Source organism: Manis javanica, chromosome 1, assembly GCF_040802235.1.
Source record: "Manis javanica isolate MJ-LG chromosome 1, MJ_LKY, whole genome shotgun sequence".
NCBI lineage: Eukaryota > Metazoa > Chordata > Mammalia > Pholidota > Manidae > Manis > Manis javanica.
This window is the reverse complement of record NC_133156.1, coordinates 208,679,482-208,736,176: the sequence shown is the minus strand read 5'-3', so window position 1 is coordinate 208,736,176 and position 56,695 is coordinate 208,679,482. Positions and strand designations below refer to the sequence as shown.

Genomic DNA, 56,695 nt, shown 5'->3' with positions numbered 1-56,695 from the left:
GAAAATAATTACATACTTATCAATAATTAATTTAAATGTAAACAGACTACATCTCCAATCAAAAGACACAGGGTGACTGAATGGATAAAAGAACAAGACCCATCTATAAGCTGCCTACAAAAGACTCCCTTCAGATAAAGCAGCAGACTGAAACTGAAGGGATGGAAAAAGATAGTTCATGCAAATAAAAATGAAAAAAAAAAAAACTGGAGCAGTAGTATTTATATCAGACAAAATAGACTTTAAGACAAATATTGTAACAAGAGAAAAAGGGCATTATATAATGATTATGGGCTCAATCCAGCAAGAAGATAAAACAATTATAAATATCTACAATCAACAGAGAAACACCTAAGTACATAAAGCAAAAATCAAAAGACATGAAAGGAGAAACCGGCAGGAATATAGTAATAGTAGGGGACTTTACCATCCTACTAACATCTATGGCTAGATTAGCCAGCCAAAAATTCAATAAGGAAATAGTGGCTTTAAATGATACCTTAGACCAAATGGATCTAATAGATATACACAGAATATTACATACAAAACAACAGAATCCTCATTCAAATGCACGTGGAACATTTTCCAGGATAGATCACATGTCAGACCACAAAACAAGCCTTAGTAAATACAGGAAGACTTAAATCATACCAAAAGACTTAAATCATACCAACCATCTTTTCCAACTACAACAGTATGAAACTGGAAATCCCTAATAGGAAAGACACTTGAAAAAACACACACATGGAGGCTAAACATGTCACTAAACAACCAATGGGTCAATGAAGAAATCAAAGAGGAAATCAAAATTTACATGGAAAATAATGGAAATAGAAACATAACAATGCAAAATTTTTGGGATGCAGCATAAGCAGTTCTAAGAGGGAAGTTTATAGCATTACAGGCCTACCTCAAGAAGGAAGAAAAATCTCAAAAACACAATAAAAGTCCAACACCTACAGGAACTAGAAAAGAACAAAGCCCAAAGTTAGTAGAAGACAGGAAGTAACAAAGATCAAAGCAGAATAAATGAAAGAGATTTTAAAAAAATATAAAGGATCAATGAAAGAGCTGGTTCTCTGAAAAGATAAACAGAACTGATATGCCTTTAGTTAGTCATCAAGAAAAAGGACTCAAGTAGTAAGTAAGTAAAAAACAGAAATGAAAAGTTTTAACTGACACCATAGAAATATAAACAACTTTAAGAGACTTTTATGAAAAATTATGTGCCAACAAATTGGACAACCTAGAAGAAATGGATGAATTCCTAGAAACATGCAATCTCCCCAAGACTGAACCACAAAGAGAAAATCTGAAGACCATTTACTAGTAATGAAATTGAAGCACTAATCAAAAAACACTCAACAAACAAAAATCCAGCATCAGATGGCTTCACAGGAGAATTCCACAAAACATTTAAAGAGTTACTATCAATCCTTCTCCAAGAATTTCAAAAACTGAAGAGGAAAGAAAGCTTCCAAATTCATTCTAAGAGCCAGCATCACCCAGATACCAAAACAAACAAAAACACTACAAAAAAAAAAAAAATTAGAGACCAATATCCCTAATGAATATACATGCAAAACTCAACAAAATATTAGTAAATCAATTCAAACATACATTAAAATGATCATTCACTATAACCAGGTGGGACTTATTCCAGGAATGCAGTGATGGTTCAATATACACAAATCAATCAATGTGAAACACCACATTAACAAAAGGATGGAGAAAAACTATATGGTTATCTCAACAGATGCTGAAAAAGCATTTTACAAAATTAAGTGTGCACTCATGACAAAAATTCTCAAGAATGTGGTTAGAGGGAACACACTTCAACATGATAAAAGCCATATATGACAAATCCACAGCTAACATCATACTCAGTGGTTAAAGCTGAAAGCTTTTCCTCTAGATCAGGACAAGACAAGGATGCCCACTCTCACCACTTGATCAACACAGTACTGGGGGTCCTAGCCACAACAGTCAGGCAATAAAAAGAAAAGGCATCCAAACTGCCGAGGCAGAAGTGAAATTGTCACTACTTGCAGATGATGTGATACTATATATAGAAAACGCTAAAGACTCCATCAAAAAACTACTTGAATTAATAAATCAATTAAGATATGTGTTGCATTTTTATATGCAAATAATGAATTAATAGAAAGAGAAATTAAAAATCAATCCTATTTACAAGTGCATCAAAAAGAATAAAATACCTAGGGAAAAATTTAACCAATGAGGTGAAAGACTTGTACTCTGAAAACTGTGAGATACTGATGAAAGAAATTGAAGATGACACCACTAAATGGAAAGCTATCCATGCTGTTGGACAGAAAAACTAAAAATTAAAATTATTAAAATAGCCATACTGCCCAAAGCAATCTACATATTCAATGCAATTCCTATCAAAATACCAACAGCATTTTTTACTAAATTAGAGCAAATATCCTAAGATTTGTACAGAACCACAAGAAACCATGAACAGCCCAAGCAATCCTGAAAAAGAACAATGCAAGGGGTATCAGGGTCTCTGATTTCAAACTACACTACAAAGCTACAGTAATCAAACATATGGTACTAGTACAAGAACAGATAAATAGACCAACAGAACAGAATAGAGCACCCAGAAATAAACCCACACCCATATGGTCAATTAATATATGACAAAGGAAGCAAGAATATCATGCAAAATAATGAAACCAGATCACTCTCTTACACCATACATATAAAAACTATAGGATTATAGACCTAAATATAAGACCTGAATCCATAAATCTCCTAGAAGAAAACATGGACAGTAAATGCTTAAACATCAACATTAGTCATTTTTTTCTAGATACATCTCCCCAGGGAAGGGAAACAAAAGCAAAAGGGAAAAATGAGCAAGTGGGATTACATCAAGCTAAAAAGCTTCTGCACGGCAAGAGAAACCATCAACACATGAAAAACAACTGATTGCATGGGAGAATATACTTGCAAATGATATATCTGATAAGGGGCTAACATCCAAAATACACAGAACTCATACAACTCAACACCAAAAAAACCAAATAATCCAACTGAAATATGGGCAGAGGACTGGAATAGATATTTCCCAAAAAAGACATACAGATGGCCAACAGGCACACGAAAAGGTGTTCATCACTTATCATCAGGCAAATGCAAATCAAACCCACAATTAGCTATCACCTCACACCAGTCAGAATGGCTAACATCAAAAAACAAGTGTTGGCAAGGAAGTGGAGAAAAGAGGACCCTTGAGTACTGCTGGTGGGACTGCACACTGGTGCAGCCACTGAAGAAAGCAGTATGGAGGTTTCTCAACTAAAAATAGAAAGCGCATGACCAAGCAATTTCAATTTTGGGAAGTTCCCCAAAGAAAACAAAATTAATAATCTGATAAGATATATATGCACTATGTTTATCAAAGCACTATTTACAATAGCCAAAATACAGACACAACCTAAACACCATGGACAGATGAATGTATAAAAAAGATGTGGTACACATATACAATGGAATATTACTCAGCCATAAAAAGAAATCTTGCCATCTGCAAACAACACAGATGGACCTAGAGGGTATTATATAAGTAAACAAAGTCAGACAGAGAAAGCCAAATACATACGATTTCACTTATATGTGAAATCTAAGAAACAAAACAAAGAATCAAAATAAACTCAAACATAGAGAACAGACTGGTAGTTACCATAGGGGAGGAAAGGTAGAGGGATGGGTGCAACAGATCAAAGGGGAAAAAAAATAGTGGTAATGTCTGGTATCTTGATCTGGGCAATAGTTACATGAGTTACATGTCAAAATTCATCAAGCTACATTAAGATTTGTGCATTTTTATTGTATGTACCTCAATTTTTAAAAAGCCAGAAGTCTATGAAAGAAAAAGAAATACAAGTATAAAGGACATATTATTGAGATGCCTGGAGAAATTCAAATATAGTCTATATTTAGATGGTAGTATTGTTACAAATGTTAAACTGAGGGTGGAAACTGTATTATGGTTACAAAGGAAAATGTGCTTATTCTTAGGAGATAATGGCTGAAGTATTTATGGCTGAATTACTATAATTCCATAGCTTAATCTGAAATGACTCAGCAAAAACCAAATGTGTGTGTGAAACAGCAAGAAAAGGCAATACACTGATATGTGAAGGATATATAGGTATACACTGTACAATTCTTACAATCTTTCTATAATCTGAAATTTTTCAAAATAAAAACTTGGAGGAAATACCAGAGAAGAATAAAGTTAAAGTTTGAATAAAGTTAAAGTTTGGACTCTTACAGACAAATAAGGGCTTTCTAGACTGTAAGAATGTTACTGTTTTCAAACACCATTATTTTACCCTCAGGAAGAGGTCGCTGTTATTTGCTACGGCAAGATACAGACCACTACTTTACATATAGTAAAATTCCACCTTTTTTCAGCATTAATATAGGGTATATGAGAGCTACCCATTTTGACAGTACAGGAAATTAATGTCTAAATGAAATGCATGTTACATTTCACTTAGGGGCAAATAGGTTTCTTACATGGAAACATATGGTAATCATAAATATGCCATTAGCCTCTATTACTCGACTTTGAGAAACGATTTCATAAAGATTTTCTGGTACCTAATTAAAAAGAAAAATTAGACTCGGGTTTATCTGGTGTTCTGAAATTACCCTGAAGTTCATTTAAAAGGACTTCAAACAAGATTTTTCATTCATGTATTTATTCCACAATCAAAATAAATCATAATTTAAAACCATGACATTTTTAAAAGGTAAAGGAGAATTTGTACCAAAGCTACATTAATGAAACAAACATCAATTTAAAATGCAACACTAAACAGGTGTTCTCTGTTCCCATGGTGGAATAAATATGTAACAATTAGACATAAAATTCCTCTAAAGATCTGACATGAGCCATGAGACAAATAACCCTTGAAACAAACTGCCCAAAGGATAGAGGCAGGCTGCAAATAATTTCTATTAATATTTTACTGCAAGATAGAAAAATCCCCAAGGTGACTTGGTACTCAAACCCCTCATTTCATGCACCTGTCCTTGGCTTCTGTCTTCCTTCCTCAGCCACATCCAAATCCAGAAAGGCTTCTGCACCCCATGCTCAAAATGCCACTGTTAAATCCCCAAGGACCTCAACACAGACTGCCATTAATGAGCCTGTGTGCAACCTTCATCCAGAACCTCCAGGGAAATCAGGAGCTCAAATTCAGAGAACAGCAGCATTTCTGTAAATAATTGCTTTAACTGTTGGATGAGCTCTGACAGGCCACATGCATTTCACAAACAAACCAAAATTTGTCTTAATATCTTTCAATTTTCTTTGCAAAATCTTAAGTAGGCCATTCAAGTAATAAAGAAAATGTTTACAGAAACAATGAAAAATAAAAATTCAAAGGGTTTATACCCAAAAGCAAACCAGTCCTCTGCAGCCTAACTCATTTGTTTCTGGGCTGTGAAGCCATGTAGAGGGCAATCAGGCAGTAGATGGTCCCTCCCACCGTCAGCGCCATGGTGGTCCGGTAAAGCATTTGGTCCAGCAGGCCTCTTTTCAGGTGGATGGGCACACCATCAGATTTCTTGAAAGTAAGAATTAAGGACATGGATGATAAGAAAATGATTTTATAATTAGACTAATAAAGAACAAATGTTTCTACTTTATAACTAGTCCTTCAACACACTGCAGTGGAAAAAGTCTTAATCCATTAGAATGCGAACTGAAATACTGGTATATTTTCTTATAAATGTAAATAAAGCTTGTAAGTCCAGTCATTCTTGAGAATGCAACCTCAGGAACATGCATGCAACAAATTCCAAATTTCTAAGGACTTTATCATATATTGCTATATACACTAGGAAAGGAGCACTGGTGTATTTTTTTTTTAAGGCAAAGATAATCAGCACCAAAACAAAGATCTACAGGCACATGAAATGCTCTACATTTACTTCTACACTTAGCGTGACTTCTGATCATAAATGGATGAAGTCTAAGCATATCAGGTCAGTTAAAACACTCAGGCCCATTTTGTATTCAACTGCCTTCTTTCTGCTAAACTTTTAAACCCTCATTTTCTGAGACTACATAAAATGTTTAATCCATTATTTTGTAGTCTCAAAGATCCTTCCCTACTGCAACTCAAGACCTGAAATGCCCCATTCAAGTCTTACTCATCAGATTTTAAAAGCCCCCAAGCTGGTCCCAAATTTGGACATATTTTTGAGGAAGGGGCAGTAAGAGGCACTGACTGCCACTCCCATGGCACCTGAGATGCAACTGGGTCACTGACATCTCCATTATCTGCAGGAAGATTAACATGAGTAATATTTTACAATCCAAGTCTGGCTACTCTCTCTTTTTCAGCAAATCCAAGACAGCCTCCTCCACTTCTAACAATAGCTAGTGAATTTTAACATCAAGCAAGGAAAAAATAACTGGAAGAAAACCCATTGCCAAAATAAAAATGAGTTATTCTCTCCTCAACTAGTCTGTTCTAGTGTCTTCTCTCACCTGGAAAAATTTCTGCAGCTCAGGAACTTTGTTTTTCCCAGCATAATCATATGCAGTAGAATCAGATGTCAGCTTAGTTGGTGTGGCAAATATGATGGGCGGTGCTTCTGTGGAAACCACAGGCTTTAATCCCTGTAGGGAAAAAAGGAAAATGTCAGGCTGGAACTGTGTCTGAACATCTGAACAACCTTTCAAAGAGCAGGCTAGGCTCTCAGGAATAGTGGAGGCAGTCATTCAACTACCCAAGAGAGAAGGAGTTCCCCCAAATCCACATCAAAAGCCCTTTAATTTTAAGGCCTAAAGTTGTTTAACTTTCAGCAGAACACCCTAGTCCACTTTACCAGAGCAACTCCTGTCAAGCACTTCCCACCATTAAGATGGGGGCGGGGAAAGCGAGGAAAGGAGCAACCCAAGCGCCCACTCCAAACTTCCAGAAACACCTGCTTTGTCTTTTTATCAAACCAGTAAAACATTTATGACCTGTATGAACTTCTGGTTAGAGTTCAAAAGAGACCTGGTAGTTAGTCCCTTTTCTCCTCTTGAGTGGCCTGACATATCAACATAGAATCTCTAATCCCAGAGTGAACTTCCCAGACACACAGTAAAGAAATGTCTCAATCCGGAAGAACCTGTAGTGGTAAAAGACTTGTCTTTCAGGACCAAAAAACAAAAACAGAGCAAAAAAATTATAGTAGAGTAACTGGACTTCCCAACATTAAAAAATCTATAAATTAAAAATACATAATAAAAATAAAGGAAACATTAGTGTTCTCACCTATGACATGTATGTGATATTAATAGTATCTACTACTAAAAGGATTTCATGAGATAAGTAAGTGTGCATGCTACTGGTACACAGCAGGTATTCAGTAAATGTAAACTGAATGAGATCTGGGAATTAACACAGGTTTGCTATTTGCAGCTCCCTCAGCCACAGGCATAAAGGAAGGACAAACATACAGGCTTAAAAGGAACATAAGGGGGAGATAAATGCAGTACTGATACATATTACAACATGGATGAACCTTGAAAACGACACTGAGTAAAAGAATCCAGTCACAAAAGACTACGTATTATATGATCCCATTCATATGAATGTCCAGAATAGGAAAATCTACAGAGACAAAAGGAGATTAGTGGCTGCTTAGGGCTGGGGGTGCGGGAGCAATAGGGGTGACAGCTGAAGATTATAGGATTCTTTTTTTTTTAATTTTTTATTAAGGTATTATTGATATACACTCTTATGAAGGTTTCACATGAAAAAACAATGTGGTTACTACATTTACCCATATTATCAAGTCCCCACCCAAACCCCAATGCAGTCACTGTCCATCAGTGTAGTAAGATGCCACAGATTCACTTTTTGCCTTCTCTGTGCTACACTGTTTTCCCTGTGACCCCCCACACCATGTGTACTAAACATAATACCCCTCAATCCCCATCTCCCTCCCTCCTGACCAGCCCTCCCACACCCCTCCCCTTTGGTAACCACTAGTCCCTTCTTGGGTTTTGAGTCCGCTGCTATTTTGTTCCTTCAGTTTTCCTTCATTGTTATACTCCACAAATGAAGGAAATCATTTGATATTTGTCTTTCTCTGCCTAGCTTATTTCACTGAGCATAATATCCTCCAGTTCCATCATGTTGTTGCCAAGGGTAGGATTTGTTTCTTTCTTATGGCTGAATAGTATTCTATTGTGTATATGTACCACCTCCTCTTTATCCATTCATCTGAGGGACACTTAGTTTGCTTCCATACCTTGGCTACTGTAAATAGTGCTGCAATAAACATAGGGGTGCATATGTCTTTTTGAGTCTGAGAAGTTGTATTCTTTGGGTAAATTCCAAAGAGTGGGATTCCCGGGTCAAATGGCATTTCTATTTTTAGTTTTTTGAGAAACGTCCATACTGTTTTCCACAATGGTTGAACTAGCTTACATTCCCACCAGCTGTGTAGGAGGGTTCCCCTTTCTCCGTATTCTCACCAGCATTTGTTGTTCTTAAGTCTTTTCGATGCTGGCCATCCTTACTGGTGTGAGGTGATATCTCATTGTCATTTTAATTTGCATTTCCCTGATGATTAGTGATGTGGAGCATCTTTTCATGTATCTGTTGGCCATCTGAATTTCTTCTTTGGAGAATTCTCTTCATATCCTCTGCCCATTTTATAATCGGGTTATTTGCTTTTCTGAGTGTTGAGCGTGTAAGCTCTTTATATATTTTGGATGTTAACCCCTTGTCGGATATGTCATTTACAAATATATTCTCCCATACAGTAGGATGCCTTTTTGTTCTGTTGATGGTGTCCTTTGCCATACAGAAACTTTTTACTTTGATGTAGTTCCATGTGTTCATTTTTGCTTCTGTTTCCTTTGCTTGAGGAGACGCGTTCAGTAAGTTGCTCACGCAGGAGTATAGGTATCTTTTTGAGGTGATGAAAATGCTCAAATTAATGTGATGATGGTTGAACATTATCTATTAATACACTAGAAACCACTGACTTATACACTTTAAATGAGTATAGTATGTGAACTGTATTTCAATAAAGACATTTAAAAGAAAAAAAAAGGAACCTCAGGAGAACTCTGGTTTTCTATCTGACAGACCTACCATGGCAGGAATATAGATGGTTCTCCAAAATAACCCCCTGATTGAAATTAAACAATACCTGATTTCCATTTGCAATATGTTTAGAATGAAGAATTTTAAAGTTACCTATAATCCCATTATCTTATCCCATCAATTATGATGAACTGTAAAATCTCCAATCTTTTTTCATAGGTATATTTTAATATCTTCACAGTCACAGTATAAAATCCTACATTCTGCTTTTTTCACTTATAATAAGCATTTTTTTCAAGTTGCTCTACAATCTTCCTAACTAATTTAGACCTCCCATCAGCCCTATAAGTGAAATATCAGCAGCCCATGTTACAGATGAGCCCTTGCTATAAAGCTCAGAGATTCCAAAGGAAGATGGGGTTCTAATCCATGTTTCTTTTTTAATTAAGTTATCTTTGATATACAATCTTATGAAGGTTTCATATGAGCAACATTGAGGTTACAACATTCACCCATATTATCAAGTCCCCCACACATACCCCATTGCCAAATCCGTGTTTTTATTACACCATACAATCAATAATTCAGCTCTCTTGGCCGCACAGGTAAAAGGAATGGATATGGTGGTGAGGTACTTCACCTACCCATCATTAAACCTCCCAACAATTTAAGAGCAGTCAGTATTTCCAATGTTTCAAGGCAGCTGGGTAAAACTAGCACTAGGGTTCTCAAGAGTGGATTTGACCAGGAAAGCTGTATTTATAGGAAAGGACCTAGAGCAAAATCCTTTCACCTTTGCCTCTTCAAGGGCTGCAACTGCCCCAACCTGGAGCCTCAAATATGTCTCTAACCATCTCAGTAAATGACACCATCCTTCCAAGTGCTCAGGAGGAGATCCTTGGAATTATTCTTAATACCCCTCACACACTGCATATCCTTTGGGCTTTACCTTCAAAATATATTCAGAACCTGACCAATTCTCACCCATCTCCACCAATCCACACTCCAGTTCAAACCCCCAGATTTTTACACCAGCCTCTGAACTCGTTACTCTGCTTCCACCCTTACTGCCCTGCAGTTTACTCTTATGCAACCACCAGTGATTTGTGTTAAAATAGAGACTGTCACTACTCAGCTCAAACCCTCCCAAAGGCCTCCTATCTCACTGAACAAAACCCAAGATTCTTAGAATGGCTTCCAGGATGATCCCTCAACCCCTCCTTATATCATCCTCTTTCTCTGCCCCAGCCCACTCAACTAGCCCCTAAAACCTCCCAGCAACAGGCATGTTTCCTCTGTCTAGAATGTTCTTCTCTTAGGTTTCTATGTGACTGGCATCCTCACCTCCTTCAGGTTTTTGCCCACATATCGCCTTCTCAGTTAAGTCTTTCCCTTACCACCCTTTTTAAAACTTCATATCCTTCCCCCTTACCCTGCTAACAACCTACCCCCATTCCTGCTTTGTCTCACAGCACTCATCACCATCTATACTATACATAAAAGATACCATATTCTACTTTGTTCACAGTTGTCTCCCCCTACTGCAATGGAAGCCCAACGAGGGCAGGATTTTGGTATGTTTTGTTCCCTGTTCTTATTTCCCAAAACTTAGAAAAGCAACTGGCACAGAAAACACATTCAGTAATTATTTGTTGAATGTACATATACAGCTAAGGAAGTCTATAGCTTCATTGCCATGTAGACTTCAGTATTTCAGAACCAAAGTCATATTTATATATCAGCACTTGATGACAGCCTCCCACACCTCCCACAGCAACAAGAAAACAAGTGAAAGCTGTTCTTAAAATAAGTAGACTGCAGACCAGGTAGAAATCACAGGTTTTGCTTTTTAATATCGAACCTCTTAGCTATTTACATAATCACCATCTCTACAATTAAGAGCCATTCACTAGTAACCATGTTTGGAAGCTGGTTCTTCCTAGTCTTTTTTCTCCCTTTCCCTTTCCCCTTCTCTCTCTCTCTCTCTCTCTTTCTGTATGTATGTATGTACGTATGTATGTATACCACCAAAGAGTACTTTAATAAAGCAAAATATACACTCAAGGAGGGAGTGCAGACTTGCTCCAGAGGTAAAGGCGAGCAGCACGGTGGGGGGTTCAGGTTGGGTGGTTTTACAGCTGGAGTTTAAGCAGGGGTGGAATATTCATCAGGTTGGGTGGGGTTTTCTCAGAATAGAGAACAGATTTCTGGGAACTAGGGTGTCACCTTCTTTTTGTCCTCAGATGATCTTCCTGGGTGCCAAGGGATGTGATTTTTGATATGCTAATGAGCATATAATGTACTTTGAGGTGAAGTCAGGGTCAACTTCTCCATGTTGGAACTAGTCCATTTTGGCAGGTTTGGTACCTATACCCTGCCTCCCCACATCGGGCAAGAACAGTTTACACAGAATGTTTAGGATATAAACAAGCATGAACAGAATAAAAACACCCGCCAAAGTCCCCACCCCACTCCCTGCTCATTTCTGGCTATCTTCCTACTGTATAACATTATCCCCTCAAGGAATCTGGACCTGAAATCTTTCAAGGGTAAATGGGTCCAGCAGTTCTTTGGTGTCTGTCAGGGAGAGGAGGGGTCATGGGTCTGTCTCAGCAGTGGCCGAGATGGCCAAGGGCACATAAGAGGAGGATGCGGCTAGGTGCAGGGTTGCTGATGTGTGTCTTCATCAGTGTGAAGGATGGATTGAAATCCTTGTCTGAGCAACACACCTAGAGCTGGATTTTCTGTAATCTGGAGGAAACAAATTTGACAAGGAGTTTAAGAATACAAGGCCCGGATATGAGGACTAGTAATAGTAAGATGCCAATTGAAATGATGGCAGAAAAGTGGAAACATTTGGAGAGTCATAGCCAGATATTAGAATCTAATATCCATAAGGGTGCACTATTGAAACATAATTCTTCTATCTCTAAAATCACCCCCACTTTTATTAGAGGTAACCACATTAAAACTAATTTGTTTATAACACTTGGCTTGATTATTTACATAAGTGCAGTAAGGATAGCGACTGATCACAAAGGCTCTTTTAAATCTGCTTTGCTGGAACTTTTCATAAGGAACTTCAGATTTAACCCTCAAATGCCTCTCATCATTGGGGAAGCCAAGCAAGGAACCTGCCATCAGGTTTCACCGCAGTACCTATAGATTTGAGTGAATGCCTGTCCTCTCGAGGTCCCCAAAATATCCTAAGGTTCCTGTGCTTGCCAGGAGGTGACCTTCCTTACTCACCTGGGTAAGGCTGCTGGGAACTCTGTAGGCAGGGTACCAGGCCAGTTCTTCAAAGGGATATACTGGCTCCATAAAGTCAGCCTTAGTTCCTTAAAGCTGTCTGGTCATATATGAGTCTACACGTTTCTCTCAAATACGGCATTCCAGTCAAAGCCTTGGTAATATAACTAATGGTTTCAATTGTGTTCTGTCACAAGAACAGATTCTTATTGAACTTAGGCAAATAAATATACTGCCAAAAAATAATAAAATACTCACTGAGAGTTTCCAAATTCTGGAGGGATCAGGTAAATATTTCAGTTCTGCTTATAAACATATAATTTACCAAACTACTATAAATTAGCTTAAGAGAAAAAGTTGAAAAACAAACACATGGTCTTTGAACAGTTCAGAAACATATGAAACAAAAATTTGTAAAAATTTAAACCATCATCCTCAGTTTACTCAATCTTATATAATTAATTCCTGTTCTGCTAAAATGCAGTTTTTCGACTAGTTCCGGAATAAAACAGTAACTATAAATGACAAAAGACTTAAAAATGGCAATGATTAAAGATCTGATGAGAGTTCATCATAAGGCAATTGACAAGGAAATTTGGTTATTTCTGTAACAGAAACAGTTTAACAATCTAAAGTTTAGCAACATTCATCTGACAATGCTTCCCAGGTAATTTTATGTATCAAATTAATAAGCTGAATTAGCTAAAAAAGTTCTCCAGAGAAAATCCTCTGGCGTGTTCCAGGAGCTTTCTGGAATATGTGAATTAACTGTAAGTGAAAAGACTTTATTTAGAATTTGATTTGGGGAAGTTGTCAACAAAGATTTTAAGACACTCGCCTAAATAGGACTTAAGGTCACCATGAAACAATCCTTATCCATTTAATCAAATGACAATAAAAGATTTTAAAGGCAAACACAGACAAAGTCAGCCATTCTTCCAAAAATGTTGTTAGGCGATCCAACCCAGGAGATCTCCCTGCCTGCTAGGTGAGACCTCAACCCGCGGAAGGATTCCTGACTGATAGAAAAAGAATTAACAAGCAGGTCCATCAGGTACAAGCAAAGAGTAGTTTAATAAGGCGAAGTCACACTCAACAGGAGTGTGGGCATGCTCCATAGGCAAGCAGCCTTCCTGGTCTACTTTAGTTGCTCCAAATTATTAAAAAGAAGAGTAAACATGATTTTTCCCCCCTCAAAGTTTACTGGGGCAAGTTCCTTTTCTTCTACCTTTTAGGTTTGGGGAGGAGGAAAGAAGGTAGAGAAATAGAAAGATTTAATGTGCAGTGACTCAAGTTATGCATTTCTAACTGCCAGCTAGATACCACCATCTGCATGTTGCTCATGAGCCTTACATTTTGAACATCTACAATTTACCCAGTTTCTCACCCAGTAGCTCCCTATTTCTGTGGAAATCACCATCATCCTCCCATTACCCAGTCTTCTTGAAGTCCTCCTTCCCCAACTCTGAAATCTCCATCAGTCGCTTACCTCCCAGACCTCTGACTCTTTCGCCATTCCTACTCAGAAGACCCTAAAATATTTTATGGGTGTAACAGGGATCCCTGGCACTGGTCTCCCCACATCAGATTATCTTTTCAAAGCATAGTTATGGTCATGATACTTGCTCCTACACCATAAGGCTTTCATGAAACTAAAGGTAAGAAGAATGCTCTTGTTTCTACCTCTGGACTAGATTTTATCACAACCTTCTGCATCAATGAGTTGTAAATTCCTACTCATTACTCACAAAATTAAATCCTACCATCCCAGGCCCTTCATGATCACCTCAATCTACCAAGGTCAAATTTACCTACCCAATGATTCTCCTGCAGCCAACCCCTCTTCCCTCTCATAGTTCCCTTTACCTAGAATATTCTGCCATTTTAAGTAGAAGAGGAATTGATAGGTCATATGGTAAAAATATATTTCACTTTTTAAGAAACTGCCCAAATGTTTCCAAAGTGGCTACCTCATTTTATATTCCCACCAGCAATGTAGTAGGGTTCCAGTTTCTCCACATTATCACCAACACCTGTTCTTTTTTATTTAGCAGGCATGACGTAGTATCTCACTGTAGTTTTGATTTGCATTTACGTAATGACTAATGATGTTTTCATGTACCTATAAGCCTCAATTTATTTCTGGCACTGGACACAGGAAAACATTTTTCAACCAACTACTATAAAATACTTGCCCCAAAATTATTTGTTATCAAGCTGATTCATAAATCTCTACCTGTACTACTGTTAGAGAACTAGCTTTTCCATATCGTTATTCAATGTTTGTTAGGTTTTTCACTTTATGTAATATTGAAATTTATAAACACCTACATTTTACAGTGTGGTAATGTTTCTGGTGTCTGTCACAATCTCTCTGAAATCTGCAACTCATATGAAGCCTACACAGCACCACTTCTTTCAACATAACTTCGAAATCCTTCACAAGTTCAAATTCTCAAGAGAAGCACAATTCAAGAGGTGCTAGAAATCTTAAGGCCCTTTTTTCCTTACTAAGTAATGAAACCTAGATTATGCTAAAATTCTGTTGCAAGAACATCTACAACCACCAAGAGCACAGATCAATTGTGATATATTCATACAATGAAATCACTACACAGCACTAAAAGCAATTATTAGTACATATAACATGAATGAACCTCAGAAATATTGGGGGGGATAAAAAGTCTTACACAAGAGTACTGTGATTCCATTCATGTGAAATTCAAAAACAGGCAAAAACTATTTATAGTGACAAGGTCAGAATAGGCACCTGGAGACTGACAAAGTAAGAATTAAAAACGAACTTCCTAGTGGTGATATAATGTTCTATGTTAACAGAGGTTGGAATTACAGTGAATGCATTTGTCAAAATCTGTCTAAAATCTTATAGTCTCCACACCACAATATTCCATACCATATTAACACTCCACACTAATTCATCAAACTGTAAGTTAACAGTTGAGATCTGGACACTGAAAAATACACTTGCTTTACAGAAGCAGCAGATGTAACAAAAATGGCTATTTTCCTATGATCTGTAAAAGAAATCACTGTTGACAATGCCTTCTTCAGATATGGGTACCAATTTGGTTTGAGCGACACCACACAGGTTTCCCTTCTAATTCTGGATTGTTCTTTTAATAAATGTACTCCTCTACTGTCCCTTCATGTTTCCATAGTCTAATCATATTCCCACCTTTCTTCCCTATTATACTCCCTGAGCGATCTCCTCCCAGATTCTAATACCATGTATAGACTGAAGACACCCAAATATATTAACCTCTGTATTCATAAATCTGGTGCCACTAGACATGACACATCATTACAAGCTCAACATTGATTAACCTGGACCCTTCCTTCCCAACTAACATCCCCCAAAAACTTGCCCTTCTTCTTACCTTCTTTACTCTTGTTAATGTTAGTATTACATCCTTAGACTGAAATCGTTCTTAAACATCCTGTCTTGGGCAAGTTTCAGTGTCCCACAGAAAATGGAGGAAGTAACACTAATGGAACAGTCCCTTACACCTCACCTGGGGCCCTTACTATTCCAGCCCAGTTTTCCAACTACTTATCTCATCAGCCCTTTCAAAACTACTCTGTGAGGAGGAGTGAATAGATGATATCTCAGACTCAACTTCTGGAGAAGAGCTACCACTTATTCAGTACCAACCACCTGGCCAAAGACTGCTAGTCACTTGTCACACATCTCATTTAATCTGTACTAAAGCTGCCCTTGTTGAAACTGAGCTCACAATAAACTAATATGGCTAAGGTCATAAAATAAAGCTGCAAAGCCAGGATTTGAGCCCAAAATAAGAGTCTGGGACTCTAAAATCTATCGTCTCCACACCACTATCTGGAGACCGAAACTCCAATTATCCGTCAACTGTTTCACAGTTGAGGAAGTGTAAGCAATTGCATGTTAACTGCTCATGTTCACCCGGACATTTCAAGGAGCCGGTTAACTCTCCCGATTCTGGTCACATAGCTCCTCCTGCCCCTATGACTTCCCTCCATGCAGTCTTCCAGCTCTCCAATCTCGTGCTTGGATGAGGCTGCATTTTGGGCAGCGGCAAGAGGATGACAATGGGCACTGAGGAGACCGCAAGCCAGACCTTAAAAAGAATGACAAGGCTGAACTTCAAACTCCGCCGGGTTACATTCTGGGCCCCGCCGATCTCACGAGCCACAGTCAACGACCCCGGGGGTCATTTTGACCCTTGCCGAGTGCCAGGCCCAACCTCTACGCCAGGCAAGCCCGGCAGGGAAGCAGCTACAGAATTAGAAGCCTTCACGGCCGTGGCAAGCGGGTGTGTAGAGGCACCGGGGAGGCGCGGGGCGACCAAACCCAACTACGGCCAGAAACCTCGCCCAGTTCCGGCGCGCGAATGCCTGGCGCAGAGGTTCGGGCCGCCCTTCTCCCGTCCGAATTGGCGCGGCGCCGCCCATACCTGAGGGGTATAGGCATCAGAAGCCCATGCTCCAGTCAACTTCTGCGTGAAGCCACTAAACTTGTAATACATGACGCCGCGAGTCCGGCTTCCCGCAGGCAGTGCCTGCGCGACCTCCCCAGGAAAGGACCCTGCCTTCCCGGCTGTCGCCCCAAAGCTCAGCCCAAGGACCTTGCACCAGAAGGGCTGTCTAGAGATCGCCTAATTTAAAAATGGTAATTTAAGCCATATAAGGGACAAGAAGCTGGATTCTCAGGACCAGGAGAAGCACAACTGCCTCTAGAAGAGCATTAAAAGCCACAATAGCGGGTCTATAGAAATACTGGTTTCCCTTTCTCACAACATTTAGATACGGCAGTGCCAAGATGCCTTAAGAAAAACGCAAGCGCCTCGCGGAGACCGGAAGCTGAGGGACTCTCTGGGGAGGAGTGGGACGGACTCTGGCCGGGGCCTTGGGCAGAGGGGCGGGGCTTTGGTGAGGGCCGGAGGGGGCCGGAGGGCGGGGCGAGCTAAAACAGCGGTGCAGCAGTCGTCGGGTTGAAGGCTTCTCTACTTTTACCAAACTTAACTTCCGTATAGTCTCTTTTTTCTTCCATTACCTGGGTCACCTCGTGAAAAGTTCCGTTCTTACTCATTCGTTCCAGGAGTATGAACCCGTCGGCCGGGCTTCTCCGGCAACCTGTGAGTGGGGGAGTAAATAAAATTTGGAAGTACCTGCTAAGAGATGTTTAGCACCAAGGGCTGTTGGGGTTCCACCCCGATAATACAGATAGCCGCCTGGATTTGGTGCAGAAGAAATACCTAGTGACCTAAAGTTGAAGCACAGGGGCGTAAATTTTTCAGTTTCTCATCACTTGTTTTAACTCTTACCTGAGTATTATGGGAATTTGTTACTCATCCTTTTCCTGGCCAATGCCCTTTTAGATAAATGAGGTGAGGAGTGGAGGGAAGGTAGACTAGAAACACTTGAAAAAACTGGACCCTGAGCCCGAAAGATTAGGGACTACCACTTCCAGTTCCTGTAGTATTCATTTGTGTTCAATTTAAAGATGTTTTTTAAGTCTCTACTATGTGCAAGGTACTGTATAAAAGTATACTAGTTTCCTACCTCCAGGGATGGAGCAAGGTTTTTCTTAGCTTTATCATCTCACTAGAGGTTTTCACAAGCAGAGGTGCATTTATAGTGCATTTATGAAAGCATGTGGCAAACTTACAGGTGATACCGACCTTTATATAGCATTTTCCATAAATAAGTTACTTTAATCTTTACAGCGACCCTAAGAGGCAGGGGCTGTTATCATCTGCATTTTACATTACACGAAAAGGAGGCCCAGAAAAGTAACTTGCCCAAGTCAGCTATTAGTGGCAGAGCTAGTCATCTGGCTCAAAATCCTGTACTCTTAAGCACTACATTATAGATAAATAGATATAAATCTATTCTAAGAAGAGAAGGATGAAGACTGAATATTCCACAGCTAGGGTGTACACCAGCAACCCTAGATGCTCTTCACCAGATAAGGGGAAGAAACCACAATTCACCATGCAGAGAAGCGTATCAATCACTAAGCGACTTGAGTAAGTAGTGCAAATGCCGGTCTGGCTCTGAGATCATATGATATCAGCCAATCTAAAGCTACTGCTTTTAGAAAACAACATTGTGATATAATGAAAAGAACATTCTATTTGAGGTTGACTTGCAATTTCTTCAAGACTTAGTGATTTGCAATTAGTTATTTCCATTTTCTGAACCTCTCTTGCCTCTTCTATAAAGTAGGAATCATCATAGTATCTTCCCTTACTAGTGTTCTGAGAATCAATAGTTTAGTAATAAAGCTTACACAAATGTTAAGTTGCTGATCTTACCTTTGATTCATTTTACTTTTTCATAGTTCTTCACTATATACAGGAAACTTAGTTAACTTTTCTTGGTTACTCTATTTTAAATTAATTGATTGATTTAATTAATTTTTTAAATGCTGGGATCACAACAAGAAGAGGGAATGAGCTTGCTAGCAAATATGAATTGGAAAGAAATGTCTTTCATAGAGTTTAGACTGGAAAGAGAAATTAAATGATTGAGGGCAGCTCCCTGTCTCTATCCTATTGTCTTCTGGACATCTATCAGAAGAAGAAAGTAGAGAAATTCCCCAACTTTTAGTAGCACTAAGGTGTAGCAGCTTTTTTAAGCATAAAAGTGCCTGTCAACAGTGGTTATTTTCTTAAAGTTCCTGCCATCTGATTTTAGATCCTGCAAGACATAAATTAAGAATCCTGAAAATGTTACAACAGCCGGGCTGTTCAGTGGGAGGTAAAATGTCAGTAGCAGAGTGTGGGTTGGGATGTCACATGGAGTGGCTGATCATAGGAAGATTTTGTCTCTCTCATTTCTCTAAACGCAGCACACTCTGACAGCACTACAGCACCCTATTCTCATTTGTATTTGCATATCCCACCCAACATCAAAGCATGAGCTTTCAGGCTGGTCTCTGGATCCTCTTCTGAGGGGAAGTGACCACAATTCACAGTTCAGAGAAGCCTGTCAGTCGCCAAGTGGCTTGAGCAAGTGCAAATGCCACTCTGACTCTGAATGAATCAGAATACTGCTTCTCCATTTGTGAGGACTGTGTGTTAATGGCCCCTGGCAGGCTGCTCTGTGAAAGCACTCAGGAATGGATAGAAGACCAACATAAATTTTAAATTGGGTTGTACTGAATATAGATAGGAACTGCTCCTTGTGAAATAGTGCTTATTTTTTTTAATTCTCCGATTTTCCGAGAATTGACTTTTTAAAAATTGAAGCTTGGTGGGTCTGGCAGAGTTAAAGGCCCCATAGTAGTTGAGGTCATCACAGGCTCCTCTTTCCGAGTCCTTCAGTCTCCTTCCCTTACATCAGAAGGGCTCATATATCTCCTGGCTTTGGTGTTTCAGTTGGGAACAGAAATAGGAGTAATAAGCATTTGTTCTGGGCTGTTTTACCATGGGGAGGGCATCTCTGGGATAGAGGCCTCCAGGAAGCCTGCCTTCCCCATTTTACTGTTTCTTTGCTGCTAAATATGCAAACTGAAAAACACTTCTAACCTGAAGGAGCACATTTGTACACGTGGATTTTGCCCATTCTAAGGTAGTTTCCCTGAGGGAAAACAGTCTCTACTAGCATCTTGCTAGAGTGCAGTGCAACCTTTTTTATTGTGGCTTGTGTTTACCCTCTTTTTGGCAAAAAGGAAGGTAGAGGGGAAACTTTTTCCCAGTATTTAAAACTTCTAGTGATAGCCCCAAGAAAAGCATCTGCAGTAAAATACTGAAAACAAAATGGAGAGTTACACACACTTTATAATTCTCAGCATGATGACACCTGTCGTACAATTATTCAGTAATTTCCTTGTGGCAGAATTAAAAATATCAGCTGTCATCTCTTAGTCTTTTCCTCAGATAAAGTCCTATCTGGTGTGAAAATTTTAAGTTCATCTTGAAACCTGAAATCTAGATTATATCAACAGTACTGAAAAACAATTAACCCTTTTTTAAAACATGGTATTTTCATAGCAAAGGAGTGAAGGGTCTGAATGGTGCGTTTTTCACCCAAAGGAGGGGAAATGGCAGCTGGGGTTGCAGTTGCCAGGACAGCTTTATTACAGTACAGGATGAACATATTGACATCAACTCCCTGCTCTGACCTCATTGTTGAATGTCAATATGGTGTGTGAAGCTGCCTCACTTTTGCCTGCCTGCTTTTTGTTATGTGCAAGTCAAAAGCACATTCACAGATATTATAGATTTAACTCAATTTTGACACATCACATTTCATTTCACTGGTTAAGAAAGGCTGAGGTATGACTCATAATTTATTTTAAATCATTTTAAATATACTTAATTAGGCATAGGAGAAAGTTCAGATCCAGAACAAGATTCATGCAATTTTACATTACCATCTATAAAAACATAGTATATATAATGCTGTCCTATACATGCAATGAAAGCATTAGTGGTGGTCTTCTACAGTTTGGGGTGAAAGGGTGGTTCTTGATTACTGGAGATTCTCACTCTCTGCATCACTTATGTCTGCAGCATTGAGATATTTTGCATTGAGAATGTATGACTTTTGTAAGTCCATATACACACAGACCACACATACTACAAAATCCCAAAAGGCATAAAAATTAGAATTTAAAAGTGTTTCCATGTATTTATACTACCAATTCTGAATGTAAAACTACCAATTAATTTAGAATATATTTTAATCAATCTTTGTGCAGATGTAAAGAGCCTATTGAGTGATAGTCTCCAAGTATTAAGCCACAGAAAGGTCACTCATGAGCCATTCAGCCCATTAAGCTTGACACTTCTTCACAGTTAAGCTGCTTCTTCACAGGGCTTTTGGAGGAAAGAAAGAATGAATGAATGAATGATGAAAAAATGAAAGAACGAACAAGCATCACCTCCACACACTGCTGTGAGAAATAAGCAACCATTGTGGGTAGTTATGTGAGTGCCCTGATGGCCATGGAAATTGGTGATAGAGTGGAAAAGGAAATTAAGAACATATATCTGGGTCTCAAGAGGGTAAATGTTAATGGATCATTTTCTTTTCAGGTAGTAGAACTTTTTGTCTTTAGGAAAGTCTGACTCCATCCAATATCAAAACATGCGGTGCTCTAGAGCCATTGAAAGTCAGTGTGTCCAGATACCAGCCCTGCACTAGATATGTGACCTTAGGCCAGTACCGTAACCTCTCTTGGCTATAGAATAAAAATTTTCAACTCAACAGATCGCAAGGTTAAATAAGATGATATGTGCTGAAAAAAGTGGAAAGAAAATATGTAAATATATGAAAGTCTATATGGGAAATAATATTGAATAAAAACAGTAAAACTGGTATAAACCAAAAATTAATTTAGTATAATATAAAGCATTAGACTCTATAGTCTATTTGATTTTGTGTTTGTGTAGAGTTAGCTGGTTTATGTAGAGTTAGCTGTGTTTGTATATAGTTAACTGGTTATAAAAAAAATTGTAACCTAAAAATCTTTCCATTTCCTCAGCTCCCACCCCTTCTTCCTTTTGTTCTTCCATCTTCCTGTCTCCTTTCCCCAAGAGTAATAAATGTTAGTTAAGGTCATGGAACAACCAGACCAGAACTGTCAGGTGGAACACAGTATATGAACTGCCCCCAAAGATGGAGAATCTATTTTTCAAACTTGAAGACCAAAGAAAGAAGTTGAGCATCCCACCAAAATAATAGCCAACATTTTAGCATCAGCATCAAAAAATTAAAAATCACATTATTTTCAAACACCATATTTTAATTCAAAAGTCCATATTTTACTTATCCCCCCACTCCCACTTCTGCCTCAGATTCACAGACATTGAAGATTCAGCATTTCTTTAGCTTCTGCTACATAAAAACCCAGTCATAACCCTAACTTCAAATCACCTTCTGAAGCAGGTGCCAGGTACATAGGCTGTAATGCCAACCCAGCCCGGGTATGAATCCCAGCTCTTTCGACTCACAAGCTCAGCTACCCTGGGAAAGTTACTTCCTTACTGAGTGTCAGAGGTGAAATGAAGGTTCTAAGTCACAGAGTTATCAGTGTATTACCAAGTAGCAAATGTAGCAGCCTGCATGCACTAATACCTGGGAGCAGCCTGCCAGGTGATTCCAGAATGGCTGACTTGGGGAGGAGGGCAGGGGAGGTCAGCCTAGGTCTTCTTCCAAGAACGGACAGGCCTTTGACTATCACCACTACATTCTGGGAAGCAAGGCCATGGAAGCAACCCAGAGGTTTCCAGCAAGAGACTGAATGCTGAAGCCCAGCTTTCCAACAGTGTGGAGCCCTGGCAGGAGATATAAGTAGTGGCACGTAATTCTGTGAACATCACATCTTATTCAACCCCCAAACTTCAAGGCTACTCTGTCTCCTTTCCTGGCATCCACGCTTATATCCTGATGGGCTACAGATGCATACTGGAGAATATCTGCATCTACTTTCATCTAAATCATGGTAAAGGTAAAAATCAACTCAAGGTGTTTGTGTTTTCTCCCCTGAGCAGAAGCAAACGCACTGTGAACACACATAGCCTTGTTTAAGCACAGATGTCAGGAACTCAGAGCCTGTAAATCTGCCCAGGCGGTTCTGTTCTTGAATCATTAAGAACAACTGAGTGGGTGGAACGAGAACATGAAATTGTTGTGTGCACTCATGTTTTGTTTATGGAGCAATCATTTCTATATGTGTGTTCTTTTTTATGAAGAATCCTTTCTATGTTTGCCTTTTAGCACCCCACTTTCCTTCCTGTCCTCAGATTTTCCATACCCACTAATAAGAAACATTGAGAGCATTATAAAAATGTCCACAGATTTAAAGAATAGGTTACATTAAGTGTCTCTCTAAACCAATTCCATTTACTCAATCAAAATAAATGATTTAGTAATATGAATAACACAGCTAACAATTCGAACAGTATGTATTGTTTAAAAAGCTCATAACAGCTCCCAAGTCATACAAACCACTTTCTTTTTCCCATTGTGCTCAACCAGGACCTTGTTAATCACATGGATTTAAAGTTCTGTGATGCTACTTATCAGCTGGGTTTAATTAGTGGCTTATGCACCTGCCACTGGATTCCTCATTTAACTTCACTGTACCTTAGTTTCCTTACCTATGAGCATATTATCTTCTTGTGAGGATTGAGTGCCTAGAACACAGTAAACACTCATTAAACGGCTAGCAGTTAGCAGTTGTAGCAACTGGGCAGACAGGCTGAGTAGGCTTTTGTGGGATCCTGAGGACTCTTCTCTCTGATACACCCCACCCCAACCTTGGCATGCAGCAGACACCCCATGAATGATGGCTCTCAGGCTTATCCTAGTGATAACAACCCTGGTTAGTGCTCCAGTCTTCTCAGACCCGAGCAGTTTCTGTCCACCTGTAGACTGACCCACCCCACTGCTCTCCCTCCTTGTGTTTATTGAGCTCTGGTGCTGTGTTTTCCATCTGCGTGGGTCTCACTTTATTGTTTTCTTTCATGTTGTTTTTGGCCTCTAAGCATGGTCCTCTCTGGCACACATCCCCAGCCCCATTCTCTGTGGCACACCCCCAAGACATCGCCTTGTTTTGGCAGCGAGCTTACAGCTTGGGGCGGGAATGGTAGCATCAGGTGCTTTAAGAGAGGGAGCAATTACATTAAAATTTCCCTCAAGAAAATGAGCTTGGTTTTTTAAAAATGTGCCATGGAACAGATCTAATAACTTAGTTCTGTAACACGTTCTCCTGTGCCTGCTCTAATTGCAAGAATTTTTTCAGGAACAATAGAGTATTACTGCTTTTCAACAGGCTGCTGAGACTGCGTTTCCAGAGGGCTTCCATCCAGAAGGGGCTTTTCAGATTTGATCCACAACACAAACAGGTACGGGGAAACCCTGCCAGCTCAAAAAGGAATAAGGGAGTCAGCAAGGCCAGGGCCAGTTTTAAAGAAGGTTGGTGCCAAGAGACTCCAAATCATTCCCTCCCCATAGGGCCTTAGAAGGCTCCACAGAGGTACTTTGCCTTTTGATCTGAAAGCCCGTTCAGCCAATGTTCAGTGTCCAGGACAAGTTCCTGACTACAGGAATGCTAGCCCGGACAGCAGGCCTACTTCCTTCAGGCTCTGGGAGTGCTGGGAACTGTCCAAACCTAGCCAAGCCGCCTGCAGGAGCTGATCAAATTAGAGAACTGAGACCTGTGACCACAGATTTTTCCAAGAGCTGTAATGCTATCAGTCAACTAGCTCTTCATTTCAATGTGTTGTAAAAGTGCCATTTATCCTACAACTTCAGGATGAACAACCCAGTAGGAATTTAAGTTAAATGATGCAAGAACAACTACTCTTGGTAAAGATTTTGTACTTCAGAATTAAAAGCAAAACAAAAAAAAAACAAACCTACATTTATATCGATTGCAAATATTATAGCAGAGAAATCACTTTCATTAAATTCCCCTGATGAAGCCATGTATGACCTGAGTTAAAGGCCCCTGGAGGCCCACAGCCATGAAGCAGCACCTTGTGGGCACAAATGGAGATTTACCCCTAAGGTCTCAGGCCAAGTTTTTTATACTTTGGTTGTTCCACCAATAAGGGGATGATCCCCAGCAAAATGCCTGAGTCAGGATGATCAGGATCTGGGGTGGGCAGTTGGAAGGGGGACTGCAGCAGTGGTCCTGACACAATGAGGCAGTTGGCTGAGGAATGGTCTAGGGCTAGTGTGATGCCATGAGGCATTTACACCACTTCCTGAACCTGCAGACCTATGATTTAGAAAATCATGGAGAACTTTTCATTTCTTAGGGCTATCTAAGAAACAACATGATGTAGCATGTGACTGGGGCACTGGGGTCACAGGGTCTGTGTGTGGTGAAGTCTGGGGAGGAGATTTAGGGAAAAAAAAATTCCAAGGTCCTTCATCAACTTTCTTAAATTACCTATAGAATGCAAACATGCTATTCAATAAATATTACCCCAAAATGCAGTTAACTTTGATAATACAATTAGATTAGCCGTCCAATAGAACATTATGTTGTGATGGTAATGTTCTCTGTGTTTGTGGCCATATGTGGCTGTTGAGCCCTTGATAAGTGGCTGTTGCAATCGAAGAACTTAATTTGTAATTTTATGACATTTTAATTTTAATTTAGATAGCCACATCTGGCTTGTAGGTAGAGTAGTGGATAGCACAGGCTTAAGGTGACAGGTGGGAAAGAGAAAAGAGACATACAGGTAACTTCAAGTTTGTCCAAGTCCTGAAAGGAAATCCAACTCATCAGCTAATGAATTCAGGCCACCACAGTAAAAAAATAATTTCAGTTTGTATGAAAAGTGCTTTAATGCCTGCCTAAATGTTGAACCATAACAGATTCTCTTTTTTCATAGATTCAGTGGGAAAAATGCCATTTTATGCTTCTGGAAAATGGAAGTGTCATTCTCAGCATGTGCCCACCATTACTATCTCCATCCTCAAGCCACGTAGAGCCTTCCTTGCTTCTATAGGCGTCTAACATCCCGTTATGAGTTTTTCAGCCAGAAACCTAAAAAAGTTCTTTTACAGCCAATGACAGGTCAGGTTGCCCACCCTAATTTAGACCACCCTGCATTCCATAGTTCACTGCCTTTCAGCATTTCTACTTGTGAAGCGGCAACTGATTCCTGAAAAACGTTTCTTTCACATGCTGAAATGTGGTTCAGTAACCAGCTCAGTTCAGTGGATCTGAGCACCATCCCTGACCCAGGTGAATGCCCTGAGGAGTAGCGACCTCTGCCCACAGGCAATGGGCACCAACCAGGCAAGGGGCAGTATATGGGCCTCCCAGCTGCCCACCCACAGCCCAAGCCCCCAGCAGCCCCTGCAGAGCAGGTGCCAGCGCCTCGTCCCTTGCAAGGGACAAAGGTCAAGGGGGCTTGAGCAAGGTGGAGCAAAGGCCCCTCAAGCAGAGCACAGGCTGGGAAGCAGGTGAGGCGGGGGAGAGGGAGGCTCTTCTGGTTAAAAACAAAAAACCGAAAGATCCAGTAAGCCAGCAGTTTGGAACTGAGTATCTGAGCCAGACAATAAGCTTTTAAAACCCATAAAGTACAAGCGCAGCACAACACTCTATGTCAGAGCTCTGCCCCGGTCTTGTGAAAAGCACCAAGGGCCCCTAAGCAGCCGGGAGGCGCCTAAGTGGCCGGGAAGAGCGTGGGATGTCCCAAGCGGCTCACTGGTGCAAAGAACACAGACACGCCAGCTAGGAGGTACAGGCCCAGACAGACAGCTCAGCCAGGCCTGCCTAATTGACAAAGGCTCCTAATGAGTAGGATAAACACCATTTGGGGCCATTTGCTGTGAAATGGACTAGGGTAGATGAGAAATCGCCCTGTATGGGCAGAAAGCACACATGTCAACAGAAAATAATGTGCTGGAAAAGTTTTAAATTAAAGACATGCCATGCTGAGTGTGCAGAGGCATTTATGCTTATATAATTAATCATTTCATATTTGAAGATTGGAATTTTTTTCCCTTTTAATTAATTAGCCAGTAGGCTCATTAGAGTACATTTTTCATGTCAGAAAGGCAGTGGATTCTAAGAGAAGGAAGGAGGGCTGCAGGCATTAAGTGGTGGCAGGCCTTCTCATACAGGGTGCTGTGAAAAGCAGAGGAAACCACCATCATCTCTGCCCAGAAATTTCCCAGACAGGGGCTGGGAACCCATAACTAGTCAAAATGCATGGGATTTATCCAAGTCCCAATAATGCAAGACTTCGCTGGTGCTCACTTTTTCCCAAGCTGCATTTAGCCGTTTTTTCAGGACTCTGCACTGACCAGAGTTGTGGCTTGCTCGGCCAGTGGATTTGTCTTTTACTAGAAAGAGGATGGAGCATGAGGGCTGAAGACTGGGCTCTGCAGACCACTGCTCTGGGTTCCAGCTTGGACTGCACCTTCCTCGCCAGAGACTTTGGGCAGTCACGTAAACCTCCTCATGTTTCAGTTTCCTGCTCTGTACCATGAAGATAAAAGCACCTACCTCAGGGCTGTTGAGAGAAGAAAATGGATTAATGTGTATAAACTGCTTACTTAGGTGCCTAGCACAAACTGAAGACTCACAATCGGTAGGCTTTATTACAAGAAGAGTTACACTTCTTTGGAAACAGAACACCACCCTTGACTTCTCCACAAACCTGCTTTTTGCGCATGCAGTAAAATATACATAAAGTTAAATTTACCTTTTTAACCATTTTTAAGTGTACACTTCTGTGGCAACAAGGATTTACATTGTTGGGCAACCATCACCACCGTCCAGCCCCAGGACATTTTCACCTACCCCAGATGGAACTCTGTGCCCACTAAACAGCAACTCCCCATCCCCCCACCTGCCCCTCAGCCCTCAGCAACCACCCTTCTACTCTCTGTTGCTATGAATTTGACTATTCTAGGTACCTGATATATGAGGAATCATGCAATATTTGCCTCTTGTGATTGGCTTATTTTACTTAGAATATGTCTTCAAATCTCATCAATGTTGTGGCATGTGTCAAAATTTCCTTTTAAAGGCTGAATAATATTCCATTTATGTAGATACCACATTTGGTTTCTCCATTCATTAGTCAATAGTCACTTAGGCTTCTTCCATCTTTTGTCTAGTCTGAATAATGCTGTTATGAACATGGGTGAACAAACATTTGGCCAAGTTCCCACTTTCACTTTTTTGGGGAATATTTCCAGAAGTGGAATTGTTGGATCATTTGGTAATTCTTTTTAATTTTTTTGAGGAATCATATCATTTTCCACAGCAATTACACTATTTTACATTCCCACCAGCTATGTACAGGGTTCCAATTTCTCCACATCCTTGTCAACACTTGTTATTTTCTGGGGTTTTTTTTAATAGCCATCCTACTGGTATAAAATGTATCTCATTGTGGTTTTGATTTATATTTCCCTAATGACTAGTGATGTTAAGCATCTTTTCATGTTCCACACAGCTTTTTGATACCCAAGAGGAGAGCATGGCAGAAACTCTTTGGGTTCTGGGCACAAGAACTGTAAGAGCAGGGGAATATTAACTTGCCTTTCTATCAAGATGATAGATAGATAGATAGATAGATAGATAGATAGATAGATAGATAGATAGATAGATAGATAGATAGACAGACAGACAGACAGACAGATAAATAGGTAGATGTGAATATGGGGAGATACTTCATTTTGTATAAGCATAGAAACAAAAGTCTAATCTAGTTTGTGTCAATCATTAGCTCACAGGGTTTAGCTCTGGGACAGCAAGAGGATCTTTTCCATTCCTATTTTACTTTATATGTTTCATGAAAAGGGAGAATAAGGTGTTGGAATTATACATGGTTTATTTTTGTAGTTTTCTATATTTTTTAATATCTCTATAATAGATGTATTATTTTTGCAAAAAGAAAAAGATTTTTTAAAAACAACCTTAGTAACATTTGCAGTATGTTTAACTTTATAAGTTAATAAATTCAAGGAACACAGATCAAGATGCATGCCGGGAATGTTAGAACTGAAACCTTCCTACAGCTCTATTGCATCCTATTTGGCAAGGACCCTGAAGAAGTAACTCTTGACCATGGCTCTGCGTTTCTGTCAAATTGCTCTAAGATCAGCTAGGGGGCCAAAGGGAAGACCCAGAAAAGTGTGAAATCTTTAGGATGCTTACAGCCTTGTTGATGCTAACACAAAACATAGTGAGGGTACCACAGAGGGCTTAATGGAAGTGTGAAATTGTGTACATGGATGCAATCTTGGTACTTTTGGGACAAGATTGCCCAGAGTCTGCCACAGTTTGGAAACCTCTCCTGGAGAAGTGGCAGTGGTGGTGGGTAGAAACTGAGTGGACCCTGAGGACTGAGGGCAAGTAAATGGGTGTGCTGGGAAAGAAGTCAGGCAGCACTCCCGGCCCTGGGAGGAAATAAGCCAGGGCTGTGCCAGCTCTGCAAGGCCTCTGCCAGGCAGCAGAGGAGACTGATGTTCAGAGAGACTCAATAATTACACGGGAAATATGGTAATATTTTTTGCCTTGACTTCAAAAGTAATGCATCGTCTTTAAGAGTTTGTGACTAGATATATAGATAGATATACATATAAAGATACCTTTTTACCAAAATAAAATGATATACTGTTCTATAACTTTGTTTTCTCAATAACCTCTTATATTTTCAAGATCTCTCTCTTTACATATGTGCATACACACATGCACACGTGCACATGCACACTCATCCTTATCAGTATGCCCCATTTGTATGAATGTGGCATAATTTTAACCAGGTCCCTACTGATGAACAATTGTCCACTTTTTATCATTATGAAATGTGCTACAGTAAATATCCTTGCACACACGCCTTTATGTATTCATACTAGAAGTAAGATTGCCTGGTTGATGAGGATGTGCATTTAAATTTTGTTAGGTGTGTTCAAGTTACCTTCAGAGAGGCCACAGCCATTCCTCCACCCCCCACCCCAGGCTGTGTGGGAGAAGTGCAGGCCAAGGTGTGGCACCCCCACCCTGGAGTCCCCTTGTGGCTATGCCTCCTGCTAAGCCTCAATAAGCCTCACTCCCACAACTGTAGAACTGACAGTTTGCTATGGCTGCTACATCCGAGAATCCATTTCAAAGTGCCTGGGACATCCTAAGCACTCCACCAAGTCAGCTACCATTATTATCTTTCAAACTTGATAGGCAAAAAGTGATGTTTTGTTTTTGTTGTAATTTGCATTTTTAAACCACTACGATGAGGATGGCAATTCCTCCCAAGAGTGTTGCTGACTTCTCAACGATGTGTTTATTTGGCCAGTGGATTGCAAACATCACATGCCAATCAAGTAGTGTCTGCTGAGAGTCTCCTATTGCAAGGCAGTCGCCAGCTCCCCAGGGGCTGACTCAGAGGGTCCTGTACTTGTCACAGCTGTGCCTCTGTTGGGCCTTACTTACCAGCCAGGACTCCCTTCTTCACCCTCAGGGCTACCTTGTGGCTGGGCTTAGAGGATCAGGACACTTGAGGTAGCTGAAGATCAGATGGGCTTAGTTTTCCAAGGGGCTGGAAACCTGCAGAAGGGTCTCGGGAGGGACTAAGGCCTACCCTTGATGAGTACACAGCCCAACTCAGCTACTGGTAGGGTGGCTAGGTTTAACAAACGGCAATGTGAAACACTCTTAAATTTGAGGGTCAGATAAACAACAAATAACTTTTCAGCATACATATGCCCCAAATATTGCATGGGACATTCTTATACCAAAAAATGCTTTTATTTAAAAACTATGCATGGTTTATCTCAAATTCAAATGTAACTGGATGACTCGTATTTTATCTGGTAACAGGTTTTTAATTAACCTGTGATAGTAGTTTCTGTTACTGTTGTAACAAATACCTCAAATTTGGTGGCTTTAAACTATACAAACTTACTCTCTTATAATTCTGGGAGCCAGAAGTCCAAAATTAGTTTCCCTGGACTAAAGCCAAGGTCAGCTTCCTTTTCCAGATTCTTGAAGATGCTTCCATTCTTTGGCTCAGGGCCCCTCTATCTTCATAGCAAGCAATATAGCATCTTTAAATCTCTGATTCTAATATTTCTGCCTCCCTCTTTAAAAGACTCTTCTGTTTATATTGGGCCCACTTGGATAATCCAGGATAACCTCCCCATTGCATATTCTGTAATTAATTGCATCTGCAATCCCTTTTACCACATGAAGAAAGGAATTACATTCTGAGGATTAGAATATGGACATCTTTGGAGGCCACACCTGCCAGGCAACCATCATACATTACATTTTTTCTACTGCAAAGGCATTCTGAGTTCCAAACTCCACCACCTTTTTCCCCCAAACTCTATAATAGCAGTTGGCATACTATTTTGTAACTTCTTCAGGTCTGTCTGTCTCCCTATTCTCCTGCTTTGAGTATAGAGACAAGAGCTATTCATCTCAGTCTGCACTGTGCTTGACACAATGATGACTGGCACACATGCTTGAGCAAAAGATGATCAAATACATACTGAACTGTAACTTAGGGTGCAGGGTGTGCCTCTAACATAATTGTGTATTATGGAAGGACACAAGAAAAGGTGTGTTGTGTGGAAATGTGAATTGGTGAGAAGCGAGATGGACTCTGAACCAAAGAGCTGAGCAGCAAAAGGAGCACAGAGCTCAGGATCAGAGAGGTGTGTGTAGGAGAGAAAAGAACAAGATGAGATGCAGGAGCGCCCCAAACCATGGCCCCTCCCTGGGTCCTGGAGGCTAGGAGGTGGTTTTCAGTGTAGTACAGTTCCTCAAGCATACTCTGAGACAGGGATTTAGGTGCAAGCACTTATCTGGGAGATGATCCTAGAAAACACCTAGAGGAATGCACTGAAACTGGGAGGGAAAAGCCAACTTAGGGTGCATTGAAAGCACTGCGGCACCTGGCACTCAGCTTCCTGGGGGTCCCTCAGAACTGCCCCATGGAGATGGATCTACAGGGCACTCATGACCCTTGCTTGGGCTGTACATATGCGACCTATTTACAGGCGACCTGATGGGGGACTGAAAGGGATATGGCAGGACCAACATTGTCTACTCATTGTGTTTACTGCTACAACATAGGATTACATGGATGTACACCTTTGACTTGATTTATGTTTGCAATATTTTAACTTGACAAAATTTTACAAAAAGAAGGAATATTTCCTATTTTTTAAAAAAACAGATAACTGCAGGAAATACAAATTCTCCACCCCTCAAAGTTCTACTCCATGGTTAGATCCCTCAAGAATGACTGGTTTTTAGCTCACAAGGTATCTGCCACCTTGATTCTCCTAGTCTAATATATGTGCTGAATGCATCCCACTGGCATTTCTGACTTTGGTTAGCTGAAATTCTCCTCTTTCTCCTATCTGCTCACTGGCCACCATCTTTACACCATTATCAGTTTGCAGTCACAGTTCATCAATGTTTATCTTTGTTAATTAATTTTGGCTTCCCAAAAAACAATAAATCTCAGTGATTATAAGTTCATCAAGTTGATTCTGTTAGGGTAAATACCTTGTTCCTTTTTTCTTGCTATAATTAACTTTGTTTTATTGGACTGTTTTCAGACAGTGAACACCCCACAATGGGACTTGTCTATGTGAACATCCACATCATTCCTTGGTTCTGGAGTGTGAGCTATGAAGAAAAAAGCCATCAAACTAGATGTCGTAAGTGACAGGACCCATCTGAGTCTGTGGCAGTGGAATGACACTCTGTGGGCTCCAGGATGACAAAATAGCCGCTCCCAGGTGCCAATGCAGAGTAACAAGCCTCCCGCAGACACAAGGGTTTTGGTGAATAAGGGTTTAATAGATTAAACCATAAGCATCACAACACAAAAGCATTGGAGTCACTTCTCCTGTCTATTTTCTTAAAGAAAAAGAAAAACACAGAAAAATTTTTTACACTTATTCATCCCATGAATTATTGTTGAGTATCTACTATGGACCAGGCACTGTGCTAAGGAGTCAATCAAAGCTTACATGTGAATTACTTTTCCCAGGAGGAAACTGTAGATGCCCAAGAAGCTATCTGATCAGCTCTGAAGTGGAACAGATAAAGGTAGGGAGAAAACAGAGAGAAAAGGGGAGAGAGAGCGAACGATCCTCACTCAAGAGAGACACTGGAGTGGCACCAGCTGCTGAATGGTGACCACTGGGGACTGACAAAGCTCAGAAATACATGGCATTGAATCCTATCCAAAACCTTAGTGTTTCCATAATAAGTAACACACACACATTCCAAATGTGATGATGCTCTACTAGCCTGTCACATACAGTGGAGAGGGAGGGCTGCATTTTTGTTTGCTTTGGCAAATCTAAATTTGGGTCTTGGAGTCTCATCACAAAGCATGCCTTGCAGACCTTGGTCCCTGTCGTACATGTGTTCCCTCATGCTGCAGGCCCTGGCAGTGGGAGGAGCAGGCCAACCCACTAACAGGGGCTAGAGCCCAGGCCTGGGGTCCCCTCCCAGCTGTTACCAGACTGCCCACCGTTCAGCTCTTCAAGAGCCCAATCTGTCTCGCAAAAACAACTGGCATTCAGGGAATGAGCACCAAGTGCAAAATATTTACCATCCGGAAGTTCAGCTTCGGCACAAAAAATAGGTTGCCTTCTCGGTGAATTAAATTCAATTAGCCCCCTTATCTTAGCTGTGTGTTACAATAATCAGTAATGTCTGCCTCTGCCCGAGTCTATGTAAGGGACTGCAGGGGGGACAAGATGGCTTTTGGTAGGCTATGCCGTTGGCAGGACATTGCTGCAAGATGATTGCCTCCTTAACAGCAAAGGCATAGGTGGCGCCTCCTCCACATCTATTTCCACTTAGGGTTTTGCTCCCCCGACCCTCCTAGCATCCACACTCAGCACTCTGAGAGCTGCGGGAGGCCACTTTGCTCTGACAACTGTCTCTGTCGCTGACAGTGTCTCCTAATTATCTTCTCAGCAGTGATGGCTGAGGACCAGTTCTCCACTTGGGCGAGAGGATTATAATACCCAATCTGATTGGGAGAAAAGGAAATTCTGTTGTTTTCTGAGCTTCTTGGAGCAGTTACCAGTTTTCCAAAAGAGCCTAAATAATATTCACAACAATCAGAAGAGGAAAAAACACACATATTACTTCAAACAACCATTCCTCAGAAAACAATAACACGCTTTTCAGCCAGATGAATGTGCTTACGTAACAGGGTAACTCCTATCCTCAGCAGAGCTTCCAAGCACCACAGCCATTAAGTTAACGGCCTGAAACAGCCCAAAGACCTGTGTTTGTCCCATGACATGCACCCTGGGTGGTGGTATGCGAGGCAATCTTCAAAAAGGGTCCCTTTTTTTAAAGAACAAATGACTTTTCAAACAGCTGCAGTCCAAGGCAAGGGACTTTACAAGGGGAAAAGGCCAGTTTGGCCTAGAATCAAGTGGTGAGGTTTAAAGGTGGGCTTTGGAGGATCTATTATTGTCCTGAGTCTCTCCTTAGGGAAAGAAGGCTGAAAGTCACACCCCAAATCCCCTCCCTAGCCTCAAGTCCCTTCTCTGGTCTCTGGTCTCTGGTCACCTCTTGGTGACCTCTGCCAGTTTCTGGGGGCCTAAGCCTGTTTCTTTTCCCCCTGCCAGTGCAGAGCGAATGGTCACAGAAATAGAGCCTAACACCCCTGCGCCTTGCCTCGCTTGCCCAGTTCTCATAAACACAGAGCCCTGGCCAGCCAGCTGGTGGTGGAAGGCTGGGAATGGACTTGTGCTCCCACACCATGGAAATGCCACCGCCAGTAGCTTGCAAGCCTGACCTCTTGGGAAAGAACCACACATGAATTTCACTGCAGTTACACCTTCCTCGCTCTTCCTCCTCAGGGTCTTTCAGGGCAAAGGCCTGAGGATTTGGCACAAGGCACACCAGGATGCTCCCTAGTTCTTCAGTATATGGGCAACAGCTTTTAGACATCTAGATTAGAGCAGCCATGTGGGTTTGCTCTAACTAGGAGTTGGGGTTAAATCTCCAGTCCTGGTTTGACTCTGAACCTACTTTGACATTGTCTAAAAACCACCTAATTCTTTGGGGCCATTTTCTTTCATTTTATGAAAAAAGGTATTAGAGCAGCCTCCCAAGCCATCCGCTTACTGGTCATTAAACCTCAGAATTGCTCAGGTGAAAGGGACTGTCTAAATTAAAAAAGTGTCATTAGTGATTCTATTACTGGCTTTCTGGGAGGAAATGTTGGAAGAGGATGTCATAATGCTCAAGCTGAAGTGCTGGCCTCCCTTCCAAAAATATAGCAGCCGGCGCTTCTCCAAGCCTTGCTTTCCCGGCGCCTGCCCACCAGCCTCCACCCCGCTCTGCGGGGTGCCGGCCTTGCCAGTTCCTGGAACGTGGTCCTCAGCCAGACTGGTGCTGCTGCTCTGGGGAGCTGGGACACATGGGCCATCAGCTGGGCTGCCAGATGTCCTTTGTAACTTCAGGCCTCTGCTATTTCTTATAAATAACTGGGGGAACAAATGCCTCCCCAATGCTAGTCTCTCCTCATTCCTCCCTCAAATCAATTCAACAAAGATCTGTTGGCTAAGTGTCAAGCAGTGGAGGAGAGAAAAATTTACTCAGTGAAGAAACATATATCATTCCTGAGGATCTGTAGGGCACTGAGGTTGGCCCCGAGGGAGCCAAAATGAACATCATGGAGGTGCAGTCCTTGCCCTCAAGGAAATGCAGCCCCAGAGACAACTGGTAGGTGCTGGTCAGCCCCCGTGACTCAAGGCCAGATGGGCCAGCCCACAGCCAAGGGCTTGGAGGCAGCAGAGGGAGGCCTTCCCAAGGCAGGGGATGGGGGCAGGCTTTAGACGCTGAGGCATCTGAGTTGAACTGAGAGAGAGGCGCGGGATTTCAGCAGGGAAAGAAGGTGACGTATGATGCAGAAAGTCCCAGTGGCCTCAAAGTCCTCAGAGCAGGAGGGTCTCAGAGTAAGCCAGCTGGGAGTGTGCAGAGAAGCAGGCAGAAATGGGCTGTCTACAGGTCAGGCCACTGCAGAGGGTCTAGGAGACCGTGCTCACCTTGACTGGACATCGCAGGCATACTGCAGCCACAGGAGCTTTAGAGGAGAGGGCCTCCATCAGATGGCCTTGCTTCCTCTGACTGAAGTCTCCCCCACCTCCTGCTGAGGCCGTCTCTGTGAGGGGTAAAGTAGGGAGGAGACCATGGCCCAGCCTCCAGCTCTTCCCCACCCACCAGTGGGACAGCTCAGGGGAAGCAAGGTGTGGGGATTCAGACATCGGGTCAGTCCCAACTCTGACCACACTGCCCTGCTGTGTGATACCGGGCCAGCTCCCCCCAGCCTAAATGAGATTGCACATTGCCATCTGAGGTCTGTCCCACCCCCACAGCATTAAGGAGAGCCCATTTGGAGACAGGGTCAAGGTGTGGGCTGTAGTTCTGCTGCTTCTAGTTCCCCAGTGGGAAGGAAGGCCAAGGGGGAAGGACCACTATCCCTCACACCGGTGCACGCATGCTGTATGCCAAGGCACACCAATCTGCACAACTACTGTCAGCTTTACAGGCTAAAAGCTGGTAGTGTGGTGGCAGGAACCAGTAAACCCCAAGCCACAAACAATAATGTATGCTGTGCAATGTGTGCTGGGTACTTTATATACATTGTGTCACATTTAAACCTTACAATAATTTGTATGCTAAATACTTTGCAGATGAGAAAACTGAGGCCAAGAGATGTGAAATAAAATTGACCAAAGTCACAGGCCCCAGAAATGGTGGAGCAGATGTCTCTGCCCCATCCCACACCCAGATTCATCCTTCTTAAGAGTTTTGCTCTTGTTGCCTGTCCTGTGTGTGAACTTCCTTCCAGGGCCTACCCACCACCCAGGAAATAAAATCCAAACTTTTTAACATGGCACTTCCAGACCTATGATATATTCCCAGTCTTACCACCACTCCCCAAACCTGGCACTACCTGTCATTCTGAGGCTACAGCCTGTATATTCTCACTTCTGGCCACTTGGTTCCCCTTGCCCCTCTTACCTAAAATAGCCCTGTGCCCATCTGTGCCTGTCAGAATGCCACCTGCCTGTAGGCATGAGCTCAGTGCCCCTAGAAGTGTCAGCCTCTCCATCCAGCCCTGTCTTTGTTTCTCCAGATCCTCACTTGAGACACTCAGAATTTTCAGCCAGACAACTTTCTGTTGTATGGAACTCTTCCCAAGATTACAGGAAATTCAGCATTCAGGATCTGCCCAAATGTCAAAGATGACCTCCAGTGATTATGACAGTGAAAATAATCTCCATCACATTTCTAATCACCATCTGGGATTGGAAGCCTGACTGCCTTGGGTAACAGTATGTGTAGACATGTCCATCTCTCCTAGTGGACTGTATGCTCCTTGAGTGCAGCTATTATTTTTGTGTTCAGCTTTGCATCTCCTATAAGCCTAGCACAATGCCTTGCACATTTCAAGAACTGATATGTCTGCTGAATGCACATAGTACAATGTTCTTTTTATTTTCCTACTTTACAAGTGAACTGATTTTTTAGTTTCATAGTCACAGAGAGCAGTAGCAATCCCCATGCCAATACACTCTTCCTGGTTCTTCCATTTTGTCACCTAAATTTTTACTTAACTCTCTGAATATTAAGGAATCCAACCAATAGTGCCTATGTCTGTAACTTCTCATTCACTGATGCAAAAACTGCAAAATCCCTAGGAGGATTTAAAGATGTTTATCCAAGCTCATACTTGCCAATGTAGAACAAATACATAAATAGATTGATCTGAATCTAGATCCCAGCACTGACAGACCCTGACTTTTCCAGCTTGAGCAGAGCCATTTTTAGAAAGTGCCACCTTCCTTCTGGGGCCCAATGTCCAGGCTTCACCTTACAGCCAGGGGGATACACAGAATAGGTCAATGGGGCTGCTCAAAACTAGCAAAACCTGCACAGCTTTTGAGGTTCTGAAAAACATGTGAACCAAAATAGCTCGTGGTTGGCATGGAAGTGGCAGAATGTAATATCTTCCTATTTCCAATATGAAATTTATGAGGACTGGAATTTTCCTGGGGTGGGAATCTGGAAGACTGAACTAGCTCTCTGAATCCTACTCATGAGATGGCCCAGGACTGCTGCAAAGGAAAGCTAAACAGGCAGTAACTGATGCAGAGATGGGCACTGGTCTTGGAGTCAAGAAGCCTGGTTCCTGGTCCTGGCTCCGCCACCACTAAGCCCATGACCTTGGAGAAAGTCACATAACCTCCCCAAACCTCACTCATAAGGAGCAATATTACCTACTTTGCTTACTACTGTTATAGTCAACTAAGCTAATGTGCACAAATGTGTACTTTAAACTATAAGTAAGTCACTATCCCTTCGCTGAGGAACTAGGGCATAAGGAGGCTGACTGCAGGTTGACTCCAGGAGGGAAACGATATCTCGGTGAGTGTACTACCCACTCCCCGAAAGACTATTCCTAAAGGGGGTCTAGGGAGTGGTGTTTCTCTCTGTCAATAGTAAAAGTGAAACCCTAAGAACAAAATTTTCACGTCTGTTGTTCTTCGAACAGTAAAGCAATTCATAATCACTGCAGCAAAGCAAGGAAGCAAGCCAAGAATATCCACGGTCTTAGTCAACTCCAGCTGCCATAACAAAATACCAAAGACTGGGTGGCTTAAACAATAGAGATTTATTTTCTCACCGTTCTGGAGGCTGGAGATCCGAGACCAGGGTACTGGCAGGGTTGGGTTCCAGTGAGGGCTCTCTCCTTGACCTGCAGACGGCTGCCTTCTTGCTCTGTGCTCACGTGGCCTTTCTTTTATGCATGTGAATGGAGAGAGATCTCTCTCTCGTCCCCTCTTCTTAAAAGGCCACCAATCCTATAGAATTAAAACCCCACACTTACAACTTTATTTAACCTAAATTACCTCCCTAAAGGGTCCTATCTCCAAATACAGTCACATGGGAGATAGGACTTCAACATGTAAATGTAAGGGGGACACAGTTTAGCCCATAGGAACCACAAACTCACTCACAGAAAACTACTCTTGATACTTTGGTGTATTTTCTCCCATTCTAAGCATGTAGATTTTAAAGAGAGAGAGATCATACCATGCAGAATACTTTTTAATCTGCTTCTTTCACTCAACAATATATGGTGACAATTTTTCCACATCCTTGGATTTACTTCTCCAACACTGCCTCTAGTAACTTTATAACTTCTTCCACATGGCTGCATCATTGTTCCTGGGTTCCCTAATTTTGGCCTTGTAGCTTATAGCCAACTTTCCCCATTACAGAGAGATGCCAGGGTAAACACCCTTGGCTATTTCCTTAGGATAAGTTCCTGGCAGTGAAGTGATAGGTCAGTTGGCATGCACATTTCTAAAGCTTTTCACGAGTAGTGTCAGAAATTTGCACCCATTTATACTTCCACTAGTAGCAAATTACAGAGTGGTTTCACTTTTTAAAAATAACCTTTTTTATTTTGGAGTAAATTTGTATCTACGGAAAAGTTGCAATGATAGTACAGAGTTTCTACATGCCTTTCACCCAGTTTCTCCTAATCTTAACATATTACCCAACCATAGTGCATTCATCCAAACCAAGAGATTCACATTGTACACGACTATTAAGTAAACTGTAGACTTTATCCTCAGTTCACCAATTTTTCCATTTAGGTCCTCTTACTCTTCCAGGATTCAAGCCAGGACACGACATTGTGTTTTGTGTGGCATCACGTTTTTTTAAATTATTATTAAGGTATCATTGATATACAATCTTATGAAGGTTTCACATGAGCCACATTGTGGTTACTACATTTACACATATTATCAAGCCCCCCCCCCCTCCACACCCCACTGCAGTTACTGTCCATCAGCATAATAAGAGTGGCATCACTTTTTAAATCTTACTTTTTACCAACCACAGAGAAGTCCCCTGGTATTTTGGAGACCTGCTCTCTCTAATGCTAACGAGCGGTTACTGTCCATTGCTTCGGGGTATGACTCGTTCCAGGCTGTGCTTATCTCATCAGCAAAGTTACTGTTGTACAGGGCAGTGAGGGTGTTTTAGGGTAACTGGCCATCATGGTCTACCTCCCCAAATTTTGTACAGAGCCCAGGAAGGGGACCTAGGGCTCTTTATGAGGGAAAGAACATGTGGGTGTTCCCACGGGGTCTCCCATGTCACTGTTAGGCAGGAAACATAAACAACAGCACCACAATTGGATTTTGCTCTCTATTTGGTAAATTTGGTCCTTCATTACAAAGCAGGCTGGTGCTATCTTATTTTGATCATGCTTTTGCTCATCTCCTGTAATCATTAAATTACAGAGCCATATTTCCAAAGCTCTAGAGAAAAAAAAAATGGATTAGGAATAAATCTTTTAAGCTCCCATAGAAAAGCTCTGGATTCAGTTATGAATGGTGGGTGCAGAGCCTGGGATATGATCTGTTCCGAGGCATCTTAGGTGAATGATTTGCTTCATTTTCTATGGTTCTACAATGTTTTCTCTTTAATGCAGAGCAAGGAGGGCACCTTTAATATTCTGTTCCTGGATGTATCCCCGATTGCTTCATGAGCCTATCCCCAGGGGTTAAAGTGAATGAAGGAATGAGAGGCCATGAAACACATGAATGATCAGGAGGGAGAAAATGAAAGCTGAGAAGAAAAGGCTGCTGGGGTGTTTATCATCCTCCCCACAGAGGCGGAGCAGCTCTGTGCCTTTCCCACAATTGTCTATTTGAAAGTCTTTGTTCTTTCCTTAGAAGGCCCGTTTCTCTTGAGTGACTCAGAAACTTAAATATTTAGTGAGCTATTAGAACAACTCTCAGATCAGCATTCAGAGGCTGAGTTATCTTCCAGGCTCTGAATCTGTCTGAAGCCATGATTGATTCACTCATATTTTCATTTTCTCTTATTACCTCTGAGAGTTCAATCTGGACCCTTTCCAACAAGGTTCCTTGGGGACACCTATTTGTTTCTCTGGGCAGCCCAGTTTTGGCTTAGGATTCCCCCCAGGCCTTCGCCATCCCCCTCATTCATCCCCCTCCATTGGTATGGAGGGCCAAGTTCGTGGTTCTTCTGGGGAATCTTCTAGAAGGACTCTTCTGGTGAAAGCTGCTATGACTGTTTCCTCCCAGGCAGCTCTACCAGGATGGGGCTCTGTAAGCCAGATTTGCATTCTAAATGCAGGGCCCATTTGCCTCATTATATTTTGTGTCTTTATTAAGAATGAGGGGGAAAATCAGAGCAGAAGAACATCTCGAAGACCGTGTTATTGGTCCTATGCCCTCATCATGGAGTCCCCCAAGGATCCCACCGTCACCCACTCTCTGCACTGCTGGGACCAGGACACAAGCCTGCAAGAGCTGCCTAAGCACACCAGGCAAACCAACTCATCCAGCTCGGCCCCACCTCTCAACTAATGAGCTAGAGCTCAGACTCTGCCTCAAGAACCTTCTAGCTTGTAAAGGTGTCCTTGAGGTTGGCTTATTTACAATCAGTTTGGGAACCAAGGACTGCAGCTTATGCCCCTGAGTAGTGGAAGTTCGAGAGAAATCAGGTAGCAATAGGAACAACTCAAATTTCTCATGACAGCTTCCTGAGGCAGCACTTCTGGGCTCCTCCTCAATCAGAAGAGTGACTGCCTAGCACACACTTGTCTCTCTTTCTAACACTGTATATCTCTTGCCTCTGATTAGTTCAATCAGTAAAGACAGTTTTATGGTGCCAAGAGCTCTTATTGGTATCTTAGAATTTGGCCCCTAATTTTACTTTCCAGGGATATAGAAGAATCTATGGGGATCTCTTTATTCATAACGAATAGAGCATCTGAAATTGGCTAAGGAATACTCTCATCAATTCAACTCAAATGAAGTCGAGATGTACCAAAGCCCTCGCCTGGGAAATCTGTTCTGAGGAAATGATGCTAAATGTTGGAAATGCTTTGCAGGTGTGAATGCAAGCGTCTCTTCCTGCCACCTTCCTCTTATATATTTGGGAAAAGGGGGCTTGTCTCCCATCCGCTCTTAGTCCATGCTGCGGCCCCCATCTCCCTGCCCTTCCAGGCCCCTGGTTTCTCCCTGTAGTCTCTGCTTCTGCTTGGACCTTTGTTGGCACCACAACCTGAAACTTTGGAATTTCCTTCCTTCACATCAGCTTCAGGGGGCAGGGACTTGGGGAGCAGAAGGGTGGGTGGGAGTGTGCTGACTGCCTGCAATCTTGTAAATCATTCACTAGGAATATTGAAAATTCACCAATAACACATGGTTGTGGTGGGTGGCAGATTCCAGGGTGGTGCTGTGCAGCTGAATCAGTGAAGGTTGGGCTTGGCCTTGTTTATGTAGTACAGCACAGTGCTTACAAGTCCAGACTGCCTAGTTACTAGCCTTTACTAGCTACATGACTTCAGGCAAATTAGTTCATCTCTTTGTGCCTTAGAGCTCATCTGTAAAACAGGGATAATCCTGGTACCTACCTCATAGGGTTGGTGATATAAACATTTAATTAGTTTATAAGTCAAGTGCTTAGAACAGTAGATGACAGGTGATAAGTGATTATTATGATAAGATAGGTGGAAAACCCAAAGAGTTTCATTTCTTATGTACATTACTAAAGAAAAAAAGAAAGTCCAGAGTTAAGTAACCTAGAGCTGGTATGGTAACTTCATGATATTATTAGACCCAGACTCCTACCTTTCCTTTTCCCCCTAGAGTTTACCTCATAGCACACGTAACTGCTGGAGCTCCAGTCATTGCACCTAAATTGAAGTCTGGAAGAAGGAAAGACAGTTGGGCAAAAATAAATTATCCCAGCTGAGTGAGTTGCCTGAAGCTGGTTACACTTCTGATTACATCTTATTAGCTAGGACTGGGTCATAGGACTATGACCTGCTATGAGAGAAGCTGGGCAATATGCCCCTTCAAAAAAAACATTAAATATATACTTTATTCCAGGTGACAATGTGCCGGCTAAAAACTAATAACAAGAAGAGGAAGAGTAGACATAGGAAGAGATAGTCTCTGCCATAACACCACAGCATAACAAACAATGTAAAGTTGGATATTTGGCCTGTCTTTTCCAAAGCTCCTCAGACAGCCCCTCCCACAGGAAAGTTTTCATCCGCTACCTTTTCTCTCCTGGAGATCCAACCTACCTATATTACTTTAGCTTCTCTCTCTCTCTAGACCTTTGCCACACCTGTACCCTTCTCACATCTTCCCCTTCTCTCTAAAGTCAGATCACTCACTTCTCTCCAGAAATTCAAAATTCTCCTTGGTGCAATTCTGGGCAATTCAGCTCCTTCTTGGCATTACCCTCACCTATATCTGAATAGCCAGAAGCCCTGCTCTGGCTGGGGGTAAGTCTTCTCAACCAAAATGCGCACCGGACCATTCAAAGCATTTTTCTAAATCAAAGAATGGAAGAAGCTGGTGGATAAATATATCTATAACTCCTGTTCCCACCCCATGTTCTCCTAGAGCATCAGTGAAGGATTTGAAAAGGGTACAAACCCACAAGGACAAGGAGAACAGGAGGAGAAATGACAGCAACAGTATTTTGGAAGCTGGAAAGCAGATGACGAAGTGGTGAGTGATTTAGGCAGTTCCAAGAAAGCAGAATTATAGGTCAGCAGGTAGAAAAAAACAAACAAGAATTCCTTTATACGGCATGCTGCAAAGGCTCAGGGCTTGGCAGTGGCAGGTGCCGCAGGGGATAATGGTGAAGGTGGAGCCCAGAGCAGGAGGATTGGTGGAGAGGCTGTTTAAGAGGGAGCTGGACCCCCAGGTGGTGGTCTCTCTGCTACCTCAGCAGAGGACTAGAGATACATTCTCTGAAGAGAATAGAAGGCCTCTGGTCTGAGAAATGACAAACACTGTGTCTTCAGTCAGAACACAGGGGGATTCAAGGATGTTTACGTGTTCAATGTTGAAAGCTCCAAACTCCTTTCCTTGCTGGGATACACCCTCCTGGCAGGAAATCAGACACGTCTTCTTCAATACTGAGACTTACTGAGGTCAGGGGATGTCTAAAGATAGGACCCATCCATTAAGGGCATGACCCGCAGCCAGGTAAACAATCAGCAAACAGCAGGGATGCCAGCCACCCAGCACCACTAGAGGAAAAATCCTGGTGAGAAAGAGATCAAAACAAACCAACAGGAACCACATGAGGGTAAAGAACTACAGGGGATAAAGGAACAAGTCCATGACACCACAAAGAAACAATCAGCCAAATCCAGGTGTGGGCCAGGACTGTTCAACAAGTCAATGTGATGGAAAATCAAAAGGGGTATGAGGGGGACCTGTTCTAAAATAAAAAATGATACAACCAAGTGCAATCTGTGTTATTTGATTGAATCCTGCTTTAAAAAATACAAAAGATATTTTTGGAACAACCAGGGAAATTTGAATATGGACTGGATATTAGAAACGAGGGAATTAGGGTACTTTTAACAAATTATCATTTATTACTATAAGATGTGATAACAGTTTCATGTTAGAGAATGTCCTTACTTCTTGGACTGTATGCAGAAGTATTTAATAATTTTCTTTAAAACAGCTCAGGAAAAATACACACAGGTGAATCAAACATGGCAAAATGGTATTAATATTTTCATCTAAATGAGAGTAAATGTTGGGTTTTCGTTGTCTGATTCCATTTCTTTCTCTGTGTGTTTGAAATCTTCACAATAAAAGGTAAAACCAACCAACCAACCAAAAGCAAAAATCAGTTGGGGAAATGACTGAATAATTGGCATAAACTCCTCAAATTCCACCAGAAGTTAGCTATGCAGAGGGAAGGGGGAGTTTCGTGGGTTCCGGCATGCATTTCTATCCGGGTTCACAGTGGGTAGTGAGAGCAGGGTAGAACCAATTTGAGACCCCTGGGAAAGTCGAGATTCTAATGCTGGAGAGCTCACACCCAAGCCTCCTGTTCAGGGCAGGGGACACTGAAGTTGGGGTCAGCAAAGTATGATTCAGAATGTGGCAAAGAGAATTCAGAACAGGGAGACAGAGGCTTTGAGGCAACTGCTTTGAAAATTGATAGACAGGTGTTCTCAGGCACATTCTGTAACCACTTAAAATTATGTTTACACAAGGTCATTTCACTGTGGCATTATTTGTAATAGCACAACATTTAAAGAGCCTAAATGTCCATTGTTTGGGGAATTTGTTGAATAAATTAAAATACAACCACCCAATAGAGTACAGGGAAGCCATAAAAAGCAGTGAGGAAAAACTCTAATTACTGTATGGGATGGTCTTGGATATACTGTTCCATGAAAAAAGCAAGGTACAGGACATACAGTATGTTACTTTTCATGTGGGAAGAGGCTAATATACATACATATATATATAAGAACTGAAAAGACAAATCATAGACAAATAAATATGGTTACCTATAGGGTGAAGGAGGGAACAGGATGGGAAAGGAAAGGGCTTGATCCTTACATATACATACACCTATTATATAGTTTCAATTTTGGAATCATGGCTTACATAATTGAAAACTTTAATTGAAAAGAAAAAATAGGCTTGCAAAGACTGAAATAATGTGAAAGTCTTGTGATATTAGGTATAAAGGTAACACACAGCTAGTTATGTTCCACATGCTTACAACAGTGTGAAAATATAAGCCCAAGCCTATGCATGGAATAATGACTACAAGGACATACACTATGGTATTATTTGTGCTGAATGGTGGGACTGAGTGCTTCCCTCTTTCTTCTTGCTTGTATTTTCAAGACTCTCCTTCATGAATCCGAAATCACTTAATAATGGAAGAAAAGAGAACCAATTTTTGTGGCCAGCTGTGCTCTATATTAAAGAACCCTGCATTTGTAAGTCCCTTTTAGAGTCTACGGTTCTCTATCAAGTTTATCCCATAATTTAATTTTCGTGACAACTCTAGCAGGCAGATAGGCATCGTCTTTAATTTCCAGGCAAGATAGTAACACTTTCGAGTTGGACTCTGAGATCAGCGCTCTTTGCCATGGCTGTCTCCACCAGTCTAGTGGCCTTTATTTTGCTCAACCCAGTCTTCTAAGCATCCAGTCTCCTCCTCTGGCCAAGGCACAGAAGACACCCCATGAGAAAAAGCCCTGAGAATTAGAGCTTGGTTCCACCACCCATGACAAATCTAAGTTCTACCATGAGTTTTAAGATACACAACATTACAGAAGACTCAAAACAGCTTTGATAATTCTTAGAACCTTCCCAATTAAACAAACAATCTTCTAACAGAAGCCAATCCTCTAGGGACAAAGAACAAAGAAAAAGTCTGAGAAATGTAGCAGCTGCTTCCAAAGGAAACCCCATTACAATTTAAAGTGCTGGGTATTTTTGACACATGTAGTCTGGTTATTAATTCTGAAATAGCCTTGGAACAACATCATTTGCTACAGTAGAAGCTTTATCCCAACTGCTCGGCAAATGAGGGGATTCACATGGAGCCAACACACTGCAGAAATGCACACAAAGACAAGGGATCACAGAGGAAAGGTTCCCATGTGGCCTGAGGGCAGGAGAAGGGGCTCAGTCTGGGGACTCAGGGATGAGACAGACCCCCAGGAAGTCTAGCTTGCACTAAGATCCTAGAGCTCCTGGGAGAAATGGGAAAGGAATTGCTGACGTGTGGCACTGTAAACAATACGGGGCCCAAAGAGGAGAGACAAAATCTGCCTGACCTCTAGTTCTGTATGGGTGGAAAACACCTCCCTCTGGGCATCTCTTTAGTGTTCATTGCCCTATAATGTTCATCTCTTGTGACTTGGCTGTTCATATTCTTTGCCCATTTAAAAAACACTGGGTTGTCTTTTTCTGTTTGATTTGTAGTTCTGTTTTGATTCTCTATGCAACATGATATTAAAGTAGGGCTCTTCCTGCTCCAATTCCAATCTTCAATCAAAAGATTGTAAAAGATTGGTATATAGCCAAGATATGGAAGAAACCTAAGTGTTCATCAATAGATGAATGGATAAAGAAGATGTGGTACATATACACAATGGAATATTGTTCAGCCATAAAAAATATCCTGCCATTTGCAACAACATGGATGGATCTAGAGGGTGATGTTGACAAACAATGCTCAGTGAAATAAGCCAGGTCGAGAAAGACAAATACCATATAATTTCACTTACTTGTGGAATTAGAAAACAAAGCAAAACAGAATGAACAAAACAGCAGTAGACTCACAGACACTGAGAAGTGACTGGTGGTTAACATGGAGGAGGGGCTGGGTGAGTAGGTAGGGAGGGTGAGGGGGATAAAGGGGCACAAAAATTCTCAATCATAGTATAAGTTGGTCATGGGCATAGTAGTACACATTGGAGAATATAGTCAATGATTCTATAACATCTTTCTATGTTGACAGATAGTAACCACACTAGAGGGGGTGAGGATTTAATAACATGGGTGTCTGTTGAACCACTGTGTCGTATATTTGAAACAATATAAGAATGTATATCAATGACACTTCAATTTAAAAAAAGAGAAAAAAAAGGTTGGTATATATCCTCTACCAAACATTAAAGTGAGTGTGAAGCTTGCTCTCTATATGCAGAATTTACAAAAGAAAATTCAGATAACTAGTTCAACAATCCTTAGGCACCTCAGCCAGGTCAGATACTAAAAGGGTCAGAGGAAGGAGAGAAAAGAGAAATTTTTGGAGAGACTTGTTGCCCTGCTACGAACAGATCCTGTCCCATCTCAGCCTCATTCACCTCAATCCTAGAGAGAATGGGCTTCCATAATCCCACTGAGGGAGCTCGATATGTGTGTTCCTACAGTTGCAGGTCTCTGTGGACCAGCACCTGACGCCTGTCCAGGAAATCCAGAGAGCAGTCATGAGGACAAATTGCTTAGATGGCAGGGCCAGAAGATTGCTGCTCTGTTGGCCCCCTCCTGCTCCCGGAGTTTGTCAGGGCAGAGAAGATATGAGTGTTTCCATGAACAAGATGAGGGCGATGTGGAGAGGGCTAGAGCGGGTGGCTGTGGTCCCATCCAATGGGGCTCCTTAAGGGAGCAAGGGAACCCAGCAGCAAGAAGCAAGAGATGAAGCTCAGTTCTTAGGGGCTGGAAGGAGCCTCAAGGAACCAATTATAAAAGAACACATCTGTCAGGGTCAAGGGACATGCAGGAAAGGGGCCCCTCAGAAAAGAATCTCCTAAGAGGCAACAAACGTGCTCATGAGAGAAAAAACATGCTTAAACTCTGTCAAGCCCAGAGTTCAAAGCCAGGTTATGATGGGACCATGCTATCCACTGACCATACCTCCCTTCCTACCCCTCAGCCATGGGAAGATAAGAAACTGAGCTAGCAGGCTCAGGGCTGGAGGGGTTGACAGAGCCCAAGACAATGACCTAGACTAAAAGGCCAATTGTCCCCCTCCTCTATCACTACAGGCTGCCCACCCAGAGCAGATCTAAGTTGGATAAGAAAAGAAGTTTTGACATGAAATCAAGTTCAGAATTTTAGTTAAGACCTTGGATGGATAATGTTTATAAATTGAGACTCGGCTTTTACTTTAAAGTAAGACTCGGCTTTTATTTTCTAAGAATGAATAGAAAGGTCTCTGGATTGCCAGTTTTTATGTAGCAGCAGGAAAAGATCACCCCACTGAAACTTTTAAAGGAAGGTAGTAGGAAAAATTGAAGAAGTTGTGTTTTGATTATTTCACAAGTCATGCTTGTCTGATATACTAAGATGTTTATCTATTATAAATATTTTATTTTTCTTTATATTGTCTTTTAATTTATGAATGGTGACTTTTATAAAAATTTTACATTTTGATGTTACTGTTTTTCTCCCTATTTGTATTTTTTTAAAGAAATGCTTATCTTTTGAAATACATTTAACATTTTCATGCTTAGATCTTTAATTCATCTGGAATTTACTTTGTGTGTATGGTATGGGATAGGAATTTGTTTTCATGTTTTTACAAAAAGACAGTTTTCCTACTACCACTTAGTAGACATCCAGTCTTTCCCACTAATTAGTGAGACCACACCTCTTAGGTACCAAAATTTCATAGTACATGAGCTCTGCTTATGTGCTCTCTGTTCTGTGCCATTGGTCTCTTTGTTTATTCCTGAATCAATATACACCATTTAAATTACACTAGACATATACTACTTTGACTTCTGGTACTTACTCTTCATTTTCAGAATTGGGTTTGGACTATTTTAACTTTTCATCTTCTATATAAATTTAAGTAATGTTTGCCAGAGAGTCACAAATAAAAATCTATTAGGAATTTTTATTAAGGTCCCACTGAATTTATAGATCAATTTGGGCAGAATTGCCACTTTGAGATTACTGAGTGTTCTTTCCATTAACATGATTTATTCAGTTCTTCTTATGTGTCCTTTAAACATATTTATATAGCTTTTAAACAGGATTTTGCACTTTATATCTCTTATTTATCTTGTTAATGTGAATGGTGTCTCTTTTTTTTTTACACATAATCTAATTGGTTATTTCTTATGCAAAGAAATGATATTGCTTTCTTTATGTTGAGCTTAAATTCAGCCACCTCATGAACACCCATATTAGTCCAACTACTTGCCCAGTTTCTTGGGTTTTCCGGCAATATTGTGTGACTACCACAGTGCCACTACCATAGTGCCATACACTAGTAATCATCACAGAGATCCTTGTCATGTTCCTGAATTTAGTGGAACTGCTTCTGAAGTTTGACCACTGAGAATGATGTGGGCTTTTGGTAGACACTTTTATCAAGTTAAGAAAACCCTTTTGATGCCTAGTTTGCCAAGAAGTGCTATTGTGATTGGGTGTTGGAGCTTGCTAAATGCCTTTTCTGAATCTACTTAAATCATATGGTATTTCTCCCAGGACAGTCTAGAACTGACCCTGCAGAGGAACTGCCATATGTGCCTCCATCAGGGGGGAGCCAGCTGCTTCCATGGAGACAACTGCTTTCAGGAGCACAAGACAAGGGTACAGTCCAGGGTCAGGAAGCTGTGACTGAAACTGCTTCTCAACGCCCAAGCTGTGACTAGCTCAACACCTCACTCCAGCTTCTGCCATTGCTACAGCTAAACTGACACCTTCAAAGCTGGATGCTGGACTCTGAGTCTCCACAGCCATTGTTTGGCCGCAAAGCAGAGTGCGTCAAAAGCTGCAGGATGGTGGCCACTGCTTCCTTTTCTCCAACTTAGTCTCGTACAAGTGCAGCTACAGGCAAAACCAGATTCTCATGTACTTGAAATGTGTTTTTCAGCTTTCTGGCCTCTGTAGTCAGGAAGATACACTCAGAGGAGGTGGATATAACTGCCAAGTGCCAATCAACTATATCTAATATGTCTCCTCATGATTCAAAAAAATATCTACATGCAGTTAGGTGCACTGTTATCCTAAGATTGTTTATCTCTGCCTCTCTGATCTTTTTTTTCAATTGGTTTTTTAGATATCTGCCTATTTTGTCCTTTCAGAAAACCTGGCTTAATTGATCCTCTTGTTTTTGCATTTTATGTTTTACCAACCCATGCTTTCATCTTTTTTTTAAACTAAGGTATCATTGATACACAATCTTATGAAGGCTTCACATGAGCACCATTGTGGTTTCAACATTCACTCATGTTAATCAAGTCTGCCCCCTCCATTGCAGTCACAGTACATCAGCACAGAAAGGTGCTGTAGAGTCATTACTTGTCTTCTCCGTGCTATATTGCCTTCCTTGTGACCTACCTATACTGTGAGTGCTAATTATAGTGCCTCTTAATCCTCTTCTCCCTCCCCAGCCACCCTCCCCAACCCCTTCCCTTTGGTAACTGCTAGTCCCTTCTTGGAGTTTGTGAGCCTGCTGCTGTTTTTTTCCTTTAGTTTTGCTTTGTTGTTATGCCCCACAAATGAGTGAAGTCATTTGGTACTTGTTTTTCTCCATCTGGCTTATTTTACTAAGTATAATACCCTCTAGCTCCATCCCTGTTGTTGCAAATGGTAGGATTTGGGGAGTTTTTTGTAGCTGAATAATATTCCATTGTGTATATGTACCACACCTTCTCTGCCCATTCATCTACTGATGGACACTTCGGTCGCTTCCATTTCTTGGCTATTGTAAATAGTTCTTTGATAAACATAGGGGTGCATTTGTCTTTTTGAATCTGGGATCTTGTTTTCATTGGGTAAATTCCTAGGAGTGGAATTCCTGAGTCAAATGGTATTTCTATTTTTAGATTTTTGAGGAAACTCCATATTGCTTTCCACAATGGTTGAACTAATTTACATTCCCACCAACGGTGCAGGAGGGTTCCCCTTTCTCTGCATCCTCACCAGCATTTGTTGTATCTTGTCTTTTGGATGCTGGCCGTCCTAACTGGTATGAGGTGATATCTCATTGTAGTTTTAATTAGCACTTCCCTGATTATTTAGCAATGTGGAGCATCTTTTCATGTGCCTGTTGGCCATTCAAATTTCTTCTTTGGAGAAGTGTCTGTTCACATCCTCTGCCCATTTTTAAACCCGGTTATTTCTTTTTTGGGTGTTGAGGCATGTGAATTCTTTATATACTTTGGATGTTAGCCCTTCACTGGATAAGCCATTTACAAATATTTTCTCCCATAGTGTAGTATGCCTTTTTGTTCTGCTGATGTTGTCCTTTGCTGTACAGAAGCTTTTTAGTTTGTTATAGTCCAATTTATTCATTTTTGCTTTTGCTTCCCTTGCCCGAGAAGATGTTTTTGGGAAAAAGTTGCTCATGTTTATATTCAAGGGATTTTTGCCTATATTTTCTTCTCAGTTTTATGGTTTCATGACTTACATGCATGCTTTTATCTTTATTTTATCTCTTTTGCATTCATTGGGTTCAGTCTGTAGCCTAAGGTGAACATTAAATGTTTACAATCTTTCTTGTTTCCCAAGAAATGTACTGCTTTATCTGCATCCCTCAGTGGTTGCTATTTTGTGATATGTGTTTTAAAAGGTTTTATTGTGATTCAGTATCTTTTCTTAGTTTCTCATTTGTCTTTTGATTTTAATTTGCTTATGTGGCTTCTCTCTCCCTCTTTGTGTGCAGAACTTTGTGGTTAAAGTTGGAAAGATCTTCATTCCACAGTTATGAAGGAATTCTGTTTCCTTCTAGTACTTTTATGGTTTTATGTTGCACATTTATCTTTACTCTTTAGCCATTTGGAGCTTTTGTACTATATACTCTTTGGTAGGGATTCAACTTTTTCCCCAGATGGTTCCCTCATTGTCTCAATACAATTTATTGAATAATCTTTTTTTCCCACTGGTTTGAGATAGTTATTTTAACATATATAAGTACTTTCTTATGTATTTTAATCTTTTACTGTTTATTGCTTTGTGTTCATTCATTAATACTCCATTGTTTTCATTTTTGAGAGTTTGCATGTTTTAAGAACTGTCATTCTCAGATATAGTTTCCATTCTTTGATCTACTTTTCTTATTTATTTTGTCATATGATTCACAGCATCATTATTTCTAGTTCTAAATAACATTTAGACTTTTTATTGCACTTGCCTTACTTTTTTTTTTTTTTTTTTTTTTAGAGAGCATCTCTCATATTTATTGATCAAATGGTTGTTAACAACAATAAAATTCAGTATAGGGGGGTCAATGCTTAATGTACAATCATTAATCCATCTCAAGCCTAATTCTCGTCAGTCTCCAATCTTCTGAAGCATAACGAACAAGTTCTTACATGGTGAACGAATTCTTACATAGTGAATAAATTCTTACATGGTGAACAGTACAAGGGCATTCATCACAGAAACATTCGGTTTTGATCACGCATTATGAACTATAAACAATCAGGTCAAATATGAATATTCGTTTGATTTTTATACTTGATTTTTATGTTGATCCCACATTTCTCCCTTTATTATTATTATTATTTTTATTTTTAATAAAATGCTGAAGTGGTAGGTAGATGCAAGATAAAGGTAGAAAACATAGTTTAGTGCTGTAAGAGGGCAAATGTAGATGATCAGGTGTGTGCCTATGGACTAAGAATTAATCCAAGCTAGACAAGGGCAGGAAAACATCCACGGATGCAGAAGATTTCTCTCAAAGCAGGGGGGATGAGGTTCTGAGCCTCACCTCTGTTGATCCCCAATTTCTCACCTGATGGCCCCCCTGCGACTGTGCCTGTCTTAGGTTGTTCCTCCCTTGAGGAATCTTACCCGTCTCTGGCTAACCAGTCATCTTCTGGGGCCATACAGGGAAATGTAAAGTTGGTAAGTGAGAGAGAAGCCATATTGTTTGCAAAGGTTAGCTTTTTACTTCTTTGCAGATTTATGCCCTGTGCACTTGCCTTACTTTTATAAATTAAGTTAGAGAACTGACCTCTTTATGATATTGACTCTTCTGATCCAAGAACATGGAATGTTTTCATTTGCTCAGATCTTCTATGGTCCTTCAGTGGTATTTTAGTTTTCTTCACAGGACCTTATACATTTCTTTTTCAAGCTGACTTTTAGGTATTTGTGCTTGATAGGGTCAATTGGCACTTGACATTCACTCTCATGTACTTCTCTGTTCCCTTCTGAATTACAGGAACTGAAAGGCAAAAAAATCTCATTTCCCAGACTGTGACAGCTAAGGCTCTAGATATGACGTAGCTTTGAGCAATCACACACACACATACAAGACCAAGAGAGTGGAAACAAGGTGGGGTCTTTGAGGTTGCTCCTATGCTGGCTGACAGGTGAGGTTGGACTGTCACAAATGTTTATAGCCTCTGGACCCAATATTCCAGTATCTAGTCACCATCTGTATGGACATATGGACATGGGTTGGCAGGAGCAGTGTCAGTGTCCTGACCTCTGAGCTGTCACTGTGATGATATGACTTTGAAATCATTAATACCATGACAGCCCTCAGCTTTATGTATCTCTTAAATTTTTATCTAACAAAGAGTTATATAACACAGACTATCAACCAGAAATTGGTATAAGCAATTTTAAAATGCTATATCTGTGATTACTTACACTACTTTCAGCCCTACCAATGATTTTGTAAGCACTTAATTCCCTGTGTTCCTTTGTGGTTGAAATAGTTGAGATTGATTTTGGTTATCTAAATCAAAGTGATTGATTCAACATCTTGTCTTTTGTGTGACTGCTGAATAATACAGCCTCTTCCATCATATAATCTTCATATAATCAGAAAGATCTCTGATAAAATTTTCATTCCATTTTTCTTCTTCTAGTGATTAAGAAGTTACATATTCTATTTTTCTAGTAAAGAATGACCAGCTTGTCTTTAAACACACACACAAACTGTTGCTATGATACTAATGATCAAGGTTTGTCAACATGGTTTCCCAATTTCTTTTTTTCTCCTTTGCTTCTGGGATCACATTCTTTCTTTCTGGATTCATTTTCATTCCTGCTGAAGCATAGTTTTTAGCTATCTTCCAGTGATGATCTGTAAATACTCAGTCTTGATAGTAAGTTACTATAGTCTTTCTTTTCATGTCTTAAAATATCTCTATTTCACACACACTGATAGGTTAGCTGGGTATAGAATTCTACGTCAAATTATTCTCCCTTAGTACTTCAGAGGTGTTATTTTTGACAACCATTTGTAAGAAGCATACAAGTCATTCCTTTCCAGATAAATTGTATTTTCCCTCCTGTAGTTTTAAAGATGATTCTCTTCATTCTTAGTATTTTGTAGTTTAATTGAAATGCTCCAAATATAGTTTCTTTTTTCTTTCCTCTTTTTATTTTTTGTAATCTGCCTCAGCATTTAGTATTTTCACTCTGCTAACTTGTGTCCTTCTTAAATCTTAGAAAATTCTCACCTATTTTATCTTCAAATACTACCTCTTCACTTTTTCTACTCTCCCCTTCTGAAACTTCTAGTTCACATAAGCTAATGCTTCTCCATCTATCCTTCATGTCATCAACTATTGGCTTTCTGTGCTATACTCTAAGAGGTTTTCCTCAGTTCCATCTTCCAATTTACTAATTCTTTCTTTTAATGTGTCTAGCCTAGTAGTTTTTCATTTCAATGGCTAGTTTTTAATATACTTGTCCTTTTCTCATTGCCTTTTGACCTTACTCCAATGATACTAGTTCCTGTTATAGCTAAGCATTTAAAATGTATATTTTATTTTCAAGTATTTTGGATTGACCTATTATTTCTATTTCCTGATAGAAATTCTCCCATTGTTTGTTGACTGTTTCACAAGGCTGGACCTCAAGTGCTTTGTAATTTATGTTTGAAAGCTTATCTTGGGAGTTTTATCCTGCTTGTGCCCCTTGCTGTCAAGTGTTTTTTTCTGGTGCTATGGTCCAGCATAAGCCAGTGCAGGGATGTGAGCTACACCTCACATTAGGGCTCAGGATTCTTGCATTTAGACAGTGTGATTCCAGACCCTGCAGTGCTCAGTGAGGTCCCAAATGTATAAATGCCTTCCTTTCCTCTCATGGAGGGTGTCATGTTCCTGGTTACAACCGTATAGTAATTACTGTATTTCTCCCAAATACTCACTGCCCCTCCTTACAGGATTCTATTTTTCTCACCCCAATAATTTCAGGTTGGGTAATGTAACTAGCTTTGTCAATAAAAATGAAATGTGACAGTTATGAGTAGAAGAGTCTGTATGCTTCCATCATCTTCTCTTTTTGCTCTAACACAAGAATAGTGACATCCCACTTAAAGGCAGTTCCTTCATCCTGGATTCCAAAATGAAAAGGATGTGGCATAGACTCATAACCAACCCGTGAAAGACATGTAATGTGAGCAAGAAATAAATCTCTGAGGTTGTTGGTAATCACTGCATATCTTAGTCTAAAGTGACTGACACAAACTTCAAGCTATATACTTAAAATTATAACTACACTTTAAAGATAATTTATCCTGTGTTTTATATCATTTCTAAGTGTTTAGATGCAATGTTACAAATGTAGTTTTTTTCTTTCCTCTTTATATTTTTTGTAATCTGCCTCAGCATTTAGTATCTTCACTGTGTTAACTTGTGTCCATCTTAAATCTTAGAAAATTCTCACCTATTTTATCTTCAAATATTGCCTCTTCACCTTCTCCTGTTCTCTCCTTCTGAAACTCCTAGTTCACAAAAGTTAATGCTTCTCCATCTATCCTTCATTTCATCAACTATAAAATTATATACTTTCTGGGTTTTCTTTATCATGCCAAAATATACATAAAATTTACCATTTTAATAATTTTTAAGTGTACAATTTGGTGGTATTGAGTATATTCAAAATGTGCAACCATCACCACTACCTATTTTCAGAATTTTTTCATCATTCCAAACAGAAACTCTATACTCATTAAACACTAATTCCTCATTCCTTCCACCCTCAATTCTAGTAACCTCTATTGCGCTTTCTGTCTCTATGAATTTGTATAAGTGGAACTACACAATATTTGTTCTTTTCTGTCTGGTTCATTTCAGTTAGTGTGTTTTCAAGAATTATCCATGTTATAACATGTGTCAGAAATTCATTCTTTTTAAAGGCTGAATAATATTCCAGAGTGTGTGTGTGTGTGGTCTGTAACCCCCCAGAATTTGTTTATACACTCATCTGTTGGTAGACATTTGAGCTAATTTCCACCTTTCTGGCTACTGTAACTGCTTTCTCAATTTACTAGTAGCCAAATACATGGTGTTATAGAAAAAGGCCTGAACTATTACACAACAAACCACTACCAGGGGATTCAACTTGTAGTGAAGAAAACATTTCATTATGCTATATATTCTTACATTATTTAAATTTGTCAGAATTTTTATGCAATGTTAAAAAAACCAATAAGGAGTTTAAAAATAAATGCTTTCTTTTGATTAGAAGGGGCATGAATAAGAAATATAATGAACCACTGCAAATGTGTTTTTAAAAATTATTAGTAAAAGCTCAAGGTG

General features: G+C 40.7%; 1 protein-coding gene and 1 long non-coding RNA gene across 2 annotated transcripts; one reads left to right on the top strand and one right to left on the bottom strand.

Annotated features, from left to right (window-relative positions):
- Positions 1-4,722: 4,722 nt before the first annotated feature.
- Positions 4,723-16,965, bottom strand: COX7A2L (cytochrome c oxidase subunit 7A2 like). The gene is made up of 3 exons (XM_017661036.3): positions 16,802-16,965; positions 6,539-6,670; positions 4,723-5,609 (listed from the first exon to the last, which is right to left on the bottom strand). The coding sequence occupies exons 1-3, from the start codon at positions 16,871-16,873 to the stop codon at positions 5,469-5,471; spliced, it is 345 nt and encodes a 114-aa protein (XP_017516525.1). The 5' UTR covers positions 16,874-16,965; the 3' UTR covers positions 4,723-5,468.
- Positions 16,966-17,331: 366 nt separating this feature from the next.
- Positions 17,332-27,850, top strand: LOC108397555 (uncharacterized). Its single transcript, XR_001853220.3, has 4 exons — positions 17,332-18,376; positions 21,171-22,806; positions 24,133-24,205; positions 25,706-27,850. It is a non-coding gene; the product is annotated as an uncharacterized lncRNA (long non-coding RNA).
- Positions 27,851-56,695: the final 28,845 nt, after the last annotated feature.

Bases quoted from the DNA above. Each gene is read 5' to 3' on its own strand.
- COX7A2L (XM_017661036.3), bottom strand. From the start codon at position 16,873: ATGTATTACAAGTTTAGTGGCTTCACGCAGAAGTTGACTGGAGCATGG. The intron at 6,671-16,801 runs GTATGGGCGGCG...TTTTCCCTACAG, and splicing joins CTGATGCCTATACCCCTCAG to GGATTAAAGCCTGTGGTTTC. The intron at 5,610-6,538 runs GTGAGAGAAGAC...CTTACTTTCAAG, and splicing joins AGCTGCAGAAATTTTTCCAG to AAATCTGATGGTGTGCCCAT.